The sequence below is a fragment of the Marmota monax genome, unplaced genomic scaffold, assembly GCF_021218885.2.
Source record: "Marmota monax isolate L192 unplaced genomic scaffold, Marmota_monax_Labrador192_F-V1.1 WCK01_AAM20220418_F8-fsc00014, whole genome shotgun sequence".
Classification (NCBI taxonomy): Eukaryota; Metazoa; Chordata; class Mammalia; order Rodentia; family Sciuridae; genus Marmota; species Marmota monax.
The window spans coordinates 12,012,620-12,081,512 of NW_026695222.1; the positions used below are offsets into that span (position 1 = coordinate 12,012,620).

Below are 68,893 nucleotides of genomic sequence, written 5' to 3' on the forward strand. Positions count from 1 at the left end.
CATCCAGCTGGTGGATGAGATGGTCAGGAAGGTTCAAGAGGGTGTCACTTACAGGTCTGGTGCCTTTGGCAGGGATGGCTGGGAGGCTGGTCTCAGCTCAGAGGGTTGCTGGGCATGTTTGCATGTGGCCTTTCTGGCATGGTGGTCTTAATGGGGTAGCTGGCTTCCCCTGGAGCGAATGCCCCCAGAGAGCCATGTGGAAAGTGCCCTGCATTTTCCAATCTAGCATCAAAGATTATGCAGTGTCCCTTTTGTTGCATTCCTAAGGCTGGCCAAGGCTCAAGGCTCTGTGACGGGGAGGGGGCTGCAACATACTTCAAGGCTCAAGCAGAGGAGGTTGTTACAGGACAAATGGGACAAATGTCAAGGATTTGTGGACATGTTTTAAAGCGGTCCTGCTGATGGGACATGAATGTGCTCTACCAGAAAGAGGCTCTAAACTTACATTTTCCTGTGCAGCAAACTGCCTCAAGACTCAGTGGCTTACACTCCACTCTGAAGTTACCCAAGGACCTATGGTTGACCGGTGTGAACGGGCTCCATGTGGCTTTCGCTGGCCTCTCTCATGTCCTGTGGATGGCTGGTGTCGATGCTATCAGGCGCTTGTCTGGTGGCTGGGTGATGTCATCTGGGGTAACAGACGGGGCTTAGTCTTGGGTCTCTGACCCCCCAGGAAATAAGCCTGGGTGCATGCCAGCGGGTGGTGGACATGGGTTCCCCAGAACTGTGAGAGGGCACCGGGCCAGAGGCACAAGACACTTCCCAGCTTCTGCTTGTGACATGTTCACTATCATCCTATTGGCCAAAGCAAGTCACATGACCAGAGTCTGTGGGCAGAGCTTGGACAGGGGCCTGGACACAGGCGCGGAGGGTTGGGGGTGTCTGTGTGGGGTTGGGTTTCTACCATCTTGGTTTTATAAGTCTCCTAGGACGAGCTGAGACACAGGAGTCTGTGGTTTCAACGCAGCAGAGACCAGAAGGTTTCCAGGGTTCTCTGTGCCACCAGCTGAGAGCAAATCACGTCCGGGTGGATAGGCCCTGAAAAGAGAAGAAGAAAAATAAAACATGGCAGCAACATTAAATTATCAGATTTGTCTGCGAGGAAATCGTGCTGAGTGGTGTTTTATAGGGTGTGTTCAGGGTGATGGGAGGCTTGGGTTAAATGTTCAAAGAAAACTATTTTTAAAAGGCAATTATAATTTAAGGGAAAGGAACTGGAAGTTTTAGAGAAAGGAAATATTGTTACGGGCAGGACTTAGCAGGAGATGGTATTTTCATAGTCATGATAATGACCTTGACCATGAATGTGAAACTAATAAAATCTTGATCTTGGCTCTACTAGGAGGATAGAGGGGATGAGTATAATCAAGTTAAAATCCCTCCTTTATGCAGTAAATGAACGTGTGGTGTCTGAAATGGGTCCGTGAAGAGCTACAGGTAAATTAGATTTGGAAATAGGAAGGTGAACCCCAGAAGACAGATTGAAAAGTATCCAAATGAACTTGGGATCAGGCCTAAGGGTCTCCCTGGAACCATGTGATGGACTTCCCAGTTCCATTGGAGGGTGACCCAGTGCCCGACCCCAATCCTGCCACCTCCCACCACTACCACCTTGGGTAGGGCTTATTATTATCTTATATAATCCACACAAAATAGAAATGTTTAAAAGATTAGATCAAATGTATAGATAAAATTACTGATTATTTTTCTGGCTACTCTATAAAGTACATCCCGCGGTATGTATGTGGACTCCACTTTGGAAATTCTGGTCTAGGGCATAGCAGGTGCTCAATAAACGTAGGTACTTTTAAAAGGTAATAAATATCATTATTAGAGAAAATCCTTGCTCTTCTCCTAGACTGTAAGCTCCATGCAGATCAGAAAATGTTTCCCTGAAGTGCATACAACAGGAGCTCAACAAATGTTTATTGATAGATGTGTCCAGAGGTGAAAGAAGTGAAGAGGAAAGTACTCAGGGTTTTGTTGTTGTTGTTTTCTTGAGGTCTTGCTAAGTTGCCCAGGCTGGTCTCAGCCTCATGGGTTCAACTGATCCTCAAAACCTCAGCCTCCCCTGTAGCTGGGACTACAGGTGCGTGTCACCACACTGGGCTTGGATTTGGAGTGAAACAACCTTGGGCCTCACTCCCAGATTGGCCACAGGCTCACTGCGTGACTGGGCAGGTCAGTGCGGTTCTCTGGACCTCAGTCTGCTCATCTGTCTGATGAAACCAACAAACCCTCCCCACTAGGATTGGGGTGAGGTAGGAAGGTGCTCTGCCCGCTGTGAGAATGCCATGGGGCCACAACACCTTCTCCCCCTGCTGACCCCCAAGGTGGGTTAGGAGTACATTAGGAGTGCTCTAGGCTGCAAGGAACAAGGTGCCTAAATGGGCTCCAGCCACACGAGTCGTTATTAACAGCTGACACTGGAGTAGGGGACCATCCATTTATACGTGTGCTTCAGAAAACCTCTGAATAATGGCTAATTCAAGGAATTTTTCCCACATGTACCAACCCCCTAGACAAGTTCTAGAGGACACTTGATACCCCAGTGTGACCTTGGGCCTCTTTCCCAACTGCTTCTCCCCTCCCTGCCCCGAAATTTCGAAGCCTGTGAATAAATGGAAATCTTCATTTTAATGTAGTCCTGCAGGGCGATCTTTTCTTTTGTTAATGATGTTTTCTGTGTTCTGAGTCATCCTGGGTCATGACGACTGAGATTATTAATGTATTTTCCTAATGATGATAGATACCAAAACTCTGGAGAAGTAATAAGCTGTCGTGTTCTACGGTGCAGTGGGTGGCCTGTCATTCACAGTAGCCCTTTATGTGTTTCATGAACAACTACGAGAGAGGCGCTCAGAGCCCCCAAACTCAAAGCAGTGGTAAGGAACTTGGAATGTTCGTTCCCCTGATTTCATCAGCACACAATTGAATTCACGGGTAGAAACGCCACACTGAGCTTCAGAAATGCATGCAATTGTTGTGTATTTTATAAGGTTTTTAAGTGTTCCGGTAGCAGAGAGCAACGTTGGCAAATTATCAGACAGCACCTATCAAACTGCACAATTAAAGTAATAATTAAAAAGTAAAATATTTTCTTAATAGAAAAGATTGTTAGATCCAAGGGAATTTATTGTCATCCAACCTAATAAGGACTCTGTAGCTCCAGGGTGTTCAGAGGGTCATTAATGTCCCGAGGTGCCCAGCTCCTGGGATCCTTCTTTCTGCCACCCTCTGAGTGTGCCAAGGGGGTCCCAAGGTGGCCATCACAGCTCAAGTCACAACCTTAGATGACAGTGTTCAGGAGCAGGAAACAAGAGGGGGTCCTGGTAGACAGCGTGACCCCTGGCCCAGAGGGTCCCTGCAGACCTCCTCTTACATCTCGTGGGTCAACCCTGGTCAGATGGCCACCCTAAGCACACAGGAGGCTGGGAAAATGTCGGCCAGGGTCAGTGTCTGTTCTGAGATGGGAGGGAGGGACAGAAGGAGAGGGTGATGTCCAGGAGGTGGGAAGCCTCCATGTCCCCCCATGGAGATTTAGTGACCAGGGCAGGGTGACCAGTGGCCCCAGTGAACCTGGGAGATGGAGCTTCTAAAGCCAAACCCAGGAAAGTGCTGAGAGGCTAGGACAAGTCAGCCTACCTCCAGGAGAGTTCCGTTGGCCCGGAGACCAGGATAGACCCACCTCACCTGCAGCCCTGACGGAGGAGGTCACCTGGAGAAGCGTGAGGTGCGGGGAGGGAGCTTGCTGCCTCTGGCTCTCCCCAAGCCCAGCCCCACATTTCACCTCTAGGTCTGCTTGGCCCTGGGTCCCAAAATGACTCAAAGCCTCGCACGTGCTCGGCTGTGTGGGAAGAGCTAGAGATACCCAGAGGAACCAGGGACGTCTCTACCCAGAGCAAGTCCAGACAGCCAGGAGACTTCAGGGGAATCGAGCGTGTCAGTCACTGAGAGCCAAGGTGGGGGACCCAGTGCAGCCTGGGGGCTTTGGGGGGAGGTGTTACCCCCTGCAGCGTGCGGGAGCCTGGCAGGTAGAGGAGGAGCAGAGGCCACTTCATGCATGAAGGCTGCCCACTCTCTGGTCTCTTTTAAAGCCACAGGATAGCTTGTTCTTGGGAGTTTTTTTTTTCTCAATAAGATTTTATGTCTCTTTTAATAAGAGTGGCCACTACAAGTGGGCAGGACTCCCTGAAAAGCCCTCTCCCACCCCCTCTGCTCACAGTGGTCCCTGCAGTGGTCTTGCGGGATGCGGGGCTGCCAGGAGGCCTCTCCTCATTTTATGGAGGAAAAGTTGAAGCCCAGAGAGGAGTCATCCCCTGCTAAGAGCCAAGTATATGATGCATGGCATTTTTGGTCGAAAGGTGACGCCAGCTAGCCATTGAGATGATATGATTATGTTAAGATCTGCATTCATATGGATATTGGACTCCTGCTGTTCACCTGGGCCTGCTACGGCCTGCTACGGGACTCCTGGAGAGTTCCCATTGGTTGGGGAAGTACAGTAGGAGGGAGTTCCGGGGGAGGAACTTCCTCTGGGCGGTGCCGGGAGAAGGCCGCGTGTGTGGATCGGCGATCTTCCCGGGGCGTATAGAACATTGGCGGCAGTTTCAAAAAATAAAGTTTGTTCCTGCTTGAGTGACTGGTAATTTTGTGCCCAGCCAGACTGCGGCAATCCCCTGAAGATCCCACAGCTACCACGTGCCAGAGTGGACACATGGACTCAGCTGCCCCTCTCCAGCCAGCACCAAGGATGTCCCAGTGCTGGGAGGAGAGGTCAGGTCGCCCACAGTAGACCCCCTCCCAGGGCTCTGCAGGTCCTCTGCAGAAACTCACTGCATGTGATGTGGCCTCAGAACTTCCTGTTAAGCCCTGGCCACACAGAAAAGGCCTGCCTGTCCCCACCCCTGGAGCGCTCCTCCCCCTCTCAGCCTTGGGCGTCTAGGACAGGAGACAGTGGGGTCCCCTGGGGCCTGGTATTTTGCAGACAGCATCAGTGAAATACCTGAGATAATCAACTTAGTAAAGGTCCATCTTGGCTCACAAGATTTGGAGATTCCAGCCCACGATCCATTAATTGTCCATCTCACTTTGGGCCTGCGATGAGTCAGCACAGAGCAGTGGGAGCTGGCCGCATGACCAGGAGGCAAAGGTGAAGAGGAGGGCAGGCCAGAGACCCAGGACATCCTCCAGGACACTCCCCTGGGGACCTGACCACCTTCCACTGAGCCCCTCTCAAAGGTGTGCAGCGCCCTCCGATTGGGCCACGCAGGGTGTGTTGGTCAGACTTTTCATTGTTGTGACCCAAAGACAAAACGACTGAGAGCAGGAAGAGTTACTTTAGCTCCTGGTTTCAGAGGTTTGGTCCATGCTGGGCTGACTCCACTGGGCCCTAGGTGAGGTCAACATCATGGCAGAAGGCCAGAGCAGAGGAAAGCAGCTCAGGAATAGCAACCAGGAAGGAGAGAGGGAGAACTCTACTCACCATTTACAAAATATAAACCCCAAAGGTTTACATCCTCCAGCCACTAATTCACATAGCTTCTGATGCAAAGCACTGAGAGAAACACGACATCACTTCTAAGGCATTCCAAGATATTTCTGCCCTAAATGCACACCTTAAACTTAATATGGAGGAAATATCATTCAAATCCAAATTGAGGGACATAACTTTCCTTAAAACAACAAACCCATGCTTTTATTTTAAATCAATAATCATGAAAGTCATAGAAAGACAGGCTGAAGAGTCACAGCAAATAAATGCAATATGGGCCCTGAACTGGATCCTACACTGGAAAAAAAATTCCCAAAGGGACATTGCTGAGCCTGTTGACAAAGCTGGAACTCAGGCCACAGATTAGAGAGCAAGTGCGGGGTGTCTGCCTTTGGGAGGGAAGAGGCCTCCTGCTTCACCGGTCACAGTTCCAAGGCCATTTTCCCACATCTTCCTGGTTACAAAGAAATACATATTCCCTTTGCCCCAATGATTCTGCGTCTTAGAATTTATTCTGCACGTTCTCAAGTATTTGCAAAGCGATGTGGAATCTTCCTGGTAACGACATCTGTCAAGAGGGAACCCAGCAGCTCAGCTGTGGAGTTTAGGCAGCTGTTAAGAAGCAGCCACAGGCTCTCCAAAGGTGTTAAAGACTGATCTCCAGGAGGGGTTGCAAACAGTGGGGAGCCCCGTGAGTGTGTCACCCTTTCATAAAGAAACAAAGCCAGGAGAATGATGTCCCTGTGCTCATAAAGCAATCAACCATTTTTTAGTAGAAACATGAGCTGCTGCCTGGGGCAGGGCTGTGGGGGTGCCATGGGGAGCTGCCTTCTGCAGGGTACACTTCTGTGCTGTTGTTTTGTACATATGTATTTAACCTATTTGAAGAAGAAAGAAAAAAAGAGGAGAAAAGGAGAAAGAAGAAGTAACCAGAAATAAATACACATGCATAAGTGTGTGTGTGTGAGCAAAACGGTGATTTACCTTAAATGTTGACCGTCAGCTCATACAGCTGTCCTGGAATACTGCTGGAAATGCATAGGAAGGATCACAGGTGACAGAGGACAGAGGGATGTTCAAGCCTGTCTCTCCACGACTAGAGGCAGAGACAGAGGCCACTTAGGGCAGGAAGGACTAGGATGGCACTCAGATCTCCTGACCTCCGGCTGCCCATCCACACTGCTACCTCTCTCCTTCCAGCGAGCAGATCTTTCTTTTTACTTTGCATCCTTGTCCCCTGCTGCCCCAGAGCCACCACCATCCCATTCTCTTCATGCCACACCTGGCCCTGCCCCTGGGCTGTGGATTTCTGTGCAGATGCGTGTTTGGTCAGCAAGGCTTTGTCTTTTCCTTGGCTGCACATTTGGCCTCCCATTGAACTCTAAAACAGGGCCAGGGGTTGAGGATCTGAGACAGACAGAGCTGAGCCTGAACCCTGCTGTCAAAGCATCTCCTCTCTGGGTTGTCTCGTGAGTTTGAGCTGAGCTTGCAAACGTGGGTGATGTGTCTGGAGCCTCGGGGCGGAATGTGACATGCGGCAGCTGTTGTTCAGGAAAATGAGCACCCTTGGCCGAGTCTCACCGAAGCCCCAACCACAGCTCAAAGAAACCCCACAAAACAGATTCCAGAACTCCAAGCACCTGCTCTAGGATAAGGGGGTCTGGAAAGAGTAGCCAAGCAGACCTATGCAACCACACAGGTCACCTGCCCCATCTTGTGACCCCCTCCCCCGCCACTGCATCACAGTGTTGGTGTTGGTCGATTTAATGTAATACGTTGTAATTATCCAACTCACAAAGGATAACACAAATGATACATCTCTCCGAATATTTGAAAGGTACAGAAATATATTAGCAAAAAAAGAAAAAGAAAAATCATAGCAGAATGTTGTCCCCAAAGAACGAAGAAACAAAATGACGTCTACTTTATGATTTCATCCATGTTAAACTCCAAAGTTGACAAAACTCATCTGGGGTGACAAAGGAAACAGAAGGGCAGTGATCATCATCCTCCAGAGGACAGCGGGAAGATGGCAATGGCCTCTTCCTGGATACAAGTGCCGGTTCCAGGGGTGTGTAGAGATTGTGGAGTTTTACCAATTGCACACCTACCTGCACACATTTTAAAAAATATCACTCCCAAATACATTTCTAAAGTAAAAATAGCCTATCTCCTATTTTATTCCCTCCTTCTGGAATTGCTACTGTTAACAGTTCTCTGTTTGCTTCCAAGATATTTTTCTATTTGTTTATAATTCTAGGGGATGAGTGGATGGGTGGATGGATGATGGGATGATGGGAGGATGGATGGGTGGGTGGGTGGGTGGACAGATGGATGGGTGGGTGGGTGGTGGGTGAATGGATGGATGAATGGATGAGTGGATAGGTGGGTGGATGGATGATGGAAGGATGGATGGATGGATGGATGGATGGACAGATGGATGGGTGGGTGGATGGATGGACAGATGGATGGATGATGGAAGGATGGACGGGTGGATGGGGTGGGTGAGTACACAGACGGATGATAGTTAGTTATCTAGGTGGAATTTGTTTTGTTTGTCCCTTAAATGTTACACGCTTGTTCTGTGACTTGCTATTTTCTTTTAATAACATGTCTTAGAGAGCCAACCACATCCATATAAAACATCTGTTTTCCCTCCCTCACCCCCTTGCTGCTGAGGATTGAACCCAGGACCTGGCGCGTGCTAAGCACATGCTCTACCACTTAAGGACACCCCCCACCCAGCCCTGCGCTCCTTTTTAAAACACACATGGTGCTCCAGAGCGAGGATATACCATAACTAACTTCATTAGCGTCGTGTTGCTGGGTGTTGAGGTCATTTCCAGCTCTTGCCATTTAAGCAACGCTGCGAGGAGCATTCTTCTGCCTATTCCTTGGAGCCTTGTTATGTTTCCATTGAGCAAATGGCTGAAGGAGGAATTTTCTGAATCAACGTGTGTGCATTTAAATCCTAAAGGCTGTTGCCAAATTGCTCACCAAAATGTCACCCTGGCTTACACGCGTCCCTTCATTCATTCTTGCACTTAATCATATTGTCATTGAACACTTCCTCCGGGCACCTTGCTTCTAGTTCTGGGAATGCAGCAGTGAACAAGAGGAAGCCCTCACCTCATGGAGCTCAGTCTGGTTGGGGAAACAGCCTCAAACAAGTAAAGACATAAACACACCCTACCCCCACCCACCACCACCATCATGCGAAGCACTAACGTAAACGAAGGTGTCTGAGCATGCGCGTCCCCCATGGCCCCCTCCCACCCTCGTTGCCCAGTCTTTAGACCTTTGCTAATCCAACAGCTGCCTCTCCTGTGTCCTGTGGTGAGTTGCGCCTGGGCTCCCCTTTGCCCCTTTAGGACGGGGTGTTTTGTCTCCCTTGCTAACTTGCAGGAGGTCCTGATTTATTATGGATTTCAATCCTCTGACTATTAACTCGCTGTGACTCTTCGCTCCAGCCGGTCGCTTGCCTTTTATCTTTGCTCAGGGAGTTTCACAAAGTCCTTTTGATGGGGAACCATGACGAAATTTATTTCAATCATTTATTCCAGGAAAAGTTAGGTTCTTATGTGTGAGTGTGTGTGAGTGTGTGTGTGTGTGTGTCCCCACCCCCATGAATCCATGCAACGTGCTTCCTTGTTCTTGCCATGGCCACAGGGAGTCCCACAGCGAATGTCTCCATCCACCTCTAGCAACTGTCCAGCGGTCCCAGCAGGCGCTCAATAACCTGGCTCCCTCCTGAGCTTCCCTCGGTTCCTTCTCACAATTTCATTCTTCTTTCCTTCTCTTGGTCTCTGGTTTTATTATGTCTGCAATAAACAGATAACTAAATTTTGTTTTTATTATTATTATTATTATTATTATTATTATTGCAACATGGTGGGACACAAATAAATGATTTTATTTCCTGCTCACAGCAGGCACGATGCTACTCCAAGAGAGGCAGCAGTTTGAGACAGGGCCGCCGGGAGTCAGTGATGTACAGACTGACTCTCCATGCCTGGTGGTTCTGTATCTGAAAGAAGAGGGGAACCATCCATCAGGTATGGATGGTATTCGCCAAAATTCTTTCATTGCCCAGTGAAAGAAATCCTGTTAAATAAGCAAAGGGAATTGCTTATCCACAAAAGAGGCAAACTCAATGGGCTGCAGACATGGCTTGATCCAGGCACAGGGGAAACGGGGGCTCTCTCTCCCTGCACACTCAGCTTGGCTTCTCTGCCTCTCTTTGCTTGGTGAGATCATCCTGTCCTGCTTCAGACAGCTTCATTCCATGAGAGGTAAATGCAGCACCAGCAGACCCAAGGCTACACCCCGATAGTATAAAGAGGGAGCCCCTCCCCTAGGCCCCAACAACAGGAAGGATTCTGATTGGCCCTGCCTGGAAGGCCCTCCCCTTGCGTGCAGAGCATCGGGCATTTAGAATCCTGGACCAGAGGAGAGTCCCCCAGAGGCGGGGAAGGGGCTGGGAAGTGACGGGCGGGCACCACGTGGAGACCTGAGAAGCAGAGCGCTCCCCACGGGCAGGAAAGCGACGCTGGTCCCAAGCGCACAGCCCCCAGGATGGACTCTGGCCTCTCTGTAACGGGGACTTGTCTTTCTCCCACCCTGAGCTCTCAGTGGCCTTGGGGGCCACCTCCAACAAGGGCGTCCGCTCACCCGCCTGCCCGCTCTGGTCTTGTGCCTGCCCCTTCCTGTCACCTCGCCAGACGCCAGCCTTTCTTACAGCCGTGACTGTGCCCAGCTCGGCCAGAAGAGGGGGGCGCTGCTGCCGGCGGGTGCATTGGATTTGACTGAAATGCACCTTCCAAGGGGTGGCTCAGGGGGCTCAGAGAGGTCAAAGTTCCCAGTGGAGAAGGCAAAGGACACACCTATCCTGATCCCCAGGAAATGAAGGCCATGACTATTAGTCACCCGCTGTGTGCCTGCCTGCGTTTTTAATGTGCCCAATCTGCTTTAGTGTCGCCACCCCTGTCAACCGCTGTCAAGTAAATACTAATTTACAGACAAGGAAACTAAAGTTCAGAGAGGGAAAGTGGCTCCCCCAAGATCACACAGCCAGAGTCTCCAAGAACTGGGATCTGAGTTGTCCGGGGGTCCTGTCCTCTTTCCACCCATCCTCTAATACATACCCCCCTGTGATTATTAAGTGATGATTCACATGACAGAAATGACTCCCAATTAAATCTGAAAATACAGAAAGCATTTGGAATGTGCTCCGGGAGGCCAGCCTTAGCAGAATTACTTCCATACCCAGAATTTAGTCCTCAGCGATGGAACAGCTGGGTTTTTCTCCTTCATGTCCCCAGTGAGAGATGACCAGCTCCCAGCCATCACTCCTTCCCTGGGACGCCTCAAGCCCTCTGTGCCACAGGGACATAGAAATCAATCGATCAACCTGTTACGATGCCTACTGATGAATGAAGAAGTCCCTCCTTTGCTATTGGGTAGGCCTGTTGGGCACTCATTGACCCAAGGTGGACGCTGAGAAGTCCTTGGCTCATGTCCCAAAGTACAGTGACAAGATCACTTTGTTTTACAGCCAGCAGTCAAAGAACACATCTGCTGTCAAGCTACTAAAATTGCAGAGGAAACTGTGGGCCTTTCCCTTTCCTACCACACCGAGTGGGACTAGAAGAAGCGAGTTTGAATATCCTGGCTTCAGCGTCTCTAAGCTGTGTGACCACAGGTGTGTCTTCTCTGAGCCTCTGTTTGTCCATTGGCAGAGAGGTGGTGGGAGCTTCCTTCCCAAGGAGTGAGTGAATCCACAGGGCCTTTCCTTCTGAGGGTAACAAACCATTTCTGTTTTGAAGGATTTGATAGGGGACTGTGTTGGTCAGCTTTCTGTCACTATAACAAAATATCTGAGATAATCCACTTATAAAGACAGAAGGTTTGTTTTGGCTCATGGTTTCAGTTTCCAGCTTGTGACTGGTTGAACATATGCTTTCAGGCCTTGATGTGAGGGCCAGAGGGCAAGGGTGGGGAGCACAAGCAAGCAAGCTGCTCACCTCAAGACCAGGAAGCAAAAGAGGAAGAGGAAGAGACTGGGGTCCCACAGTCCCTTTGCAGAGCATACCCTTGATGCCTTAAGAACCTTCCACTAGGCCCCACCTCTCAAAAGTCCCATCACCTCCCAAGAGCACCACCCCCGAGGACCAAGATTTCAAACAGAGACCTTTGAGAGACATTCAGGATCCAAACTGGAACAGGGACTTAAGAGTTGGGTGATTCTGGTGCCAACTCTTGGCTGTGTGACCTCAAGCAAGCTGCATGACCTCTCTGAGCCTTGGCTTACTCTTCTGTACGATGGTAGGGAAATGGTGCTTGGTCACCGTCACCCCTCTCTTCTTCACCTGGCAGGCAGCCTCACCTCCTGCAGACCTCAGGGCCAAATCTTGGCCTCCTAAACTTCCATTTCTGGCCCCAGGTGTGAAAACCAGGGGGCCAGCTGGCCAAGGAGGGTGAGGGAGCACTGTGTTCAGCACTCTGTGGCTGTTCCAGCCCTGGGGAGACCTGTGAGCCAACTCACTCAGAATAAAGCCCAGTTCCCCATAGGACGGACCTGGTGAGGGCTGCTGTGACCCAGCCTGGCCTCCTCCGCCTCTTTCCTTCGTCCTGTTCCATCGACACTGGCGCGTCAAGCTCATTCCACCTCAGGGCCTTTGCATAGCTGTTCCCTCTACCCAGAATGCTCCTCTCCCATGTTGTTGTGGGCTTGCTCTCTCCCTTTTCTCAGGTACCTGCTCAACAGTCGCCTGGTCAGTCAGGACTTTCCTGGCTACCCCTGGCCTTAGCACTGTGATGTCACAGCTCATGTATGACGTGGTTTGTTTGACTATTTCCACAACCAGAATGTGAGCTGTGTGGGGCAGGACTCTGTCCAGCTCAGAGTCCTGTCTCAGTCCCTGGATTAGTGATGTGGTAGGTGCTCAGCAATCGTGGAATAAATGGGGGGCAGAGAGGCTGGGTGGTCTTCGATGGGAGGCTGGCTGGGCACGGGTGGGAGGCTGGGCCAATGAGTAGCGAGGAAAGGTCACTGGATTTTGCAGTCAGACACTGGCCCTTGCTCCCGTCCCCTCCCACTCCCTGTGTGAAGTCGGCAGAGTTTCTGAGCCCTGGTCACACATCCCAGGACACACACAGTGGGTTCCGCCCGCGGGCTGCTGAGATGGGATGGTAAGGCGGCTCCTTCCCTTGGATGCCTGCTTCTTCTCTGTTGATCGGGGCGAGAGCTTCGGGGTGATGGTCCTGAATCTCAACCCCTCGCCTCCCTTACCAGCAAGTGAGCTGAATGCTCTTTGCACCATGAGCCTAGCCATTATTATGCACCAAGTTTGACGTCCAAAACGGGACAGTACGATGTTCCCTGACCCACTGGAGCTGAACTGAGGAGGCTGAGGCCAAAGGGGAGACCGGGGCCTCCCATGGACACATGTCAGCAGAGACCGTGTAGGAATCAAACCAGTCCCCCTGACACCAAGGGCCAGGCATTTGTGGATGTAGAGGGATCCACAAAAGTAGTGATGATAATAACTATTATTATTATTATTATTATTAACCTTGTTGACTTATCAGCAATAGGGCTTGGCCAGAAGGTGCCATTTCTAGTACTTTGAGGTGTGTCTAGGAATGTCCTGTGGCTCTGGGGTCCTTCCGTGCATCTCCATCATCCAAGAGACTGGGCAGAGGACAGGTCAGCTGAGGGGGTCAAACCAAGGGAGCTCAGCAGAAGGCGTGGCCCCTCTGACTGTCTCCAGGTGGGAGAGCAGGTAGCTCAAGCCTGAGACTGGGAGGGAATATGGCCACGGCGGGGCTCTGAAGTAAGAAAGACGACCGACGGCTGAGAACAGGGCTCTGGAGCCAGGACGGGAGTCCAGTCCTAGCTTTGAACTTGACATCGGCAAATTGCTTCCCCTGCCTGAGCTCGGGCTTCCTCTGCTTATCACTGTTTCTGTTCCTTAGGGAGGTTTGTGAGGGCTAAATGAGTGGGTGTGAAGGCTGAGCATGGAGGCCCTCTCCGGGGAACCAGCCGCCATGTTGTGAGGAAGCTGGAGTGGCCCAGGGGAGGTCCACACGGAGAGGATGAGAGCCCAGCTCTGGGCCAGCACCCACCCCCTGGCCACATACCTGTCCTCTTGGAGGCAGGTCCCCCAGCCCCAGCAAACCTCTGGCGTGTGCAGTCCCAACTGACCCCCAGACTAAACCCCCCAAGTGACCTGCAGCCAGAACCACCCAGCTAAGGCCTCCCTCCCGAATCCCTGGTCCTTGGGAACTGTTGTGAGTTAATCATCAATTACTGATGTTCAAGCCAGTGAACTTTTCCTGTAATGGTCTATACAGTAAATCTTATCGTCTTCGCGGGTCTATGTCACCATCACTCTGCCACTTTAGTGCAGAGCAGCCATATCTGAGAAACTTATGTCACTGTGTGCCAACGAAACTGCTGTCTAAACCAGCCAAGGGCTGCGGTCTCTCTGACCAACTTTCGTTTCAAGCTACTAAAATAAAGGATCCTTGCGTCTCTCGGTGAGTTACTGGTCTTGCCAATTCCCTCTCCTGTGTCCCTCCATTGGACTGCTTGATCTCAGGGCAGGGTCAGTACTGGGGCATCCCTTGTCCCCAACTCTCAGGGACAGGCATGGAGAAATCTCAACCCAGCCATGTTTAGAGGAACAGATCAAGTAAAGCTCGAGGCACTATTTATGCCCAAGCTGTCTCCTGTCTCTCGTGGCTGCAGCAAGACTCCAGGATTAACGAGGTCGGAAGGTTTCCTGGGGAAGGAACGTGGCCGGAGTCTTGGAGAGTAGGTACAACTCAAGGCCAGCAAAAAGGAGGCTTGTTTGAGGCCACAGGGAAGTGCGGGAGCCAAGTGTGGAAGGTGGACACACGGTAGGGAGGCCAGCAGGTCGGGGTCTTGAAGGTCCAGGATGGGACGCCATCCTGGAGACCAGAGCTTCTTGAACAGAGCTGGAGAGGCTCCTGGGTAGACCCTGGGGAGAGCCGCTGTGGCCTTCAAAAACCTTTGTGGCCTTGAGGCCATGAAGAGAGTGAGTCATCAAAGCCACTGATGCTTGTTAAGCAAGTCACTGACGTGGGCTTGGCTAGGCCCTTGGGGCCCTCTGCAGGCAGAGAAGAGCATCATCCTAGGCGCCCCCAGCCAGGACGGGGCTGCTTACCCACCACCTCCCGGTAGTCGGTGGCCGAGGGCTGCTGGCAGACACCAACCCCCAGCACCTTCAGCCGTAGGCAGGGGTGTTGGCAGAAGGCTCCTTGGGCGTGGAAAGGTGAAGGCTGAGGCGACAGAGACAGGGCAGTGACAGTATGTGCTACAGGTGGGGTGACCCAGCCGTCTGTTAGGAGTCACAGTTGAGCAGTTGTGTGTTGGGGTCGGGTTGGGGGCAGGCTGCAGTCAGGGGGTAGGGAGCAGGTGCCTGAGGGGGAGGCCCAGCCTCCACAGACAGATGCAACCGGGGTCAGAAGCCAGGAGACCGGAGGCTGATTCTGGTTCTAGACATACTGACCTGGGGACGGCCACAGGACCTACGGGGAGCGGCCCAGCCAGGTGGATGAAACACAGTGCGTTGGCCAGATCCTCGACCCAGGGACCAGGGCTCAGTAAAGACTTGCTGAATGGAGGAGTCTAACCCCAGGGAGCCTGCAGGTGCCCAGTCCAGCCAGCCTGTCGGGCACTGCCTGGGGCACCCAGGACCCCTCCCCCCACAGGCCTGGAAGTCAGAACCTAACTTTGTTGAAACACAGGCTCTGCTTCTCTGTGTCCCTGCCAGGCCACAAGGACTGTGACAGCAGTGACAGTGTCTTAAGGTCTCACCACTGCCCGGCACACAGTGGGTGCTTGGTAATGGATGAAGGAATAAATCCATCCGTGAGTGACTAATGGCAGGAATTGAAGTAAGAGGTAAGGGGCAGGAGGACATGGGCGCCCAGTGCCCCTCCCTGCACCCCATGTGAAGTCCCCTCCCTGCAGGCTGCACATTGTAGGTCTGCATGAAATATTTTTGAACAGAACTAAGAGCTTACACCTGTTGGGCACCAGGCAAGGTTCTAAGTGCTTTGGACATAGTGAATCCCTTAATCCTCATACTGGTCAAGCCCCTGTACAGATGAGGAAACTGAGGCTCATAGTGGTTCAGTAACATGCTCAAGGTCACATACATAGGAAGCAACAGAACCGGTATCTGGCTGGTCTCCATGGTCCATTGAGCCTCAGTGCCTCTCAGCTGACACAAATAATTACTATGGCAACAACTGTCACTTGCATCGGTTCAAGGTCAGGACTTATGCTGGGTGAGTTAAAGACACCTTGCTCCCCTTGACCCCATTTAGTGGAGGAAGACGTGAGGCAGGGAGGGAAGGTCACCCAGCAAGGGGCAGCTCTGGTGTCAGTTCCTTCCTGAGGCTTGACCGTGGCTTTTCTCCTTCACCTTCTCAGGCCAAGCTCCCCCCTTGGTCTTCTCCACACCCGTCACCACCACCTGCAGACCAAGAGCCAGGCTGACCCCCACGTCCCTGTTCCCCAGCCACCAGAGACCTGCTGTCCCCTCATTATGAAGAACCTTTTTGTCCTTCCCCACTCTCCCCATCCAATTACCAAGGGATCAGCTTGATTGTGGATACATTTTGGAAATATTTTCACTGTTGTTTTTTAAATTTTTTCCTTTGTTTGAAATACCGTTTCAACTTCAGCCACAGGGACAAGAAAAACTGCCCCCGGCTGACCAGGGCTGCGAATGTGAAACCAGAGACGACTGCACTAAATAATCAGAAGGAAAACCACCCAGACACTGGGACTCCTCGGAGTTCTGGCGTCGGGAGGACTCGGGTCTTTGAGGCTGTGCCCCCTGGGTGGGGCCGGAGGGGTTGTGAATGCAGGAGGTGAAATGGGGATCCAGCCTCCTGCAACACACTGTACGTCTTGCTCGGTTGCCTGGGCTTCCTCCAAAGGGTCCTGACGTTTTCTCTGGATCTCTTGAAAAGATCCAGGATGGGACCAGAAGTGCAGTTCCAAGTTAGAGGTTCCCATTGGGGGCTAATCTGGGACCAGAGTAGAGGGCTCAATATGGCACCAAGATCATAAGTCAATGTGGGGTCAGAATTAGGACTCGATCTATAGAAAGGATCAGGGATCAGTCTGAGGCTGGAGTCAGGGCCTGGTGTGAAAAATAATATTCAAGGTTCTGACTTAGTCTTGATCAAGACTGGGGCCACATGAGATCAAAATAGGGTCAGAGCCCCCCCTAGAACCAAGGTTCTGATTTGGTCTAGGATCAGGTTCAAGTTCCAGTGTGTGATGCAGGATCAAGGCTCAAGTCTAAGACCAGGATCAGGGCTCAGTGTAAGACCAGGATGGGGCTCAGTCTAAGACCAGGATCAAGGCTCAGTCTAAGACCAGGATCAGGGCTCAGTGTAAGACCAGGATGGGGCTCAGTCTAAGACCAGGGTCGGGGCTCAGTCTAAGACCAGGGTCAAGGCTCAGTCTAAGACCAGGATCAGGGCTCAGTGTAAGACTAGGATAGGGCTCAGTCTAAGACCAGGGTCAGGATTCCTCCTAGGTCCTCAAACAACCAAAACGGAGTCCTGGCTTTCACTCCCACTTTCCGAGAGCATGAGTCCTTTTATCTATGAGACCTCAGTATTGTCTTCTGTAATCATAACCCTTGTCCTGAATCCTTCCACGGTCAAATATTAGGCCAAATGAGGTGGCAGGTGCCAGCAAGCCTTGCAAACTGCAGAGTGCTGGGCAGACATTTCTGTCAACACCCCAAAGGATAGAGGTCACTGTGGACAAGTCCAAATGTCACTAAGCCTCCTACCACCTCTTCTATGCTAGTTTTTCTTCTGCCTATCAATCTAATAATAGCGAACAGTGCTGCAGCACGGCCGGCTTCCATGTTCTGAGAACTGCAGGGGCATCTGACTAATTTCACCCTCTAACAACCCTAGGAAACAGTTTTGGCATCATCTTTGCAGTGGAGAAGCTGAAGCTGAGTAGGTTAAGTAACTTGCTCGACGTCACACTGAATAACTGGGAAATCCTTGCTTCCAGTCAGGACAGTTTGGCTCTCAAGTGGGTGCAGAGTGTGGGAGCTGGGGTGGGGGTCGGGGGTGAGTATTGGGGGTTCTTTGTGGAGCAGACAGATGAGACTGAGAGAGATAAGTCATCTCAAAGGCCGAGGGGTGACTTGTGGCCCCCGGTAGCCTGCACTGGCCCAGGAGGCCAAAGCTCCCAGCAGACCCCATTTCCACACCGGGACATGAAAAGGTTGGGGGAAGAATTAGCGGGTGGCTTTTTCAGGCATCTCTTTAAACTTGTTTGTTTATGGAAAGAAATTTCGAGCCAGCTGCTGAAAACCTGTATTTTATGGGTAATTTTTCAATTTATTTCACACTGGTATTAAAACAATGACAACCCTAACCCTCCGTGGAGGCTGCAATTCCACGGGTGGGGGGTGCAGGAGGGGACGCTGGCAGGAAGCACCTCCTTTGTGTGTCTGAGCGTCCCTCGGGAACAAGGCCGTCTGCCTTCCTTTGGGGAAAGCCAGAGGGAACGAGGAATGAAGACGGGGTGCAGAGTTTGATTTCAGAGAGGAGCAAGATGCAGTCCGGGGAGCAGGACGGCCTAGCTCAGTGTCTCTGTTTTACAGATGAGGAGCAGGCTGAGTCGTACCACCAAAGCCGCAGGAGGACCCCCCTCTGGATTGGGTGCTGCTCTAGGTCTGGCCTGCACTACTGAGAGGTTGTCTTAGGGATGAGATGCCTTGGTTTGAGGTTTTGAGAAACAGACCCTGACACCAAGATCTAAGTCAAGAATTGGGAAATGACCCCAAGAAACATGGCATGAGACAGAAAGAGTGGAACAGGAAGGGGAGGCAGTGGGTTATCCCGACGGCATACCACGGGCAGCTGGAGGTCGGTCCCCTTGGTCCTGGGAGACAGCACTCGGTGCCTTGGGCTCTCTTGCCCCCTGGATGAGGGAGTCGGGGTGTCTGTCCATCATCGCTCATGTCCATTAGCAAGTGGGGTGGGTTTTTCCCAATCATTGCATGTTTCAGTTCAATGATTTCAATTTGATTCTTTCTCATAACTAATTTCTTTGCTGAGATCTTATATGTTTTCATTTGTTTCAAGATAATTCATCATTTCTTGCCAAAGCATTTTTATGATGGATGCTTTAAAATATTTTTTCAGATGATCCCAACATCTTCATCTCTTTTGAATTCATTCTTTTTTAGTTATACATGACAGGAGACTGTATTTTGACCTATTATACATACATGGAGTGGGTGTATATTTTGCTAGGGATATTTAATATGTACATTTAAAGTAGCATTTACAATTACAATAACCTCCCATTCTTGTGGTCGTACATGATGTGGAGTTACACTCTCGTGTAATCGCATGTAAACCTAGAGAAGATGCGTCCGATTCATTCTACTTTCTTTCCTATTCCCATCCCTTTATTCTCCTTTGTGTAATCCAATTGATATCTTAATATTGGCATCCATTCATTGCATTTTCTCACTAAAAATTGTTATCCCAATTCTTGTTGTGGGGGGTAATTTCCTATTCTATACTGGACACTTTGGCTTTTATGTTAGGACACTTTAGATTTTCTCACATCTCTTCCTTGAACAGGCATCTTGCCGTTCAGGTGTAGCATGTAGGTTCCCATCTGCTCTTGTGGCTGTCCTTGCAATGACCGGTCAGTTGTCTGTTCTGGTCTGGTTCGTTCTTCTGGTGCTATGGGGCAAATATTATACTAATACCAAAAAAAAAAAAAATCAGACAAAGAGAGAAAAACAACAAAAGAAATACAGACCAATATCATTGGTGGAAATATTCCCGAAAGTCCCTAGCACAATATGAACTGACACAATTAAATAAATGACAAAAAGAATCAAACCCAATGGCTACATGAAGTTCATTGCACAACGAGAAGACTGAGTCGGTATTTGAAAAGCAATCAACGTAATGCTCCACATCCACGGGCAAAAGGAGAGAAATGAAACGATTCTGTCAACATACAGGGAAAGTCTGGCAGAACGTAACATCCAGGCATGAAAAAAAACTCTCAGAAAAAAATAGCAATAGGAACTTCCTCAACTTGATTAAGAGCATCCACAGAAACCTGCCAGCTAACTGCATGCTGAGGCTGAGGACTGAACACGTGTCACAAGGCGAGGGCATCTGCTCTTATCACTCTTATTCGGCCAGTTCTAGTGAGTTCCATAAGGCAGAAAAAAGAATAAAGGCACAAAGATCAGAAAGAAAGAAAATTGTCCCTATTTGCAGGTGACATCATTGTCTATGTAGAAACACCCAAAAAAATCTATGAAAATACTCCTAAAACTAATGAGTGGATTCAGCAAGTTGACAGGATACAAGATCAACCCACAAAACTCTACTGTATTTCTGTATACCAGCAGTGAATGTGTGGACAGCAAAATTCAAAGTAGCATTTACAGTTACTAAAAAAAGAAAGAATATACTTAGGCATAAATATAATAGTACATGTAGAAAACTTCTATGCTGCAAATGTTAAAACACTGATGTTAAAAATAATAAAGATCTGAGCAGAGAGCCCTGCATGGTGGTGCACGCCTGTAATCCCAGTGTCTTGGGAGGCTGAGGCAGGAGGATTACAAGTTCAAAGCTAGCCTCAGCAATTTAGTGAGGCCCTAAACAACTTGAGACCCTATCTCAAAAATAAAATCTAAAAAGGGATGGGGATGTTGTTCAGTGGTTGGGTTCACTCCCTGGTACCCCCCCCCCCAAAAAAAAATTAATAGACTTACCATGTTCATGGATTAGAAGGCTGAATATAGTAAAATGTCAATTTTCTCCAAATTTATATACTTGTTTAATGCAGTTCTAACCAAACTCCTAGCAAGATTTTTTTGTAGATATAGATGAGGATATTCTAAAATTTAGATGTGAAGTCAAAGGAACTAGAAAAGATAGTTAGAAAAAGACATTAAGAATTAATTGAGATGGATTGGCCAAATTAATTTCAAGATTTCATATGTCACAATAATAAACAAAGTGTGGTACTGGCAGACAGGAAGATATACAATCCACAGAAAAGAATAGATAAACCCCAAATAAATCCACAAAAATGGGCCCAACTAATTTTTGACAAAGGAGTGAAAGCAACTCAGTGGATGTAGGATAACCTCTATATGGAATCCCACTGGAGCAAAGGGACATTCACAGGTAAAAATATGGACCTGGACCTAAACTTCACACCTTACATAAAAGTTAACTTGAAATGGAGAGTAGAGTTAAATGTGAACTTATGTAGCTTTTTAGAAAGCAATAGGAGAGGACATCTTTGAGACGGAGGAGTGGAAAATGTTCTTGGACTTGACACTAAACCCGGGTTCCAATTCAAGAAAAAAAAAAGTGGGCCCCTGCCCCATAGAAATTAAACACCTTTGCTCTGTGAAAGACTCTACTAAGAAGATGAAAAGGAAAATTACAGACCAGGAGAAAATATTTGCAAATCATAAGTTTCTCTCTCTAGGATATGCAGGGAACTCTTAAGGCCCAACTATAAACAAAAACACCAGGGGTATTGCTGTGTCTTAGCTTTCTGAGAACCTGTTTCGATGCTCCCGGGTACAATGAGCTTCCTAAAGAGTTTCCCGCCGCAGGGGCAGGATGAGGGGCTTCGGCAACAGCAGCCAGATACAGAGGCTGTGCTGAACGGAAAGGGCCTGGGTATTGGCACTCTTTACATAACGGAGAGCCGCCTTAGTTAGATGTTTCTGGATTAGGATTCTCACTGGAATACCCCACCATTAGTTTACATGCGGTGTCCAGGGACCTAAATGCTTATCCTCGAGGGCATTTGTATGTTATGGTGAATGCCAATTTTGGAGAAAAAAATCAAAAGAATCTCTTGCTGATGAAGAGGAGGAAGATAGTGATGATGATGTTGAACCTATTACTGAATTTAGATTTGTGCCTAGTGATAAATCAGCATTGGAGGTGATGTTCACTGCAATGTGTGAATGCTAGGCTTTGCATCCAGATCCTGAGGATGAAGACTCAGATGATTATGATGGAGAAGAATATGATGTGGAAGCACATGAACAAGGGCAGGGGGATATTCCTACATTTTATACCTATGAAGAAGGATTATCCCATTTAACAGCAGAAGGGCAAGCTACACTGGAGAGATTAGAAGGAATGCTTTCTCAGTCTGTGAGCAGCCATTATAACATGGCTGGGATCCCCACAGAAGATTCAATAAGAGATTATGAAGATGGCATGGAGGTAGACACCACACCAACAGTTGCTGGACAGTTTGAGGATGCGAATGTTGATCACTGAAAATGATTTATGCTGCTTAAAAGTTCTGCTTATAACTAGGAGAGAACCTGGTGCCTCTTCCACTTTGGAGTGGGGTTAATGAAACTCTTTCCTTCTCCAAAACTCAACATTTAAATCAGTTCTTTCTCAAGACAGACTATACTGAGACAGCAAGTTGTCACCAGCAGAAGGAACCACGAACTTTATTAACAAAGGTGAATTAATTCATCCAAGGGGGTACTTGTAGTTTATCATTTACCCCAAAACTTTGTGCTAGGTACCCTATGAGTAAGCCTATAATTCCTGCCTTTGCTGTATGAATCATCTGTATAGTAGCAGGCCTGTGGTAAACATGCTCAGGAGCTTGGAGTGTGGGAAGAAAAGGCAAATATCTCAGAGGGATCAGCCTTTGTTATTCTCCACAGAGTCAAGAGTCTTTTACTGATTTGGGGGCCAAATTAATTAATTCAGGCCTCTGTAGTAGCCTCTTGGGAAATATCCTAGCTACAGATCCTGCCACTGACAAGAGTGTTTCTAGCTACCTTCTGCTCCTTCTGCCCTCTTTTACCAGTCTACCCTGTATAGCCTCTTAGGTTATATCATTTAATTTCCACCCTCTTAGGTTAGTTTTCTGTAACAGAACAGTGAACTGAAATGAAAATCCTCCAAGTACTTCTAATGATAATTGTTTTGTCTTTGTAATAACATAACAAATAAATCTACATTTTCTATAAAAAAATACCAAAAAAAAATTCTTAGACACAAATGGGTGTCAAAATACTTTATATACAACCAGAAATATGAAAAATTGTGCTGTATATATGTAATGAGAATTGTAATGCATTTTGCTGTCATTTATTTTTTTAAATCAATAAAAAAATCTTAAAATGTGCAAAAAATATGTATACACCCTTCATCAAAGAGAACATACAGAAATTTATACACAAGTATTTAAGGTAGCTTTATCCTTTTTTTTTTTTTTTTTTTTTTTTTTTAGTAAATGTTGAAGTAAGCACAAGCCCACTTTATTCTTAATAGCCAAATATTGGAAATTACCCAGTGCCCCTCATTGGAGGAATGGCTACACAGATATAATGTATCCATACCCTGGAAGATGACTCAGCACAAAAAAGCAACTAACTGCAAATACATGCAAAAAATGGAATGGCTCTCAAGGAAATTATGCTGAGTTAAGAAAGCCAATCTCAAAAGGATACATACTGCATGATTCCATTATAAAACAAAAACTTGTGTACAACATAATTACAGAGATGGAGAACAGATGAGTGGTTGCTAGGGAGTTAGGGCTGGAGAGGAGAGAGCAGAACCATAAACTAGTTGTGTGCCGGAGTCTTGTGGTGGTGGTGGAGTTAGGCATCTTGACTTGGTGGTGCTTATAACAAACTCTACGTGAGAGAACTCTGCATCCCAGGAAACCACTCTTCCCTGGGAAATATGAACAGTAGGTCACTTTGGCAGGACCCTCAGGTCGTTCTGGGGAAGAGCTTGGTCTTCACCAGGTGGAAGATACAGTTTTTCAGGCTGCTTAGCGAAAAGAACTTGTGGGGGCCACAGAAGACACAGGCAGGAGAAACTGTTATCACTAGGACAAGAAATGAAGGCCCAATGTGACCAATGAGCCAGATGTTCACCAGACTCATTTGCTTTTCCTCTGGGGTATAGTCCAGCACACATCTAGACTACATTTCCCAGCTGCCCTTGCGGGTTCACGTGGTCATGTGACTGAGTTCTAGCCAATAGGATGTGGGTAGACCAGCTCTATTCCTTCCACAAGACCTACCCCTTCTCAGTGAGATTTAAACCACATAGAAAACTGCAGATGTGCTGAACTCTTTTTATAATATTTTTTTCCTATATATACATACCCATGGTAAAGTTGAATTTATAAGTTAGGCACAGTAGGAGATTAACAATAACTAGTAAAAATAGAATGATTATAACAAATACTATAATAAAAGTTATGTGAATATGATCTCTCTGAAAATTTCTCACCGTACTTCCACCTTTTCTTTTTAAAGGAAGTACTTTACAGCTTCTCTTTTGGCAACATCACTACACTTGCACTTTGGGGCCGTTACTAAGGGTTACCTGAACATAAGCACTGAGAGATGATAATAGTTGATAATAGTCTGATAACCTAGTCAGCTACTATGTGATTAACGGGCTGGTAGCATATACAGAGTGGACATGCTGGACAAAAGGGTGGTGTGCATCCAGGGCTGGATGGAACAGGCTGTGTGAGATGTCATCACACTGCTCAGAACAGTGCACAATCTAAAACCTATTGTTTGTTTCTGGAATTTTCCATTTAATATTTTCAAACTGCTGTCAACTGCAGTTATCTGAAACTGTGGAAAGTGACACTGTGGATGAGGTGGGGCTCCTATACTGAAGAGGTGGAGCTCAAGCTGGAGGGAACCCGAGTCCCAGTTATCCCACAGAAGCCTGACTTATTAGAAACACGTGCCAAGCTTGTCTTCCTCTGCTGCTAGTGTCTAGTGTCTCCATAACTGACATCCCAAGGATGCACACTTCCTGGGCATGCCATCCGCATCACAAGCCCCAGTGTCCTCCCTGGGGACTGTCATTGGGGAATATTTGGGGTGAAAAGGGAGAAGGGTGAGGCAGGGAGGAGACTGGGTCAGCTTCCCACTCTCCTCAGTTTTGATGGGCTGGGTCCCCTCCCAGAGGGCAGCTGAGAAATCCAAATAGCTCATGGTAGCTCCAGAGAATTCCAGCGCCTCTGAGCATCGTAGGGAGGGGCTTGAACCCCAGGCCTTAGAACCCTAGAAATCAGATTTTGGAAAGACTGGAAGAGGTGTAACAAAATCCCATCTGTGCCATTGAACTAAAAGGGAAACGGACCTGACGTCCCCTAATAAATCAGGGATGCGTGTGTTCTCATTCATCCATTCATCTATTCTTTTATTCAATACACCAATATTTATTAATTCCTCATGGATCAGGCATACGGGGATCAAACAGAAGGTTCCTGTCTCGTGGAAACCACCCACAAGCCCGTTCCCCACACAAGTAGGCCAGCAGCACTCAGCAGAGTGGAGACTAAAGCGAGAGAAGGTGTTAAGGGAAACTGTGTGCTGTTTTTCCTGGTGCCATGAGAGGAGGTGTCCCCGAAGAAGCAGCACTGACCTAGACCAAGCCTTGAGGGCACCTGGGGAAGGGTTTCCCAGGATGAGAGAACAGAAAACCCCTGTGCACACGTAACAGGGGTCTGGGGAATAAGAGGAGGCCCAGGTAGCTGGAGCTGAAGGCCTGGGGTGGGGAGGAGAACTGGGAGAAGGGAAGAGGGCTTCATCCTGCAGAGCTGTGTGGCTTGGAGTAGCCCTGGTCTCTGCGTGACTCATTGTCCCTCTTGGCTCCTGTGGATGCTGCCCCCCTGGATCGGAAATGACTTGGGGCTGGGGGGGGAGACCTCGTCTCTGGCTGGGAAGAGTTGACAGTGTAGAGGGAGGGACAAATGCAGCCGTAGTTCCCAGCTGGTGTGACTAGAACTGTCAGAAGGCATGGTGGAAGCCCAGAGGAGGTACCAGGCCTGGCCTGAGAACCAGGGAAGGAGGGGCATTAGAGGACTGGGCCTGAGTGAGTCCTGGGAAGTGGGGAAGGGACTTAGGCCACCATTCTGTGGAAGGCTCAAGGTGAGGGGCCTGAAATACTGCAAGGAGGGGGCTCTTTGGCGTGAAAGGGGAGAAGCGTGAGGTGGGAAGGAGACTGGGGTCAGAGATGGCAGACCATGTGGCCTTGCAGGCCATTGTAGACAGCACACTGGGACACCGTGATTCCCACCCCAGCTCTGACCTAACCGAGGCACCCCCAGGCCTGAAGCCTCTGAGGCTCCATCTGTGAAATGGAACAGCTTGAATCCAATGACCCCTGTTGTCCTCCAGTGTGTGTGGTGCCCCACAGGAAGGATGGCCCAGCTGGGGCCATAGCACACACACCCTGTGTTTCTCTCTCCCCGACATTCTCAAGTGTCCCTCATTGCATTGGGATAACTGGAAGAGACACTCTCCTTTTCTTTTGGATCAAGCTACACAAGAACTGGGTGTGGTGGTGCACACCTGTAATCCCAGTGGCTTGGGAGGCTGAGACAGGAGAATTGCAAGTTCAAAGCCAGCCTATGCAACTGCAAGGCACTAAGCAACTTAGTGAGATCCTGTCTCTAAATAAGTACAAAATAGGGCTGGGGATGTGGCTCAGTGGTTAAGTGCCCCTAAGTTCAATCCCTGGTTAAAAAAAAAAAAAAAAGCCACACAGGTAGATTATGCAACAAGACAGTGAGTTCTTCTGGCCCTCCAAGGCTCTCACTCTTCCGATGGACTGTGCCTTCAGAGTGCCTAGGAGAGGCAAGAACTGCACCCAGGTTGACAGCTGACCTGCTGTATGGTCTTAGGCAAGTCACTTGGCCTCTCTGAGTTTCCCTTTCCTCCCCTACAAAGTAGTTCATCAAGACAGAAACAATCTGTGTATAAAATAACCATCTATAAAGTGTGTCCCCTAACACCAAGCACACAGGCCTTGGAAATGATAGCTAGCATGTTGTTCTCTGTTTTGGTGAGAAGAACAATTGGAGGCAGGAGGAAGCTGTTGGGTTGGAGGAGCAATTTGGCACCAAAAAGGTTAAATGGAACCAGCTGCCCCCAGTCCTGTTGATAAGGTTGGAGGAAACACAGTGCAGGTCCTCTGACCTGTCACAAGCGAATTTATGAGGTGCTGGACACTTTTGAGTCAAAAAGCGGAGGCTCCCGGCAGCTGCAGCAGGAAACACTCAGGGTCAGTGGCCAGAAGGGGCTCAGGACCCTCTTGAAAGAAAGAGAGAGCTGGGCAGTAGGCGCCGCGCAGACGGCCACCCAACAGGCAGGGAGGTGGAGAGGGATGGGACTCAGGCAGAGCCAGGGGCCCCGCCAGGTGAAGGCAGGGAGACTGAGGCGGAAAGGGACGCGCACACTGGCGAGAGTGAAGTCACGAAGACCGAGTCGGGGGAAAGGGGCCGAGTTGGGGCTCAGGACGCAAAACAGAAGACGCGAAGGGGTGGCCCTCGGGGCAGGAGGCAGATGCAGAAAGAGGAAAGGAAGGAAGGCCACAGGCGAAGAGCGGGTCAAGATGCGGCCGAGGGACTCTGGGGTCTGTGCGTCTGTACCTGCGGGTGCTTGTGCGCATGGCACGTGTCGGGGGCTCCTGATCGCGGGGCTGCGTCCACGTGCGGAGGACAGCCGGGGGCATGGGGTGGAGGGAGGGCGGGGACCCGGCGCTGCGATGGGTTGCCGGACAGACCAGGCTCAGGGACCCGCCAGGCGACCCCCCTGCGCCCGGCCCCGCGGGCGATCGCGCCGCCCCCGCGGGCCGGCTCCTCCCCGCGGGGGCAGTGCCCGCTGCGCCGACGCCCTCCCTCGACCTGGCGGCGGCCCCTGGGCGGACAGCGGGTCCCTGACGGCGGGAGCGACTCCGCGCCCAGCGGATGCGCCCCGCGCTCTCCGAGCAGCCCCAGCGCCACCGCCGGCCGTCGGGTCGCCCGGGGAGCCCCGCGCCCGCCTGGACCAGGCTGCACAGATGCGGGCGCCACTCTGCCTGCTGCTGCTCGTCGCCCACGCGGTGGACATGCTCGCCCTGAACCGAAGGAAGAAGCAAGGTATGAGGTGCGACAGGGCAGGCGCTGCGGGGCGATCGGGGATGTCCCTTGGGGCCTCTGCCTGATGCCTGGTTTCTGGGCTAGTCACTCCTCTAGGAAAACGTCAGACCCAACTGACAGATGGGGAGAGTGAGGCACCAGGCACCTGGTAAGAGAGCCATTGAGCAAGCTGGACCTGATGGCTCTCCAAGGAGGAGAGAGACTAGCAGGGCTTGCTCCCTGTCACCCCTGCCCCTCCCCTACCGTAGCAACTCTGAGCCAGCCTGGGGGATCAGGGGCTAGGAGACAGTGGTCGAGAAGCCATCGTAAGCATTCACGTCGAGTCCGGAGGTGACATCTAGAGCTCTGGTCTGAGAATCCAGATGTCCCGCTCCCAGCCTCATCACACACCCTGACTCATGGGGTCACCTCCCAGAAGGCAGTGATCCCGGGTGGGCCTCCTCTGGTGAGCTGAGCCAGATGTGAGACCTGAGTTCAAGTTCACTTATTCTGGGATTGACCTGGAAGGAATTCAGTGCCTCCAAGAGCCTCAGTCTTTCCATCCTTCCTCCCAGGGCCACTAAGAAGAAGGACCAAGGTTCAGATTCTAAATGTGTGTGTGTGTGGGGGGGCTACGTTCAGGGTCACCTCAGGGTCTTATCCCAAATGTCTCACTACTACAGTCAGATCTTGAGGAGGTGGGTGTGAAGCTGCCCCTGCAGGGTGACAATCAGCAGAGTCAATTAGCAGAGGAGAGCGGAGGAGAGCAGAGCAGCAAATGTCACACCTGAGCCCTGGCGCCCCAGGGTGCCTGTCTGAGAATCAGCTGGCAAGTGCCAGCCACTGTGCCGAGGGTGTTCCATGCTCTGTTTCGTGGAATCCCCACTATATCCTGTGTCATAGGCGTCATCTCGTTTTATAAAGCAGGGGACCCGAGGCTCCCCAACACCTGGTGGGATGCGTGTTTTCTGTCTCTCCAGCTTGGATCTGAGCTGGGGAAGAGGGGGAGACTGTTTGCCCTGGGGGGCTTCTCATGCTGTGGAACTCCTGGAATGCAGCAGGAAGGAGGGGGCTGTGGAGAGCTGGTGGGGTGCACAGCAGGGGATACACAGAGATGACAGGCAGGGAGTGAAGAGATGGGTGGCCTCAGGCAAGCTGGGGAGACTTGGGAGCTTCTGTGGCATCCCTCTTGAATGGCCTTTGACAGTGACTCAGAGCCATGGACTCTGAAACCTGGGTTCAAATCCCCGTGTCCCCAGCTGCATACCCATGGGGAGGTCACCTTGCTGCTCTGAACCCCAGTTTACCCACCTGAAGGTCCTGTAGGAGATCTCTAAGAACTTTCTCAATTGTAAAAAAATGTTGTTGTTGTTGTTGTTGTTTTTATAAAAAAAGCTTTCTCCTCCCAGACTCATCTTTAAAATGGGAATAAAAATAATTTTAAGGCCGGGTGCAGTGGCACACACCTGTAATCCCAGCAACTCGGGAGGCTGAGGCAGGAGGATTGCGAGTTCAAAGCCAGCCTCAGCAACTGTGAGGCCCTAAGCAACTCAGTGAGACCCTGACTCTAAATAAAGTGTAAAAGAGCCCTGGGATGTGGCTGAGTGGTTAAGCGCCCCTGGGTTCAATCTCCAGTATTAATAATAATCATAATATAATTTTTAAAAGTATTTGACTCATCAGGAAGATGGTGGGTGAGTCTAAACCAGTGAGTGTACATAGTCATTCATTCACTCGTTCATTCAGCAAGTGTGACAGGGCAGCCTCTGTGCCAGGCCCTGTGCTGGAGAACTCGGGGACGCCAAGGTGAACACACCCAGGCCTGCTCCGAAGGCTGCCAGGATACAGGGACAGCCCTGCCCTCGCTTCCCCACTCTCTTCGGGGGAAGGGCTTGCAGGACCCGCAGCCACCCCGTCTGAGCCTTCGCCCTTGGGGCCTGGCTCCCACAGACCCGAGCCTCCTTGGGTCCCACGTCACTGTTCCTTGATGAAACCCAATTTTTCTGTTTCTAAGACAAAAAAAGAATGAAAGAAAAGGCTTGAGAAAGGTTCTTGGATCTCAAGTGGCTCTTACAAAACATTTTGATTAATTAAGTATAAATGAATAAGAACCAGATGGGGACGTTTCTCTTGAAACGTGCCGGGGTGTCCTGGCCATGCGACAGGCAAAGTGAGGGGCTCTGGTTTGTATCCCCTCCCCACAGATCTGGAGCTCAATTTAGGTGATGAGGAGAAGCCAGACTGTGACTAACTTTCCCCAACATCCCAGGCCTGCAGGCGAGAGGTCCCCATGTTCACAGGCGACTTTTAGATCCTTCTAGACTGGAAGCAGCCAGGGGCAGAGGGAGGAGCCCTGGAATTCAGGTAGATGAGGATTCACACCCTGAGCCCCTCCTGCCCTCGCCCTATGATCTTGGGGAGGCCACACACCTCTCCATCTGTGAAATGGGAGCCGCTGTACCTGCCTCTGGGCAGTTGGGAAGATTTAGCACCGTCCCAGAGGGAAGGTTCTAGAAGGCACCCAACGGGGGGGGGGGGCTTCACAAGGATTCGGCCACTTCCCATCTGACAGCAGAGTGGAATGCACATGGCTTGGCGGAGGGGCGTCTCACACGGGTTAAGTCACCTGTGTCTCTGGCTCGTTTTGTGACATCACACAAACCTTCATTCTCTCTGAGCTTCTTTTTCATGTACCGTGAAATCACGAGCCCTGGAGGACTGAGAGGTGGACAGCAGGTGACACTTCTGTGCACAGTGCAGAACCTGTGTGCAGGGTCAGACGGTCCCCACTGTCAGCTGTGCACAGAGCAGGGGCCGACACCTGGGCAAGCAGGTGTCTAAAGGCAGGACTGGGGACAGGTCTTCAGGCCTGGCCATGACTCGCACAGAACGAGGTGTGTCCCCTGGATGCTGACACCCTGACCCAGCCAGGTCCAGGTGCACATCAGCAGCGAGAAGAAGGGAAACGCAGGTCGCTACAGGGCCAAGTGGAGGGGGTCACCTGGACAGCAAAGGGCTGGGCAGGTCGTCCTGTCCCCTGAGGGCAGGGTTTCTTTATAAATAGGTCCAGTTGAGAGCTGGAAAGCAGATACTCCACACAGGCGTCCAGCTCCCCCTCCCTCTGAAGCCAAGCGAAGGGGGTGCTGCTTCTACCTCCTGCTGCTGAGCCCTGGGGAGCGCGCCTCCTCTCCCAGGGATGGAGGCTGTCCAACTCCTGAGCTCCTTGAGTGTGAATCCACACTTGGTCACAGACGTAAGAGAGGCTCAGAGAGGGGCCCTGGCCTGCCCTGGAGCTCACAGCAGCTGAGCTGGGCCATGGATCCAGGGCTTGGGAGGCTCCATGGCTTGTGCCTGGAAATAGAAATGACTCCTGTCCCTGGCTGGCAGTCACAGAGTGGCTGCAAGGGGGGTGACTCTGACAGTGGAGGGACCATGATTTAGTCAGGTAGAGGTGGCAATGGGGTGGGGGGACTCCTGCAGGACAAGGGGAGAGTCTAGCCACGTAGGAAGAGCCCAAGAGACCCTGTGGCTGGAGGAAGTGGAGGTCCCGTTGCAGATGGGGCCAGAGTCCAGACAAGGAGGCTTGAGTGGATCTATCTGCCACTTTCATCATGAAGAACTACTGATTGGGCCTCTCCTCCCCTGAGCGGGGCACTGAAAAGGACAGCAGAGATGGCGCTCCAGGGTCACTGAGAACGTCACTGCAGGACCCTGTTTCTCCTCCACATAGCCCAGAGAAGCAGGCTGGCCACAGTCCCAGGCTCAGCTGGGGAATCTGAGGCACCAAGAGGACACACCACTTGGCTGAAGTGTCACTTGGATAAAGTTTATTCATCCATCTTCTGCCTGGTGAAAAAACCGAAGTTCACATTAATCCGAATAGGTTTGAGCTCATCGAGGGGTCAGGGAGATAAACTTAGTCGCAACCAGTACTTCTGAGCAAAGTGGAATGGAACGGAACAGAGAGAACAGAACAGAATAGTCTAGACTAGGGTAGGAGAGGAGAGGAGAGGGTACAGTAGGTCAGCAAAGTTTTTTTTTTTTTTTAAGGGCCAGGGAGTAAACATTTGGGGCTTTGTGGGTCCCTTAGGATGTGTCACATACCCCACTGCCTCAACTCCTGGGCTTGCAAAACCTCCCAGATTTGGCCTATAGGCCTTGGTCCATGAGCTTGCATTTCAGAAAATATCAGGATGCATCACAACCGTGAACGCCAATTATCATTTTGAGAAATGTGTTTTGGCTTCTGTGTCTATGTGTGTGTGTGTGTGACGGGGTGAGGTGGCTGTGTGTGCACACATCTGTGGATGCCAATGAGTGTGTGAATGGTGCTGTGTGTGTGTGCACTGTGTCTGCCCCAGGTGCTGTGTGTGAACTAACACAAAACTCTAGTTCTCACCATTGTCCACCATTGTGGGCGCCACTCAGTCACCCTTGCTGCTTCTACTCCCCCACGGCCAGCCAGGTGACCAGCGCAGGTCCTCATGAATGCAAGATGCGGGGCCTTGGGAAGGCAGGAGGATTCCCCATACTCCAGATGAGGAGACTGAGGCCCAGCAGGTTACAAGGGGATAGGCAGGGAGCTGGGGGTTGAGCCCTTGGTGTCTGTCCCAGGGATGCTGCAGGTCCTTAGTTTGGCGGTTTGTTTCTTGTCACCCTGAATCTGGTGGCCATGTCCTTCCAGCATATTTTAGCCCCTGGAAGGTGGAGGGACCCCTCAGGGCCCTCAGTGTCCTCCTGCATCACACACCGTGGGACAGCCATTGTGCGTCAGGCATGGCCTGGTCCCTTCACCTGGTCCTTGCCCAGGCCCGTCTGGTGGCCGCAGCTGCCCTTCTCCTGCCTGCGGAAGATGAAGGCTACTGTGGACTTCTCCAGAAGCCCACCTGGGCTGCCATTAACCAGCCCTCCTCTGTACAGCACTTCATAGTTTGAAGACTTCCATGTGGGGTAGGATCATTGATTAGAGGGGTGTTGAGGCCGAATAGGTCCATTGAGACCCTAAGACCCATCCCTGTCCAGCTGGAGACCCCAGCGCAGCACCTGTCCTAGGTCATCGGCAGGAGCTAGTGTAGGTGCAGCGGCACAGGGTGAGGACTCTGCGTGGACACAGAAGACAGCCCTACACATATGTGTGTTCTTAAAAACATGGTTTTTAAAAAAAATTTTTAAAAAGCTGTCCCTCGGTATCCTTGAGGAATTACCCATTTTTCAACCTACAGAAATGGCAGTTTCATGTGCTTCAACCCACACTCCTCTCCCGAAATTCTGTTTTGTCCTCTGAAAAATGTGGCTAATAATGGTCTCCTCGTGCAATTGCTCTGAAGGTCAAGTAAGGACAGGAGGCTTTCGGATGCCAGATCTGAGGACCTCAAGTCCCTGGTATAAAATAGTGGAGTGATTGCACATAACCTGGGTACATTCCCCATCTACTTTAAATCTTCTCTGGAATGATTATAAGACCTGATGCAATGTAACATGTCTATAAATAGTTGTTACACTCTATTGTTTAGGGAATGATATCAAGAAAAATGTCTGTTCATGCTCATTACACACCCAATTTCCTTTTTTTGTTAATATCTGCAACTGGAGGTTGGTCAAAACCTTGGATGCAGAAACTGACTCTGCTTAACTTTCTCTGGCATCAAAAGGGTAAAAAGGCTGTTTTGATTCGGTTTTTATGGTTGGGCTTGTATACAGGTCTTACCAGTATTATTTTATTCTGTTTGGCAATGTCAGACTCTGTTCTAGGTCCATTCTATGTATCAAGTTGATTAAATTCTCTTGATAAACCTGTGAGGTGAGCGCATTATTATGCCTATTTTACGGATGAGGAAACCAGGGCAAAGAGAGGGTAAGTAACTTTACCTAGTCCAATTCTGCCTGGTCCCAGAGCCTCAGCCCTGACTATTGAGCTTTATTGCCTGGTGGCCGCCTTTGCCCCTCATTGCCACCCAGTGAGGGACCATTATTATCCACATTTTATAGAAAAGGAAAAACTAAGGGAGAGGATTATTCACTGAAGTGTATGAGACTGTCATGTTTGTAAGTTGAAAACAGTCAAATGTTAGCAACTTCATATTTCAAATGCTTGACAGAATGAATTTGGCAAAACCAGAACTTAAATCAATAATTGAAGGCAGAGCTTCTTGGGTCCATAACCACTATGTCTGGGCTTGTCCCAGTTCATCCACATCACATCATATCCCCCGAGGTGGCTTGATCCTATTATTCTCCCTGTTATTCTACAGATGAGGCTGTCCATGCTCAGAGAGGGGAATCAACTTGTGGAGGTCACACAGCCCGGGTGGGGAGAGGTTGGGATGGGTGCTGACTCCCTCCTGAGGATGGCCCCACATCTCCGTGGGCTGGAATCTCCTTGGCCCTGTGTAAGTCCACACCATCCAGGACGCACCCACCCCAGCCTCCCCATGGGATTCCTCCAGATCCCACAGGAAAAGGTCCGCTTCCTGCCTTGGGATGAGCAAGGCTAGCTCTTCCCAGGCTCTGCTGTCCCAGGCTGGACCACCGCATCTGCCTGGAATGCTTTCTTGTAGTGAGGTTGTGCAACTCCTAGGGCCACTGCTCTGTGTTCCCCAGGCTCTGATGGCCTGCTGCCGCTGGGGGAATCTGATTCAAAAGAAAGGCACCCGGAGCCAGGGGACCCAGACCACACGGGGAAAACGCTTCCTTTCACCAGAGGACTCCACTTTCCCTGGAGCCTGATGGCACAGCCACATCCACCAGGGTGGGGACATGAAGAGAAATGTCACAGTGGCTCTTCAGAGCCAGCTCTGTTGTAGGGAGTGGGCACAGCTGTCTCAGCACGTCCAGACGGGCACTGGGGGACTCTGCCACTCACTAGCTGAGTGGCTCTGGAGAGGTCATCTCCGCATCTGGGCCTCTGTTTGCTGATGTGCAACACGGGACATGAACCATGTGTTCCCAGGACATAGGAAGCGAAGCATTCGGCCATGACTATTGGGAGTGCCTGGTGCCAGGCGGGGAGGCTGGGGTTTGGGATTTGTCAGGCCTGGGCTCAGCTCCCAGCTCCGCTACTGCCCGGGCTTGGGTGAAAATATTTCCCTCTTGAATGTCAGTGTTGTCCATCAGGATATGGGGCCAAGAACAGCATCTGCTTCCCATGGTCGTCCTGAGGATGAAGGCTATGCATGTGACCCGTCTGGAAGACAGTGGGTACTTAATTCATGGTCTGTAATGGTCATGCATCATAGGAGGTTGATTTTTCTGGTGTGCAGAATGCGCAAGCCTGATGTCACACATGGGCCTGGCTGTGTTTGAAGGTCCTCAACAGACCAGACTCGTCAAAATGTCATTTTAAGGAGCCTAGACTCCAAGATAAGTGTGGTCCTAAGTGCGGTGCAACTGTGTCATAGTGACCCACCATCTCTGAGCTTCTGTTCGTTCCTAAATTCCTCTTAAAGGATGACAGGGAGGATACATGGTGCAACGTGTGTGTGTGTGTGTGTGTGTGTGAGAGAGAGAGAGAGAGAGAGAGAGAGAGAGAGAGAGAGAGAGAGAGAGAGATGCTGACACATTACAAAACGTATAAATGATATGATGGCTGTTTGCGACTGGGGCTACGGTGGGGCCTGACTTCTGCCCGCTGCGCACAGCGCGCTGGAAAACCGAGTCAGACGGATTTATTTGGGACACGCCTTTCCTTCCTCCTCCCCTTTCAACCACCAATCACCTCCAGGCTCCTGAGTCCATCAGGCTCCGCCCACCCCAGGCATCTGAGCCAATCAGGCTCCTTAATGCATAGCACATTATCAGCGTCCTCCGGCCAAGACCTCGGTCTTGTTTTGGGTTTTCATTTTATTTTTCTGTATTTTTATAATTGTTACCAGTAGCTGGGTTTTCTTATTTTACTCTTAAGATTTCACTTCGTTTATTTTAAAACTTTTATTTAAACCTGCTAAAGTTATTTTTAAAGTTTTAGTTTCTATTAATTTTAAGAATAATTTATTTAAATGTATTTTGCAGAATTCCTTTTTTATTTCATTTTTACGTATTGTTTTTAGGTTTTTATTGCTTGATCTGTATTCGATCACTTAACTTTGCTATTTTACTGTAGCATTCTTTTAATTATCCTTATTTCATTTTTAATTCCTCTTATTTTAAAATGCTTATTTTTTGTTTTTCTTTAAACTTCATTTAACTTTAATTTTGCCCTTTTAGGGACGGCTACTGGGGACTGAACCCAGAAGTGCTTTGCCACTGAGCTACAGTCCCAGCTAAGACAGGGAGGCTGACCTTGAACTTGGAATCCCCCTGCCTCTGTGGCTGTATAAGGCTTCCCTGGACTGGGCGAGGTGGCCATCAGGGAGAGGGAGAGACCCGCTTCCGTGTTGTCTGTTGAGTTAGATGAAGGAGACCTCTAGCCCATACTTGAACCAGATCAATTAATTAGAACAAGGACATAATCAACTTAAATGTCACTAGATTCAAACACCTACACAATATGCACACAACTGATTCATGGTTTGACGGCTTAACCTGGAAGAAACATTCTGAACCCCAAAGAGCAAATGATTGACATGGGTTCACCTGGGAATCTGCACTCCCCCCTCTCCAAGAAAATCCTATCTATAGTCAGAGAGTCAACCCTGGGTGCATCCCTGTCTTCTCTGAGAGGCTGAGGTGGTGGGGGCTCAGCACCCTACCTTGGGAAGGGGGGTGCCTTTGCTTTGATGTCCTTTGAGGAGTCCTCTTGGGCCTTGCTTTCAACACATTCTGAAATTCGTGTAAGTCAAGAACCTGCGAAGGCAGCATTTGCCACCGTCCCCTTGGAGTGACCTCATCTGACCCCTGTCCAGGGACAGTATTACTCACATGCCCAACCCCCCCTTATTTTGACACTGACAATGTCTTCCTTCAGTCTGACACCATCTGCTAACTATGTGTTCCCTTGGAGAGGAGAAATCACTACATTGCAGACGATTTTGGGTCCATCCCTGGTGGGCCTCAGGCCTGAGAGAGTTCCCAGCTTTTGAAAGCCTACCAGGCAGGAGTCAGCGGAGAGACTGACAGGCCACCAAGCAGGCCCGGCCTAGTGTTGGGGACTGAGGCCCTGGCTTGCCCCTCGACAGCTCTTTGCTGTGCATACTGGAGCCACCCCCTTGACCTCTCTGAGCATCAGTTGTTCTTCATGAGAATGGGGTTAACTGAAGCCCCACCCTTGCAGGACTGTGGGGGCCTGGCCTGGCCTGGCCAGAGGTCACTGTGAGTCACCACCTGTTCTCAACTTGGAAGGTGACTTAGGGAGCCACCTAGACAGGGTCTCGAGTGTCACCCTAGGCTGGGGCAGCAGGTATGCAAGCTGCTTAAAAGCCACCACCAGAGGGAACCCAGACCAGTGCCTGGCCCCAGCAGAACCTGAGGGTCAAGGGTCAAGGAGGCATGGCAGGAACCGCGACAGGGAGAAGCCGAGGCGATTCACAGAGGCGAGGGGAGGCGAGGGGTGGACAGTCGCGGGCTCAGGTCCCTTTAGTACAAGGACAGGTTACATCTGCCCAGTGCCTGCTCCGTGTGACGCTGCCGAGGCCATCTGCCCTTCGGTTCTTGCAGTAAGCCACGGGTGACGTGTGGCTGTCCTCCTTCCTGGGACCCTGTTTCCCTCACCATCAGCCTCACTCTGAGTGTCCCTGGGGCCTCCACCCTGTGGTCCATCCCCCTCAGCACCAGAGGGAGCATTCAAGGTGACCGCTTCCAGGAAGTTCCAGCACCACCCAGACTGCTCCCGAGCCACCACGGGGTCGGCCGTCCACCCGTCCACCTGCGCCCCGGGTCTCGGGCCTTCTCTGGGCTGAGCTGTCTCCCGCCTTGGAGCTTTGTGCCTGGTCCCTCCACCCTGAGCACATCTCAGAGAGGCACTTCTGGTGGCCCAGGCCCTCCTGTCACTTTGTTTGCTCTGGTCAGCTCCGTGTCACTGTCTGCAATGACCCTGTCCCTGCTGGGATGGAAACTTCCTGAGGGTTAGGGCTGTCGTGTTCACTGGTGTCTCTCTGGTGCCTAGAGCGGAGCCTGGCCCACAGTGATCACCCCTCGATGTCCCCAGGGACGGGCTCCAGCACCCCATTGGTACCACAATCCCACATGCTCAGTCCCTTTCACAGGTGGCATCAGATCTGTAAAACCCTGCACATCCTCCCCTTCGCTTGAAGCCACCTTCGGATTAGTTCTGATACCTACTGCAAGGCAAATGCTGTGCAAATAGCTGTTCTGTTATTTGGGGGGTGGCGGGGGTGGGCGGGGGTGACAGTGAGAAAGTCTGTGCATATTCAGTCCCGACTTTTGATTTTATTTTTGTTGTTGTTTGTGGTACAGGGGTTTGAACCCAGGGGCAGCCCACCACCAAACCACAGCTCTAGGTCTGGTTTTTTTGTTTGTTTGTTTGTTTTGTTTTGTTTTGCTACAGGGCCTCACTAAGTTACTGAGGCTGGTTTCGAAATTGTGATCCTCCTGCCTCAGCCTCCCTAGTCAGTGGGATTACAAGCGTATGCCTCCTCACCCAGCAAGGCTTTTTTTTCCAAAGTATTTTTGACATGAGACCCATGGATAGGAAGGATGACCGTTGTGAGCCCCCCATAAGTATTTGTGGAAAGAACAGTCTTCCAGGGTGGGCGATTGTCTCCGTTTCCATATGAGCAAGCTGAGGTTAGGTGACTGTCCCAGGGTGTCAGGTGTGGGCTGGGATGGAGAGCAGGTTTATCTGGTCCCAGACCTTGGATTCCCCCTTCTCCCTCTGCCTCACTGCCTCACTCTCTCTGGGGGACGGAGTGGCAGAAGGAGAGACCCCAGCCATCCTCAACCCCAGAGCAGGGAGCAACAATGGGAAGGGCAGACCTGGTCTCCCCAGTCAGAGGAGAGGCCAAGCTGGGTACAGTCCCAGGCAGGAAGGAACAGCTAGAGAGAGAGAGAAGCCAAACACACCCATTCAGAGACCTGAGTCCCTGCCCTCACTGTGTGGCTCTGAACACGTTCCTGCCCCTCTCTGAGCTTCAGGGCACCATCTATAAAGTGCCATTACTACCCTGTGTGTTCTAGTGAACAGACACTGCCCAAACTCCCTTGTCCAAATGGGAGACCTTTTGGATCCTGCCTATCTTGTGGGCCATAATAATATTTCATTCTTGTTTTCATCTTCAGTTTGGAAAACTAGTGATGTGGAGCAGCTTCTCATGTGGTTACTGGCTGATTTATCTTTCTTCTTTGAAATACTGGTAATATCTTTGTCCATTCCCACCCTCTTTTTCTTATTGATTTATAGGAGCTCTTTGTATATTAAGGACAGCTACCCTTGGCTTGCTTTGTGGGTGACTGGCTTAATGATCAGGAAGTTATAAACACTGCGTGTGCTTTTTTTCTTCTCCAATTCTTATTTCTAAAACCCAATCTTTAATCACTTTGGCCAGACCTCAGAGCTTTTTGGTAACTTTGAGGCATCAAGTAGCCCAATCCAGTGCTAAAATTTTAAAATATAGGTCTGATCCAAAGCTCTCTCTTCTTCCCAGCACTAACTTGGCTGCCCTGTGGGGAGCTGGGCCTCACCCTCACTCCATCCCTCCTCCTCCCAGGCTCCTTCCTCCCTGGTGCTAGGCAGCTTTTGCCACTAGAATGAAATACGGGAGGTAATTAACTGAAAAGAGAAATGTTTTATTGCGCTTAAAATCTGGAAGTTCCACTCCAAACTGGGTGACCCTCTTGCTTTGTGTGCTGGGTGGCAATGTGGGAAGCAAAAGAGGGAGAAAGAGAGGTCAGAGTCCCATGTCCCCCTTTAAGGGAATTCCCCCCACCCCCCTACAGCCCTCCCAGGCCCCACCTCCCGGGAGGGACAGAGCCTTCAGCACAGGGACCTCTGGGGGACACTCGTCCTGGCCATGGCACCCTGTGTGTTGGGGAGCAGGAGCAGGGATGGGAACAGAGACGGCTGTCACCTACCTCCCGGGTACTCCCGTGGCCTCCCAACCCGGGCCCCGTCACCAGAGAACAACAGAAGGGGCCAGGCCCACGCGTTCGGGTGCCCTCTCCGTGCCCCCTGCCCTCGCCCATCTGGGCTGGGAACCTGCAGCTTGGGTCAACCCCAGCTGCCTCCTTCAGTGTCCCTTGACTGGGACAGGAAACGGCCCAGGGGTAGTGCCGCTGCCCCAGGACTGGCCTCACCCCTTCTGCATCTCTGCTAAGTCCCCCTCATCCTTGTGGGCACAGGGCGGGTCCACAGGTGTCATCCGGCAGGTCAGAGTGCCCATTCAGTACCTTCCCGGCCGTCACACGATGAGCCCGCCTGGCGGGGAGGGCCTGTCCCCGCTCCCTGGACAGCCCTGAGGTGCTCTAGGCCAGAGCTGCCACGGCTGGGGCGGCCAGGGGGCAGGGACAAGGAGCAGGAGGAGAGGTTGGTCCCCTGCCCCATAGTCCAGGAGGGGGTATTGGCCCCAGTTTGGGATTCATGAGGCGGCTTCCTTTACCGCATAAGTTGGGAGGGAGGGAGGACCCGGGGCTTTGTTTCCAAGACACAAGTTCTGCAACAGCAAGGTCAGTACCATTCGTTCATTCATTCAACAAACGCTGGCAGGCCCTGTACCAGGTGCTGGAGGGTCAATGGCGAGAAAGGCAGAAGTCCTGGGGAGGTTCATCTTTCCAGTCTAGTGTTACTTCATGTCTCTTTCCACCCTTATGTTCCTGGAGTCTAAAACAGAGCCTGGTACATAGTAGGTATTCAAGAAATATTTGCTGAATGGCTGAAAGATAAGCTTAAAAACACAGAGCTTAGCTGGGCCCAGTGGTGCTCGCCTATAATCCCCGCAGCTCAGGAGGCTGAGGCAGGAGGACACAAGTTTGAGGCCCTAAGCAACTTAGTGAGGCCCTGTCTCAAAATAAATAAATAAATAAAAAGGGCTGGAGATGTGGCTCAGTGGTCAAGTGGCCCTGGGTTCAATCCCTGCTACCAAAAAGAAAGAAAGGAAAAAAAAGTCCCCAGGGGTGTTGCCTCAGAGGGGCTGGGCTGTTCTGACTGACAGGGTCCAGGGCTGAGGCCACCCTGGGGCTACCAGCCCGACCTTTAGACCAGGCCCCGCCCTGGTGCTTAAAGTGGACCTGTTTGGTGGTCTGTGTTCTTCCTGAGATGGCCTGGCTGGACATCCAGCTTGCCACTCATGGCTGTGTGAACCTGGGTAACTCACCTACCTTCTCTGTGCCTTAGCATCGCTCTCAGATGAGTTCATAATACCCACTTTCCAGGGTTGCTGGGACAGTGTGGCCCATGTGGGAGCTCACAGCTGCTCACTGCTGTGACCTGCCATCTGCCAGGCTATTCAGGGGTGAGTCACGTTTAACACCCTGATGCAGTGAACCTTCAGGAGGATGTCTGAAGACAGTTTTATCCCCATTTTACAGACAGGGAAACTGAGGCTCGGGGTGGTTAGGTTGGGTTTGCATCCAGCCTCTCTGCTTCTAGACCTGGTGCTTCCAGCTGCTCCAGTCCTGCAGATCTCCTCTCCTACTGCTGTGATCGCTGTGGGGCTCTGGCCGGTTCCCAGGCCCTCCAGGGCTACCCTCAGAAGTGGACAAAGGGAGGCCGACGGACCGGGCACAAGGTCCTCACTCTGACCCCCTCCTTGCCTCAGCCACAGCAGCTCTGCGCTTCTCCGCTTCATTAGTTGAGCTCCCATCCCATATCTGGGCCAAAGGGGCTGAGAAAAAGTCCCAAAGCCCTTCATGGAGACAAGCCTTTGTGTTTCAGGTGGGAAAACCGAGGGCCAGCGTCACGGGGCTCTGCCGAGGGTCACAGGGTGACGCGGCTCTGCCAGGACAGGAGTCCTAGCGCTGAGCTGTCTCCGACGCGCCTGGGAGGAGGGAAGCGGGTGTCTGGAGAGCAGACCGCAAAACGGGGGTCTTTCTCGGGCGGGTCTGGGGGCACCTCACTCCTGCCTTCAGGGGTCCTGGCCCTGCCGTCCTCCCGGGGCTCCTGGGGCTCCCCGGGTTTGGACCCTGGAAACGTCCCCATTCCCTACTTGCAACATGGAGCATCCTGATTGGCATGTCCTGCCAGGCTCCTGAGTACTGCAAACACCTGCTGCCCCCGACAAAGCTCTGACACTTCTCAAGGAGCCACGGAGACACAAGAGGGGTCTCCACCCTACAGAGCCCGGGAATCGGACCCCATGAGGGGGGAAAGGGGTGAGTGGGGGGTGTTTCTTGTCCCCCAGGGCTGCCCGGCCCGGGTCTCACGGTGTTTTCTGACTACGGAGGTTAGGTGCAGAGAGGATCGAGAGGCAAGGGACCTACCCAAGGTCACCACCAGGCCACCCTGCTGTGGGACAAAGCCACAATTAGAAAGAGCCACAACCCGTGGGGATCTCTGTGGCCCTTGAGAGTCACTCAGCAAGTGGTCACTGAGACCCACTGTGACGAGGTGTGGTCATTACAGGAGAAGCTGAGGCACAGGGCACGGTGGCCAGTCACTCAGACATGACAAGGAACTAGCTTCTCGATTATTCCCTGGATGAAGGGCAATGACACCCGCCTGACGATGTCACAACAGACGATTCCTTACGTAATGTCACAAACTCGACAACATGGTGACTCTTTTGCACACAAGACACTTCTGTGACATCTCCAGAGACAGACTGATGTTGTGAGTTTTACACTCAGGACAGCTTGGTGACAGCTCTGTGTTCTTGGATAACCGGGTGCTGCTCTCCGGAGAGGCGGCTGTGGCTCCCCCCCCCCCCCCGCCCCAATCTCCTCTGCCTCCAGCAAAGTGCACTAGTGACAGGAATCCCAAGGCAGCCGTCCCCTCCCCTGCCCCCATTCAGTGCCTCTGAAGGACACGGTGGCTGCTCACCACCAGGAACACAAATGTTCTTCCCCTAATGAGGACTCAGTAGCAGGCAGAGTCCATCTGGTAGGTCCAGGGCGGGTCCCTACAGCAAGAGGGAAGTGGAGGGTCGGCCTGGGAGGGAGCCGGGCGCAGCAGCTGCTCTGCCTGCCATTGTCCCCACATGGGTCCCAGAAAGGCCTGACGGGGGCAGCCCAGGGCTGGGGTCAGGCCTTCTCCGTGCTTCAGCCCTGGGCACCAGGGTCCTTTAGGGGTGGGTCTCACCACACGCCTGCCACTGTCCTGGGGCACACGGGGACCCACCAACCCTGTCCTTCCTACCAATGACAGCAAGGACTGTAACCAACTCAAGCTACTTGGGAAAATGACCCTCCCATGGGTGGTGACAGGAGTCAGGTTGCCCCTCCCAAATATCAGCCCAACCTGCCCCCCCCTCCTCCTGCCATCAAAGGTCACAAGGGCAAGGCGCCACGACCTGGTAGAGTCGGGGTCCGGTCAGCGAGGGTCCAGTCTAGCTCCACCACATGCAGTTTCGGCCTTTGAGCCTTTGCTTTCCCAGCTGTGAAGTGGGGAGTCACAATAGTGTCCCACAGCGAGGCCCGGGAGCCACGCCACCCGCTTCCCTGGGGCTTGGGAGCAAGGGGGACTGGCAGGCCCCACCTTGGGTCATCTGCATCAAACCCACCTTTAAACCCTTGACTCCTGAGCTTACTGTGTGCACATGGCAGTGTGGGAAGCCCGATGACCCCTAGAATAATTTTGAGGATCTCACAAGTTTATGCCCGTACACCCCCAGGTACACAGGGTGCTCTTGCTGTCCCACTTGGGCTTGGAGAGGTGGGATGGTGGACAGTCCAGCTAGAGTCTATCTTAGACACTGGCTTTCAATGGACCAGTGATGGAGAGGGCCATGGTAGAGTCAGGGTTCAAACCTACTTCTGTTGCTCCCCTGGCCAACGGTGACCCTCAGATTAACATCACGTCAGAATCACCTGAGGTGCCAGGCAATCCCAGTGGTTCAGGAGGCTGAGGCAGGAGGATCACGAGTTCACAGCCAAAGGGAGGCCGTAAGCAACTGAGTGAGACCCTGTCTCTAAATAAAACACAAAATGGGGCTGGGATGTGGCTCGAGTGCCCCTGGGTTCCATCCCTTTCTTTGCCCCCGAGGCTTCTCCTTCTGGTGGAATGCACCCTGGACCTCCGCGGGGGAGGAAAGAATGCAGGAGAAAGGTCAGCGGCCTGTCCTTCCTGGGCACCCTTTCCTGCCTCCGTGAAAATCACGTGGATCCTGAGGGGGGCAGTGGCCTCAGCCCAGCCCCGGGGCAGCTGGGCTCGCAAGGCTTGTTGCTCGGCATGGGGATTAAGGGGGCACCCAGGAGGCACTGGCTGGAGGCAGCACGGCTGGAGGTCACCCCATCACTGTCTGCTGAACATGTGCCCTTCAGGGACCACCAGTCCAGCCCTGGGAAGAGGCCCGTGGGCTAGAGGCCTCGCACTCTGCGTCCTGGAGTCTCCTGGGGGACTCATCTCCAGGACCCAACCCAGGCTGGGCATGGCGCAATCTGCCCCCACGGCGGGGATGTGCCGGGGGCCCCCCTGAGCCAGCCCCCAGTGGTGGCGACTGCCTCCCAGATGTGGCTGTCTCGGCGGGCCTCCAGATGTTGTTTATTTCCCTTGGTCATCAGTGACATGCGTCCCCATTGCCAGGAGGGAGCTGGGGTGGTCTGTGTGGGGCCCTCTTGTGTGGCTCGGAATCCCAAGGGCAGAGCAGGACAGGGCAGGCAGGGCCTTGGCCCTCGGAGGCTCACTGCCCTGGGGTGAGAGGCAGTGCTCCTTCTGCCCGCTCACCCTCTCAGCCCCAGGGAGCCCTTCAGGACAGCTGTAGGACATCCTTAGTCCACCATAACTAATGATGTTCTCATGCAAGACGCGCTTCCCTGGGCACACCCCAATTATGAAGAAACTCTACCCCAGGAAATGTTGGCGTCAAAGAAAAAGCACTGATTGTCAAAGGCATTCCAGAATCGCAGATGCCCGTGGAGGCAGGGCAGGTGGTGAAGGTCGCCGTAGTAACAGTGATGTCACTGAGACCCTCTCAAAGGGTCAGACCCTGCCCGGCTCCTCACGACATGCCTTGGAAGCCTGCCAGCAGGGTGACAGGTGGGAAACCTCTGGCACAGAGAGGTTCACCCAGGAGTACAAGGTCACGTGGGCAAGGGCTAAGGGACAGAGCTGGGATTGGAACCCAAACTGTCTGACCTTTAACCCTGCTCCACACTCGTGGTTTCCAAAGTGTGCTTCTGGGACCAACAGCATCGCCATCCCCTGGGAACCCCTTAGCAATGCAGACTCCCAGGCTCAGCCCAGGTAGGCCAGAGCAGCAGGTCTGCAGGGAGGCCCAGCACGGTGCTTTCCACAAGCTCTAGGAGTGAATCTGGTGCATGCCCAAGGCTGAGGACTCCTCAGTGGCTCACCTGTAGTCCCAGCTACTCCGAGGCCAAGGCAGGAGGACTGCGAGAGCCCAGGAGTTTTAGGCCATGTCGCAAGACCTGTGTCTTAAGAAAAAGAAAAAACAAGAGTCCCCGCTAGGCAGAATGAGCTCCTAAAGGTGAAGAGGGCACAGGAGGCAGCTCAGGAAGGAGAACCATCAGCAGTGACCTTTGCCCTCAGGAGCGGAGGAGGGAGTGGGAGGTCTGCGGCTAGCTGGAGCCAACACCCTCCAGTTATGTAACTGCAGCCAATCCCGGCCCTGCGAGGATGCAGGCCCAGCGTTGGCAGATGTTCTGGCTTTTTCCAGAGAAGTCCAAATTCCAACTTTTTATTTGAAATCTCTTGATTTTATAAATGTTGGCCATCTGTCCAAATTAGTCCTAAAAAAGTGGGGCTGGAGGCCTTGGCCTGGGCTCCCAGGATATGCCAGTCACAGGCCTGCCGGGCGGCGGGGAGCTGTCTGGGATAACCCGTCATTCACAGGGGCCCAGGGGCCCCCCAGCCTCTGCAGCCCCTCAAGGGAAGAGCTGCAGGGTGGAAGTGGATGTGGCAGAGGTGACTTTAGATCCACCCAAAAGGAAAAGAACACAGAGGTCACTTGCAAACATCGAGGCACCAATTCCTGGAAAACAAGATGCTGAGGCCCATTTTCAGGATGTGGCTGACGGGAGGCTGGGGATTTGTCTTAAGAGCTACAATCTTTCCTTGTTCCCAACAGAAGGAATAAACCTAGCCGGGCACAGTGGCGCACGCCTGTAATCCCAATGGCTCCGGAGGCTGAGGGAGGAGGATCACAGGTTCAAAGCCAGCCTCAGCAACTTAGTGAGGCTGTGAGCAACCTGGTGAGAGGCTGTCTCTAAATAAAAAATAAAAAGGGCTGGGGATGTGGCTCAGTGGTTAGGCGCTCCTGGGTCCAGTCCCCAGGACCAAAACCGAACAAAAAAAATAAACCTCTCACCCAAGACCAACACTGCCCACAGTGTCTCTGCCAGGGACTCTTAAAGGAGGGAGGGGCCAAAGGGTGGTTCCCGGTCCTACTGTGTGTCATGGCAGTGGGGGAGCAGGAAGAGAGTGTGGGTGTATAGAGGAGCCCCTAATATGTGTAGGACACTTTCTGAGTCATTGGTAACTGTTGCTGTCACATGGAGAAACTGAGACCTTCAGAGATAAAGGGACTTGTCCAAGGTCACTTGATGAGTGCTGAAGCCAGAATTTCCACCTGGGCACCTGCACCATGACACCTGTTTTGGATTTTTGAGACCCTTGCAGGCGGGAAACACATTGCCCTTCAACATAATAGCAATGCTCCAATGTGTTGGGTGCCTGCCATGTGCTAGGGCTCCAAGAGTTTTCCGTGTACTTCTCCTTTAATCATGACAATCCTGCAAGGTAAGCATTATTATCCCCATTTTTTAAAATTTTTATCTTTTAGTTGGACACAATACCTTTACCTTTATTTTACTTATTTTTATGTGGTGCTGAGGATCAAACCCAGGGCCTCTCACGTGCTAGGTGAGCGCTCTGCTGCTGAGCCACAACCCGGCCTTATTATCCCCATTTTACAGTTTGAAAAACTGAGGCTCAGTAGAGTAGCAGTGCCCCACAAGCCAGGGAGCCTCTAACCCTGGACCTTACCATGATAGAGGTCCAGAACTATTTGCTGAATGAATGAATGAATCACTCAACCCAGGGGGTAACTCATGCGGTCAGAGGTGAGGAGCTGACATTGCTGTGGAAACTGTCAAGTCCGCATGATTATCATTCTCTAAAATGGACATCCAAGTCTCAGCTCCTCCCCCTGGGTGCTTGGGGAAAGACAAGTGACTCAGATGTCATTCAAGCCTCTCCAGCTGCTGGAGCCATGCAGGGCCATACACAGCGGGCCAACTGGCATCTGGACTTGGAGAAGATGGGCTTGGTTATGGCAGACAGTTGCTAAGTTACATAAGGTGCCGTCTACTCATGGGGCCCCAAGAAAACTCAGAAGGTTGCAATTAGAGCTTAAAGGCTTTTATCTAGAAACACACATCTGAGTGGGAAAGAGAGCAGTGATGAGGTCAGGATTCCCCTGAGGTAGAGAAGGATCCAGTGGTTTTCAAAGTGTGCTCCCTGGAACCCCCAGGTTCCTTGGGACACTAGGTTAGGTGGGTGAGCTCCAGACCCCTCTATCCTGCAGAAGCAGAGTTGCTCCGTGATGATCTGTTTCCTATCTAGTGAGCTCCGTGCATTTGATTGTAAGCTGACAGAACAGAATTAGTTCAAGTGGAAAAGTGACTTTCTGCAGAGCCACGGGGCAGGCCAAGCCTTGGGAGGGACTGGAAGGTGTTCAGAAGCTGTGTCTGTCTTTTGGAGCCCGGGAGGTTTCTGGTTGTTGCTTCTCTTTCTGCATCTGATTTGTTTGTTCTCTGTCTCTCTCTGCTTCTGTATTAGTCAGAAATCATTTGGTTGCAAGTGACAGAAAAGCGGCTTGAGGAAAGACAAGCAGGTCTGGGTTGCCTGCGTTAGATTTGCGCGCAGATGGCTCCTTCTGGAATCTGTCTTCATTTCCACTCTGCTGCTGTTGTATGTGTGGCCTCGTTCTTGGGGGGGGCTCTTCCTTAGTGTGGTGCCACCTACCATCTCTGATCTACATCCTCTAGATCCACAGGGTGGACAAGAAACACACACACACACGCATGTGCAAACATATACACCTACTGACTCAAGCAAAAATTCTAAGACCAGCTCGGGTTGGGACACATGCCTGTATCTGAACCTATGCCACTGAGGCCAAGGGGACCTGATGCCCCATTTGCCCAGGTGCAGTGTGCCAGAGTGGAGACGGCCCCATAATGACCTCAAAGTCAGGGAGCATGGAGGATGAGCCTCTGTTAGCCAAGTGAGTGGCCTGCTCACTTGGTGCTGGGGCCTGCTGGTGTCTTTTGGCCGCCTTACCTTGGGGAAAATGTGTACAGGCTGTCCTTCCCACCTGGGACTGTCCTTAGGTCAAAAGGTCAGTCCAGATGATTGCCTTATCATCCTCGAGTGAATCTCAAGAGAGATGAACTAATGGACCAGCCTGGATGAGCCATCAGTCAAAGACAAGGTCATAAAATACAAGCATGGTTGCTAGCACCAGTTCTCAAGACAGGGAGACTGATCAGAGAAGACATCTCTCAGATACCTACTACATTTATTTTGGGCTTGTTAAAATGCACATTCCTAGACCCAAACCAGATACTTTGTAAACCTCCCTAGGATTCTGATGCATGATCAAACTGAAGAACCACTGAGTTTGGATCTTTCTAGAGCAGTACTGTACGAAATCTAGTTGTCATCACTTATCAAAATAAAGTAATGACAGCTACACCCTGACCCTGGGCGGATATCATTGGGTTTTTCTAATGAGTTACAGAGATGGGGTAAAAGGCCCAAGTAAGGCAACCTTTGTAGCCTGGAGGTTTCTGGTTGTTGAATTCAGTTGTCAGAGGTGCCATTACAACTTGGTGGCACTAGAGGGCACCCTACCAACTGCCGGGCCAAGGATGCAGCAGGAGACAGCCACCTCCCTTTAAATGTTAAGATCCATCCCCCTGCTCACACACGCGTGCGCAAACTGATACCCTCCGAGGTCAAAGAAAAGTCTTAATTGGTCTCTTGCCTTCAGCACGTTGAGTCACCATTCCATAAATAGTGCTGTCGCCTAACTGGGGCTTCCTTGGGGAAGGCTGCACCCCTTTCAACTGGGTCCCCAGTAAAATCGCAGGGATCGGGCTGAGTGATATTTAACCTCTTGAGCAGTGTTAACAGTTTTGCCTTGTCCTGATCTTGGGGCCCTTAGCTCAGCCTCTTTGCTATCACTTCTGTGGCTTCAGTCCTTCCCATCGGGTTGTGGGTCAGAGGCCCTGGGTGGCTCACCCCTGCTGCCCCAGACTCTACCCGAAATGCTCCAGGAGAGCCCCGTGGGGCAGACTGATCTGGGACCCTGCCCCAATTGATTCTGCATGACCCAGGGTGGCATTTTACCTCCCTGAGCCTGATTTCCTCAGCTGCAAAAATGGCCAACACACCCATGTCGTGGCATCTCGGTCCACGAACTCAGTCTGCAGGAAACACCACCTTGTTTTTCTGCAACTGAACGTTAATTTGAACTCCTGTTCTGCGGGGTGAAAGGGATCACCTCAAGTCAATCACGGGAACCCTTGCCCGTTGTCAGTGCCCTGGAGCATCTTGGCTCCGGGGGCATACACACTGCCGAGGCACCGAGGAGGGCACCCTGGTCCCCACTGATGTCACTCTGACCTGCCATCAATCATTCTATGTCACAAAGACCCAGTAACCCAAACAGGATGACCACGCTTTCCTCCCAGTCCCATGAAAGAATCTCTGCATCAGGCAGTCCCGGGCTGGTGGAATTGCACCGTGATGTTGTGGCAATCAAATGTCCCTGCTGCTCGCTATTCTTCTAGCGACCAAAAATCCAGGAGCCAGAAGTTGGTGGAAGAAATCGGGTCTTATTCAAAACCCTGGAGAAGATAGAGGGGCTTGTTTTCACCCCAAATCTCTAACGTTGGGGGCTCAGGGCGCAAAACGCTTTTTAAGAGAAAAAAGAGGTACCGCGAACAGAAAGGCTCTGTCCTGGGCGGGGCCTCGGTCATACCGAGGTGGGTGTGTCCTCTTGTGGGGACCTTTGACCCCCTCGGCCAGTTAACTGAAACCTCAGGGAGAGCTTCTCTTCAGCACAAAGGAGGGGCGGAAGGCAAAAGGGAGAGGAGGGCGAGGAAGGGACAGTTTCAGACAAAGTTCTGTAAGGCCCTTGAGCCCCCAAATCTGCCGCGTCTCTGGCTACCGACCCTGCAGCGGGACCGGCAGAGGAAGCTAGGAGCAAAGAGCGCAAACGTTTCCTGGGGTTGCCCCGACACGCCCACTCGCCTCCCATTGGCCAGAATCAAGACATGTGACTACGTGTAGCTGCAAAGGAGCCTGGGAAATGGAGTCTTTCTTGGACTGCGTGAACCCCGCTGGAAGTCAGGGTTCCGTTCCTTAGACGGACAGGGAGAAGGAACACAGGGGACACCTAGTGCAGTTCCCACTCTCCAGAATTGGTCCCCTTCCCTTGCCCCAAATCTCAGCTTGAGGATGGGGCAGAGCTTGGCTTGGGGACCACTCTCCAGAATTGGTCCCCTTCCCTTGCCCCAAATCTCAGCTTGAGGATGGGGCAGAGCTTGGCTTGGGGATCTGGGGAAGAAACGAGAGAAAGAAAGTGGTCCACCCCCGCTCAAGGGCTCCGGAGGGGGTAAATGCTTTTCCTTTAAGAGGATTTTTATTGTGAACTGTTTCATACATACAGTGAAGAATTAAAAAAATTAATGAGAATTCACTGTTGCGTCTGATTTTAAGAAATGAAATATTACAGATAAAACGAAATCCCTGGTCATCTTTCCCATCCCTTACCTGATGCCTGGCCCCAGAGGTGCCACCATCCTGAATTCAGTGTGTGTTCATCCCTTATGTGGTTTTTACTCTCCATGCACATTTCTGTATCATAAATATTACAAAGTGTGGTTCTGCAGCAGTTTGAATTTGATAGAAATGGTTCTTACTGCGTGATTCATGGTGCAAGTTGCTTTTCCTTTTGGCATGTCTTTGAGTTGGGGCCACAATGATAACTGTAACTCTACCTCAGTCATTTATCATGACCGGGTTGTGTATGTGGCGTTTGGATTGTGGTATGTGACTACACCACCAAGAATTTATTCTTTTGCTGGAGAGTTCATTTTTCACAATTGTTTGCTATTAAACCATTCTGCAGTAAACATCTCTGTACATGTATCTTTGTGCACATATAAAAAAGTTTCTCCAGCCTAGTGATTCTCAAAGTGTGATTGATCCCTGGACCAGCGGATAAGATCCCTGGGATTCTGATAGCAATGCATATCCCCAGGCCCCTCTGAAGACCTGCGGAATCAGTGCTCCAGGGTGGAACTCTGTGCTCTGCAGGTAGGAGCTGGCGATGTGCTAAGGGTTATAGCAGATGTAGAATTGCTGTGTTTGAAGAGGCAAGTCTTCTAGTTACTAGACACTGCTAGATTTTTCCCCAAAGTTTCCATGCCTATCAGAAGCAGGAGTTCCCCTTGTCCTGAGCCGTCTTTGGTATCACAGAATTTAAAATGTGTTGCCAAGTGAGTGGGAAGACTGGGCTCTGTTAAAATCTGTGGATGTGATTCTCTAGGGTCCTGGGAATCCCTCTTACAAAAGCATCACACTTTCTTTTTGTTCTCAGGGCCCTGCAGGCCTACAGTTTGGGAGATTAAAACAAAACAAAACAAAAAACACTTTACCCTCCTGTTAGAGTTTTCCTTTCTAGAACAAGAGAATGAAGGTGCATCTTAGTTACTGTATGTGTCTGTCTGCCTTAGGCTTCTCAGTTGCAAGCAACAGAAATGAGGTAATCAGCAGCATCAGTTGGGGGGCTCATGAAATCGGGGGGCTGAAGATCAGGTTTGGGAAGGGCAATGCTCATCCCATGGACAGAGAGGGGAGACAGAGGTCTCAGACAGGTATGAGCCGAGAGCCTGCTCTGCCCCCAGCATGGACCCCATCCCTGTGTGTCCTGGCCACACCAGGAACCACCCTCTGCTGACTTGAGGAAGGGCCGGGCCTCCTTGGTTCCTGCTCCAGGGACAGGCACCCAGGGGGATGCCTCCACAGCGGTGATGGGGCACTGGGAGGAACAGGAGAGAGGCTGAGAGTGCGAGAGCTAAGAATGTCCTCTGCTGGGTGGCACCAGGGAGCTGTGGTGTATGATCAGCTCATTAAACGGTGTGCCCTGGGTGGGCATGAACGTGAAGCCCTTTAATGTTCCCTCGGTTGCTTCCTGAAGGAAGCACATGGCCTTTACTTTCCCCCCATCTCCTATCCCCAGAGGCTTACACCGCTGCCTCTTTCTGCAGCCACCTGCCAGCCACCAGCCTGTGTGAGGCAGCAGCAGAGGCCATGCAAGCCTGGCTCCTCTAAGGTGCCCTTGCCACCAAGAGCCCCTTTGTGCCTTCCCTGAAGGTCAGGCGGCCTCTGCTGCTGCTGTCTCTGCTCTCATCTCTGGCCTTTTCTCCTGGCCACTTTTCTGTGCTCAAAAAGGTGTGGAAAGGAGACAGATCTGAAAGGCTTAGGTCCAGCTGGAGCAGAAGAGACCAGCACCTCCTGGCAGCTGCCCCACAGTCATGCTGGTACAGGAGTTCTGCCTTCCTCAGGGGTCCAGTCTCTTTTGATCTTGCTTCTCCACCATCCTCGGGGCATGGATTTCACCTTATGATCCAAAATGACTGCTCGTGCTCCAGCCATCATGTTCGCAACTTATCATGTTTCTGTTCTCATCATGTTTCTGTTCTCGCGAATAAAAGGCTCAGGGGTCACTCCAGCTAAACTGGGCTGACTGGGCTGCGCAAAATAACCACACGAGAGACACAAATACCTTTTTCTTTGGGGGTCGCTGTGACGGCTCCTCTGACCTTGAGGGTCCACAGAAAGAAAGAGAGAGAGAGAGAGAGAGAGAGAGCATGCACTGACCCCTTTTATTGAGGAGAAGCTACTCAAATGAGGCAAGGGGTCAGGTTTCAGGGGCTGAGTCTATTTTCCTGATGTCCACTGTCAGCAGGTTGACTGACACCTGGGTAGGCCACACCCAAGGGCACAGTAAGAGGAGGGGACACACACAAGGCACTTCCATGGAAGATTCTACCCTAAACAGGGCAAGGCGTTATATTACAAAGGAACAGGTGAGCCTAGCTTCACCCATGGGGCTGTAGCAAGACACACCCATGCACGAGACACCGACCCTCTAATCCTAGAAGGGTGGGGAAAGCTCTGCCACGTTTCTGGGACTGAGCGCCTCAGCACCCAGCCAGGGAGTGTGACTCAGTCACGTGTAAGGTTGGTCTCCTACGGCATTCCACCCAATAGACAAGATGAGGGGATGTCAAAAGGGCACCCTCCCTCGTTCTTTAAGGCGGCTTTCTAGAAGCACAGTGCTTTACCTTACACTCCATGACCACATTTGGGAAGCTGGGAAATGTAGTCTTTTTTTAGGGTACCATGCGCCCAGTTAATACCCCAAGGAGACCGTCTGAGCTGCTCACATATGGCTTGACCATCTCTCTCCTTCTCCTTCTCCTTCCTCCCTGGTCTGGCTGGCAGTGGGCACTGGCCTGGGGGGTAACTGCACGGGCTGTGTCATCTGCTCAGAGGAGAATGGCTGCTCCACCTGCCAGCAGAGGCTCTTCCTGTTCATCCGCCGGGAAGGAATCCGCCAGTATGGCAAGTGCGTGCACGACTGTCCCCTCGGCTTCTTCGGCATCCGCGGCCAGGAGGTCAACAGGTGCAAAAGTACGTGGATCCTCTCTTGTCCTGGGCTGGAGGTGGGCTTCTGGGCAGTGCTGTCCTACCCTGTCCCCCAGCACATCCAGAGGGGAGCTGGAATCTGCCTGAGGCCAAACTTGGATCCCTGCTTGGTTCCAGACAGTCTCTGAGGCCCTACACAAGCCAATCCCCTCTGTCTTCATCAGCACTCAAGATAGGGAACTGTGACTCCTGCTCTAGTTTGCTGTGTGGCCTTAGGCAATTACTCACCTTCTCTGGGATTAGCTCAAATTGGGAAAGGAGTCCTACCTCTTAACTCTGTTTTTGCTGTGACCTGGGACAAAGCATCCCTCTCTCCAACCCTTGGTGAAAATAGAGCCTGGGGGTCCTCACTCCCAGCCTAGATTTGCTGTGTGACTTAATGCAGTCTAGGTTGACTTTGCCAAGTCTGAAGTTCAGAGGCGACGCTGAGTCCTGAGCCAGTGTCACCTAACCCGGGGCTGACGAGGTCCCCCGCCCACAGCAGTCCTCACCCGGGTTGTCCCTGACTCTGTTACAGAATGTGGGGCCACCTGTGAGAGCTGCTTCAGCCAGGACTTCTGCATCCGGTGCAAGCGGCGGTTCTACCTGTACAAGGGGAAGTGCCTGCCCAGCTGCCCACCAGGCACCTTGACCCACCAGAACACGCAAGAGTGCCAGGGTGAGTGGGGCCCCTGGAGCAGGGGCGTGGGGAGAGGAGTCCAGAGACCAGGAAGTTAACATGGCAGAAGGCCACGTGGCCTTGGGAGCCCAGCACCACTGAGGCGGGTGATCTGGGGAGAGCTACAGTTTGGGAATCAAACAGATCTCCATCAAACGCCGGCTTTAAAACCTGCCCATTAGTGGCCTCAAGCAAGTCACTATGCTCCCTGTCCTTTGATTTCTCCAAAGGTTAAAAAGAAAATCACAGTAGAATCCAGAACCTACTCCACGGAGAGGGCTGAAGAATTAAATGAGTTAAATGTTATGAACATTAAATGTATTGCTGCGACTTGGGGCTTAATAAGCCCGGTGCATGCTAGCGTCATTATTATCGCTGCTCCGATTACTGACAGCAACTTATCAAACCCTGCTGTGGTCCGCCCTTACCCCTGGGCTGTGCCTTGGCATTCTGACCAGAACCAGGCATCTCTGCCCGCATGTCCCCGGGCACAAGGTCATGGTCCTTCCAACCGCAGAGGGCTCCCGACTCCCTGTCTCCCTGAGCAGCAGCCCCACAGCCCACCTGCCTCTGGGGGCTCCTTCCCCATCCCCACCTCTCGGGAGGCTCCTCCCCATTGCCCGCCCCTCTGGAGGCTCCTCCCCATTGCCCGCCCCTCTGGAGGCTCCTCCCCATTACCCGCCCCTCTGGAGGCTCCTCCCCATTGCCCGCCCCTCTGGAGGCTCCTCCCCATTGCCCGCCCCTCTGGAGGCTCCTCCCCATTGCCCGCCCCTCTGGAGGCTCCTCCCTATTCCCCACCCCTCTGGAGGCACCGCCTCATTCCCTGTCCCCTGGGAATGTGCTTGTGCTTCTCCTGGGTTCCTTCTATCAGTAACCAGCTGACTCCTGGGTGGTCACGCCCATGACCCAGGCGTCACCCTCCCCCTCAATCTAGGAATCACTAGTGCACCTGCCCTGGCCAGGCTCTTTCCTAAGTGACCTTAGTCAGCAAAGCAGCCTCTGCTCTCATGGACGGGTCTCTCAGCGGGGAGATAGGAGAATAAGGGCATGATATGCTGGTGGCAGAACTTCAGAGGAAATTCTGAAGCAGCAGAAAGCCCCCAAACCCGCCCACCTGTCACCCTTGATCCCCACTCCACCCCCACCTCCCACATCTCCACCCTCTGCTGTCTCCCTGCCTAGGCTCCCTGTCCTGCCAGGGTGACTGTTTCAAGACGTTAGTCTGTTCAGGTTTCTCTCCTGCTCAAGGCCCTTCTGTGGCTCCCATTGACCTTGGGCAGAACATCCCCGCCCTAGCCTGGGCAGTCTGGGCCCTTCTGGAGCCTCTCCCCTTCCCTCACTCGACTCCTCTCTGTTCGGGCTCCAGCTTGCCCGTTCTAGGAGTCTCCTAGGTGGAATCACCCTGGGGACCTCGCTGGGATTATCCCTCTACCTGGAGCATCTCCTGACCTCCCTGTGCCTAGACGACCCCACAAGGTGCCACTTAATGACTCAGTTCAGGAGTCCCCTCCAGGAAGCCTTCCTGGTCCCCCAGGCTGCGACCTGCGTCCCCTCTGCTGGTTTGTGCCTCCCTGGTGCACTGAGCATGTGGCCCTCCTGGCCTGATGTCTTTGGTGACAGTTTCCAGGAGGCAGGTTGGGTGCCTGTCTTCAGCTGCCCTCTGCCCACAACGGCACTGGAGTGGCACATGGGCACTCTGGACTTGTCACAGAATGTATCTAGTGTCAGGACCAACCTCCTAAGTTCTGGAAACCTGCTTTCTGGGCCCCGCTGCATCTCAAACCTGCTGTGCGAGAGCCCCAACCAAAGCCCTTTACTACTCCAGGCCTCAGTGTCCTCGCCTACAAAATGGGGGTAGTCACAACTACCTCCTGTGTTTTCCGTGTCTCCTCCAAGTCAAATGTGAAAAAAAGAACTGTGTGTGCATGTGTGCGCATGCGCACGTTCGTATGTAAATAAATTACCTCTATTAAGAAGTGCATGTCAGGGACCTGACTTTCCCTCACAGCAGCTTTGGGTAGCTTCTACATTATGGTTGATGGAAGGCAGGTGATCAGGTGCAAAGCCCATGTCTTTTTTGGAAGGCTTCCCAGCCAGCTCTAGCCCCATCTCTGCCCGCCCCTCTGGATCTTCACCCCCACTCTAACCACCCAGCTTCCAGCACCGGGGCCAGGGCTTTGCGGACCGGCTTCCCCTCCCTCGCTGGAGGAGCGTGTCACCTCCCCTGGGGCGCCTCCTTCAAAACCAGAAGGTCCTCTCTCTGGCTTTGGGCCCAGAGCAAGCTCCACAAGCCTCCACATGCTTCATCCCAGGCTCTTTAGAATATTAGAATATTTTTGAATGTGTCCCTCCATTCCTAGTGACAGACTGAGCCATTGCAGATGGAGATGGTGTCCTCAGAACCCTAGACCCTACCTTGGGCCTGAAGGGCACTCGCTTTCAGAGGCCTCATCTGTCTGTCTGTCTCTCCCTTCGCCCTGCAGAGGAGTGTGAACTGGGCCCCTGGGGCAGCTGGAGCCCCTGCACGCACAATGGGAAGACCTGTGGCTCTGCCTGGGGCCTGGAGACCCGAGTGCGAGAGGCTGGCCGGGCCGGGCAGGAGGAGACGGCCACCTGCCAGCTGCTGTCTGAGTCAAGGAAATGTCCCCTCCAGAGGCCCTGCCCAGGAGGTGAGTGCAGGGCTGCCTGTGGGTGAGTGCAGGGTGACGTCTAGTGGCCTTGAGACATTGTCCCCACAGATGGTACCTGCGAAGCCAGGTGAAGTCCTCCAGCAGCCACGCCTTCCTTAAGATGACTCAGCCCTTCCCCACTGATCACTCCCCTTTCAATCACGTGGACTTTGGAACGTGCTCTTTTCTGATCTGAAATGAAATTCATGGATAATGTGACCCACTGACACAGGTCACTTTTGAAATATCCGCGTAGTTCCCTAACTGGAATATAAAAGGGAAAGAAAAGAAATTCCATGATGGAAGCACTTTGGCCCCACATACGAGAGGACACTCAGGGAGTAGAATCAGAGTGTGGGTACGGCTGTGGCCAGTGTCTCTGGAGGGTGCACTTAGCCAACAGAGTTGTGGCTTCCCAAATGGGGACCAGTGATGAAGAAAGTCACACTGTCTGATGCCACACAGACAGTCCTAGAATATTCCACGAGAGAAAGTGTCACAGATGCTCGGCATTCACATGAAGCAGCTCAGCTCTGAGCAACGTGAGGGTGGAGTGGATGAAATAGGGGACCACTGTCCCATGCATCACCTCCATCCTTGTCCACTGAATGCCGTGGTACCCCCTTCATTGAGGCAGCCAACACCTTGCACAGATTTCCAAACACTGGGGGCAGGAATTAAGAACCACGGATTTAAACAGAAGAGAGGGTGCAGGGGTGGAGGGCATATGTGACAGTGGACACCAATAATATGGAATTGGCAATGTTAACTGTGCTTATACTACATACCAGGCCACTGCACTAATTTTTTCTACAGTTGTTGACTCATTTAATCTACATAATGATGCTATGAGGTAGGTATTATAAATATGCCCCTTTTACAGATGAGGAGATGGAGACCTAGCTAGAGAGGTTGAGTCACTTGACAAAGGGCCTCACTGTCAGGTAAAGGTAGACCTGGAATTCCAACACAGATCAGTGTGTGCAAAGAGGAATTTAACATCATGGTTAAGGGTGAAAGACCTGATGCAGGCCAACTCAGGGCACACTGCCGGGACAGGGTGGAACCAGGATCTGAACCCCGGGACACCCCTGGTTTCTGAAAGACTTGTGGTGTCTGAGTTGGGAGTGCAGATGGCAGAGACGGAGCCTCTGGGAGTCATGCCAGGTAGCTGGGGACAGACTGTGAGATGGAGACAGGACCAGAGAAACGAGGATACCCCAGATCCAGGGAAGCAGCCTCACAGACAGACAGACAGTTCTGTACAGCACTTATGACTGTGGCCAAACCTCACATGGATCTGAGAGCTGACAGCTGATGGGCTGTTGGGGCTGCAGACGGAGAGCTCTTCCCCGGATGACCACAGCAGCATTAGCAGCAGCAGCAGCAGCAGCGGGGATAGAGGCATACCACACTGGTCACATGCTGGGGGCTGACTTGGTAAATCTGGCTCCCAGGATTCTCATGACCCATGGTGACTCCCTGCACTATCCGGGATTCTCATGACCCATGGTGGCTCCCTGCACCATCCGGGTCTTTGCAGAGAGCTCTTCTAGGTCCCCCTCCCAGGAGTCATTTCCCGTCACCCACACCAGGGCACAGACACCTTTCTGAAGCAGCCTTGCTGGTTTGGTGGCAGCCTGTGTCCTCACCAGACCACGGTTTCCAAGGACAGCAAGTCTTTGCCCACCTCGCGCACAGATGTCTCTCTTGTGCCTCAAACGAGGCCTGTAGGTGTCCAGTTAACTTTTGTTGGCTGGCTGGGTGGGGAGGGTCGGGGGATGGGCAGGTGGGTGCATGAACGCATGGGACAGGGGCAGCTGTCAGGCTGGCACAGGAGAGGGATGAGGACCCAAACCAACCACCCAGCTCCCCCACCTCCAAACCAGCAAGGGTACCCACCACGCCTGTCCCCAGATGCTGTGCTCACCCGAGCCCTAACAGCCTGCAGCGGAGAGTGGGAGCCTGGCTTCAGTGGCCCTGAGCACTCGAAGTGGGTGTGGGAGCCCCAGAAAGGGGCATCCCAGTCTAAGCGCATGACCCTGACACTGCCCTGCGGAGAAGGGAGTTGGGGCTGGAGCTGTGGCCCTGACTTGGGGGAAGATGGGCACACAGTTGACACCAAAGGAATATCCTGCCCTCCCCTCATCACTGTCTGCTGTTTGCCCTTGGAAGGGGGCTCCCTTCCAAGGTCAAGGTCATCCAGTTCATCAACCGGCACTGGGCTGGCCAGGAGGAGAGGAAGCAGAGACGCCCCAACCCTTATGCTCTTAAAGAGTTCGTGCTGGGACTATGTCCATGTCTCCCACATCTGGTCGATGGTCACTCAGTTTGTCCTCTCTGCCCTAGTGTGCCACCTAGAAGGAAAAGCACAGGACTGGACTCCAGAAACTCTGGTTCAGGGTGTGCCACTGGCCGCCTAGCTGTGCCTCTGCGCCCCCCCTCCCCAAGACAGTAGGATGTTCACATTAGACATCCAGGGGGTGGGACTCAGGGGGTCATGATGCACACCCCTCCCCACGGTGGGAGCCAGGGAGGACCAGGCCTCCTCCATGCCTGTCAAATGGGGACAAGGGGGCCCTCCCTGACTCTCTTAGCTTCTGTGACTTTAAATCCGTGAAGCCTTGGGGCAGCAGCTGGGTCCTGAACGAGGAAGCTGCCCCTTTTGGGGGGTGACTGGGGACATGGTTACAGGTGCTGTCTCCAGCACACAGCCCGTCCACAGTAGGTGGGAATGCGCTAGAGGGTCATGGGGGCACCCAAAGGCCATCCAGAGGCCACCCTGAGGCCTAACTGGGGACGCCCATGACCCCAGCGCAGGCACTCCCCGCAGGTCAGCCCTCCCCCGCCCGCCCCCCCCAAGCCGCTGCGCTGCGGGGACAGCGCCCCCTGCGGGCCGGAGCCCGAGTGTCCCACCCCGGGGCCTGGGCAGGGCGCCCCGTCCATCAGGTCTATCAGACGGACAGACAGGCCCGCGCTTCTCTTGCAGAACGAAGCCCCCGCCAGAAGAAGGGCCGGAAGGACGGGCGGCCGCGCAAGGACCGGAAGCTGGAGCGCAGGCCCGACGGGAGGCCACGCCAGCCCGGGGCGCAGTGACCAGTGACCCGCGCCCCGCAGGCCGTCCCCGCCGCCGCCTCCCCTGTCTTCCCCCTGCTCGCTCGGCCACCGCCTCCTTTCCCTGGGGCGACGTCGCTCTTCCCCTTGTTTTCTTCCCTCCCTGTTTTCCTCGTCCCTCCCTCCTCCTCCCCTCCCCGCTTCCTCCTCTCTCTCTCTCTCTCTCTTTCCTTTTTCTCTTTTTTCCCTGTTCTCCACCATCAACTTCTCCTCCTCCCCCTGCCTCCCTCCCCTCCTCCCTCTCTCTCTCTCTCTCCTCTCTCTCTCTCTCTCTCCCTCTCTCTCTCTCTCACACACACACACACACACACACACACAGGTTTTTAGAGAGAGCTCCACACTCTGCCCTCCCCTGGGCCCTCTCTGCATCTCATAGAAGTTTTACGAAGGGTTTCAAGGTTTCTCTAGATCTTTCCCTGACCCCGTCCTGACCCCACCTTGGCAGAAAGGCAGTTTACAATGGGCAGCAGGCAGGCCACCTGAGTCCTCACACGTGAGCTTCTACACCAGGGAGCCCCCAGAACCCAGGGTGTGACCCCTCTGTCCCCTGGCCAGTCCCAAGAGGCCATTTCCACACCCCTCAGCCACCATCTCCCACAGGAGGAGGTGTGGGGCCTCCTGAGGCCCAGCCTGGACACCTTCCCCAGCTGGCTTGGGGGAGCCCCTGGGGCTCCTGCTGCAGCCCACCAGCACAGCCCAGGGCCTTCCTCAGGGCCCCATCCTTGCCAGCTGACCGCACTCCCAGGGCCTCCAGGGACCCGTGCTGGATCAGCTGGGGCGTCACTGCTGGTGGAATGAGCAGTTCTTACCAGAAGAGGCCATGGAAGCAGAGTGGGACTCGTCCCCACCCCCACCTCCTGCTGGCTGTACTATGGGGAATCGGAGGCCCGAGGAAGTCCCAAGGGGACCACATGTTCTGCTCGCTCTTGGCGGTGGCCCTGCTCGGCACATCTAGAGCTGAGAGGAAACTTGGAGGGTCTCTCAGGGAAGAAAGGAGGGAAATTGATGGGTCAGAAGCCAAGGAGACCCCACCTACCCACATTCATAGGATACCCCTGGATACCCCCGAGCCTTTATGTCTCACAGTGACACCCCACGGCCCAGGGGAGCTGCTTGCTGGGGGAGGCTCCAGGTTAGACCAAGCTCTCACTGCCTGTCAGTCTGTCTCAGCAGCCCCTGCTCCCCAGAACCCCCAGACAGGCCTCCTGGTTAGCACTGGCCACAGGGTCCAGCAGCTGGGAGCACAGGGGGGCAGAGAAAGAGTCTGAGCCCCGAGGGCCCAGGGTGGGGAAGGAAGAGGCTGCAGGTTGAGGTGAAGCCTCGACTGGTGAAACATCACCTCCCCCACCGAAGACAGAGACACCTGCCCTCCACCTGGCAGACGGGGTCCCCAGCAAACACTGCTGCTACCTGGCCCTCGCTCCCCTCATCTCGCTTCCCTGAGGACAGCTAGAGCCCCTCCTCGCCTGGCCAGGTCACCGGCTTCTCATCTGCAGAAGTGTGTGCCTCTGAAATGCTTTATCATTTTTTGTTTTAAGACCCCCAACTTTTTTTTTAAAATAAAAGAAAAAATTTGCGTTTGCAAATTTGGGCATCAAGCAGGAGTTACAAAACCATGATGCTGATGAGTTTGGAGTAGCAGAATCTAAACCATGTGGGGTGGTTTCCGCTGGAATGCTCTGGTGAGAGGGGTCAGGGTGCCTGGGGACAGGGGAGGGTTTCAGCTGGGGGAGGGGGGCTGGAAAAAGAGGAGGGGCCTGCAGCCGCTCCCAGCCCTTGTCAAAAAGTGGGCTCATCCAGAGGCTGGAGAGGGCAGCACCCTGTCCTCAGCACCTCTCTGCCCCTTGAATCACAGAAGTGGCTCCAGGAATCCATGTATGCTCCTTACGGCTTGTCTGAGGGTCAGGCGGGGGCGGGGGATCTAGGAAGTGGACAGTCCCACAAAGCACCAGACGCCCTGGCCACCTGTGACGTGGAAGCCCAGGTGTGAGTCCCAGCCTGCCACCAGCTAGTTGTGAGGTCTAGACAAGTCATTTCCTCTTGGTGTCCCCATTGGATGAACGAAGAGGAGACAAGACTGGATTAAATTTGCTGTCCACATCTGGGAGGCCTCACAGCCTCTCCTGGAGATTTTTTTTAGAAATTCAGATTCCAGGGCCCCTCCCCTGACCTACTGGTGGTGAGCAAGTTCGGAGAGGCCCTTGCTCTCCAGGAGGTCCGGAGGCAGGGCGCCTCCCAGAGCCTCCCCAGCTGAGCTCTGGGGCCTGGATTGAGGGCTGTGGCTCCAACATCGAGTCCTTCGATGTATATTCTATCTTCTGCTAATACTCAGACCCTGGGGTGCCGGAAGGTCCAAACTCCACAATTCTAAAAAGACCAGGGTAAGGGCAGAAGGTTCCAGTCCTTCCGTTTTCTAGTCGTGTTTCCCCGCACCCCCAGGGGAAAGGCCTGGTCCTCTGTCCCGGCTGGAGGCTGTGGACCATGTTTTGGAATGTTCTCACATAAAAGGGTGAAGTTCCTTCAAGGCCCAAGGCCTCGTGTAACCTTGTCACCTTTGGATCCCAGAGGGTCCCTCCTGCCAGCTCCTGACCCTTTCAAATCCCAACTGCTCCCACTTCTGAGGATCCAGGCACCTTCCTGAGAAGGAGACCCTCTACTGCCAGGTGAACCTGAAGACATTCACAGAGAAGCCCGGGAAATGGCGGAGGTCACCCAGCCAAATGGAGACAGCCAGGGTGAAGCCCGAGGGAGGCTCCGGTGGCGACGGGGGGGAGGGGGGGGACCCTCTGGATGCTATTCCCGTGGGGGAGAATAGCTTGGCCTGAACTGAGAAATTTCTGCCGCCTCCTTCTTCGGGTCCCCCCTCCCCCATCCCAGCTGAGCCACACCAGGGCCTTTGCCGGTTCCTCCCTCCGCCCCTGCCAGGTCCCATCCCAGGCTGACCCTTCACCTAGGCGCTGCCTGTTGTTCCCACATCCACATCTTGCCACTAGAGGGCGCTGCTCAATCAAGAACAGGGCAGCCGCGGGCACTGTGACTTTGTCAAGTGGGGACAAGTTGCTGTCCTGGAGGGCTGGGGAGTTTGCCCTGCTCAGGCTGAACAGCAACTGTTGCAATGGTGACTTCTGGTGAATAGTGTTCACAACAGCACACAATGTCAGACTCCAAGGTGCAGGACCAAGCCCTTCAATGCACAGAACAGAGACCTGAGGAGGACCAGGAGTGCCCAGCAGCCCAGGAAAGTCACCATGACACGAACTTCTGCCAAGACATTAGCCCTGGGTGATGTGAAGCATCACACCTCTCCATTTTTACCTACAGAAAATTTCATTCATCCTGTGTGATCCTTCTGATTTGGGAATGTGCATTCTGATAATAATAACAGTGATGAGGATGAGGATGATGTCTTATATTTAGTGAGCACCTACTATGTGCGGGACACTGCAAACAGCCTTGTGCACCTGTCTCATTTCCCGTGCTTCTTTCTCCTCAATACAGATCATAGTAACCCCCATTCTGACTTCTGCCTGTGTACCCCACATCTCTGGGTCCTTTGTCTCCACCTGCACAGCCACACTGCAGGCCAACCCACAGAAGAGGAAACTGAGACTCGCATTAGAGTCATTCAAATCCATCCATCTCAGCTATTCGCCCCTTCATTAGATATGCATAAAGTGCCCACTGTGTGCCAGGGACTGTGCAGGGTGCTGGTGATAAGGATCCCAGCTTTGTCCCCGGTGTCCCATGTGTAGATGTGAAAGGCCTTTCTCAGAGGACAGGACCTAGGAGGAGGGACAGAAATCCACCTACAGCCCAGGGGTCAGGGAGCTCCTCCCTCAGGGCCGGAGAGCCCCGAGGACTGAAGGATGAGGGCACAGATGGGATGGGCGGGAGGGTCCCATGTTGAAGAGCTGCATGTGTGCAGTCCTGGAGGAGAAGCTTCCAGACCTCAGAGGCTGCCGGTCATGGACCACGGACGCGGCCCTGGGGGCTGCTCCCCACACAGCCTCCACGCCTCCCAGCCTCACCCACAGCCCTGTCTTCCCAGGCAAACTGCCATCCACGAGGTGGGACAGACCCAGCCAGACCTCGGGAGCCATCTGGGTGGTGGGTCCCTGGTCCGGCAGCTCCAGCCCCCCCTCGTTACAGCAGAGACTCGCCGCCCCTCCTTGCCCAGTCGGAGCACCTGGTGGTCCTCAGAGCCTGTGAGCATCGTGCAGCGGAGACTGTTCTGTATAAGGCCGGGAGGGTGGTTTCACAGCTGGCTCTGGGGTCCATCCTGACACCTGTCTCCTAGGGTGAGGGGACAAAAGTGAGATGTGTAGACAGCAGACAGCAGGACCGCGGGTGCCGTGTTCATCCTGACCAGCTATGAACCTATGCACAAGATTCTATACGTCTCCCTGAGCCTCAGCTTCCTAATCTGTAGAAGGGAGGAATAAGAGTACCATCCTTGGTGTTGCTGTGGGGTTAATATAGGTTAATGCATGAGGAAGGTTTTAGATAATACGTGCTCAATAAAAGTTTTTTAAATTACACATTGTTCATTTATTCATTCAACAAACCTTTCCTAAGCACACAGTCTGAGCAGGGAATTGTGCCAGACACTCAGCATGAAATGCTCAAATCCTTCCTCCCCAGAGCCCTCTGAAGTGAGTTCTATTATTATTTGCTTCAAAAAAATAAATAAATAAACAGGAAATCCAAGGCTTGGAGAGTGAGTAGTGAATTAGGAACCAAAACCCTGCACTGGAGCCACTTCACACACAGGTGCCCAGAGGGGCAAGTCCCATGCTGCTCAGGGAGAGGGACTCCTGTGGCAGGACTGCTGTCCCTCCTGCTGAGCAGCTCGGTACCTCTGCGTCCAGAAGAGGAATCCAAACACCTAGGGACCTCAGAAGAGATGCTCTATCCTACCAGAATTACGTGACAAGAGGACCACACAGAGCCGCCACCTGTCACCTATCTAATTAGTAAAGAGTCCAAACACAGGGCCCTGCTGGGCTGTGGGAGAGCCGCTCTCCTGCCTTCCTGGGGAAGTGACCGGGCCCAGCCCTGCAGAGGGCAAGAGGGCAACAGCTGCCAAAACAGCTGTAAGGGTCGCGAGTTCAAGGCCAGCCCCAGCAACTCAGAGAGACCCCGTCTCTAAATAAAATATAAAAAGGGCTGGGGACGCGGCTCCGTGGTGAAGTACCCCTGGGTTCAATCCTTGGTACCAAAAAAAAAAAAAAAATCGCAAAGAGCGTGACCTTAACCAGAGCCAGCAGCCACCTCTACGGATTCGTCCTCCAGTCACTCGGGTCCCCGTGCAGTCCCGGGCTCCTGGGCGCCCTGCTGCGCCTGTGTGATCACGAAGCACCCTCCCGTCTGGAGCAGCTGCCTCCTTGCCCTCCAGGGGGCGCCCTGTGGCTGTGAAGCACCTGGGGAGAGGCTCCCAAGCGGAGGCCCCAGGAGAAGGAGGCTGAGCACCGTGGGCTCAGGAAGCTGCTGCGGAGGGCGGGGAAGAGAGGAGGAGAGAGAGTGCACAGGTCTGTGGGACTGACTCGTGTGCCAAGCCTGCGTGTGAGAGGACACCTGGCGGCTCTGGGGACGGGCGCAGGGAGGGCTGGGGGGCAGTGGGTGGAAAGGAGACTGGCTTGTCTCCTTGTGCCTTTTGAACTTTAAGCCAAGGAAATATATGACTAAATCAAATAGAAACAGTAAAGAAAGACAGGCTTTGGGGACCTCCTGGAAACTGGTCTTTAAAGACCCTTAAGGATTCAGAGGACTTTGGCATGAATTCCAGAATGGAGCAATTTTCAGCGTCTTGGAGACATGTCCTTGAGCTTGGGGAGGGAACCACCAGCCTGAACCCCCTGCGTGGTGCCCAGCTGCCTGCCAGAGGGCAGAGGTCCAGCCCTGGAGGCCAGTCCCCACACCCTGCCATGGCCAGCTTCCTCCGGTCCACGCTGGTCCATCTCCAGCCCCTGGGCTGTGAAACTGTGCTGAGACATCACCAGCACCCAGACGCAGGGATGATCTTAACCTGACTGGAGCCCGGGCCCCCTGGGTTCCTTGGTCCCCCCACAGTGGGGTGACAGAATGTACCAGCTGTGCCCATCTGGGTGCCCCCCTAGCTGGTTTCCCAGCTGGCTGCTTGACCCTGGGCAAGTCACTTTGCCCCAGGGGGGCTCCCTTTCTGCAGCTGCAAGTGAGGCCAAGAGCAGTCGTTCTGAATCCCCCCTGTTCCTGGATAGCAGAATCAATATTGCTCAAATAGCCCTACACAGATTTAATGCAACCCCTATTAAAATCCCAATGACGTTCTTCACAGAAATAGAAAAAGCAATCATGAAATTCATTTGGAAAAACAAGAGACCCAGAATAGCCAAAGCAATCCTTAGCAAGAAGAGTGAAGCAGGAAGCATCACAATCCCAGACCCTAACTACACTACAGAGCAATAGTAACAAAAACGTCATGTATTGGCACCAAAACAGACAGGTAGACCAAAGGTACAGAATAGAAGGCACAGAGACAAACCCACATAAATACAGTTATCTCAGACTAGACAAAGGCGCCAAAAACATACATTGGAGAAAAAGACAGTCTCTTCAATAAATGGTGCTGGGAAAACTGGAAATCCATATGCAGCAAAATAAAATGAAAATTCTATCTCTTACCCTGCACAAAACTCAACTCAAAGTGGATCAAGAATTTAGACACTAGAACAGAGACCCTGTGCCTAGCAGAAGAAAAAGTAGGCCTCAGTCTCCACCATGTTTAGGAACTGACTTCCTTAACAAGACCCCTAAAGCACAAGAAGTAAATCAAGAATAAAAAAAAATAGGATGGATTCAAACTAAAATCTTCTTCACAGCAAAGGAAACAATCAAGAATGTGAAGAGAGAGCCTACAGAATGGGAGAGAATCTTTACTACATGCACCTCAGATAGAGCATTAGTCAGTTAGAGAAATGCAAATCAAACTACACTGAGCAGGGAGCAGTGGTCACACCTGTAATCTCAATGGCTCAGGGTCTGAGTCAGGAAGATGAAAGCCAGCCTCAGCAACAGCCATGTGCTATGCAACTCAGTGAGACGCTGTCTCTAAATAGAATGCAAAATAGGGCTGGGGATGGGGCTCAGTGGTAGAGTGGCCCTGAGTTCAAGCCCCAGTACAAAAAACAAAAACAAAAACAAAAAACTACACTGCGATTTCATCTCACTCCTGTCAGAATGACAATTATCAAGAATATAAGCAATAATAAATGCTTGCAAAGGTGTGTGGGGAAAGTATTAATTGATTGATTAATTAATTAATTAATTCTATTCCTCCTGAGCCCTATGACTGTCTCGGCCACCAGAGGGCAGCACTGCCCAGGAAGCCGGAGTTGCGAGCAGGAACTCTCTCTGGGGGCTGCAGGAAGCTCCGCCCACAGCTCCTACGGAGCAGCCCCGCTGTGCGCCAGGCGCCTGCCAAGTGCTCCACTGGCTGCAGCTCACCGGCGCCTCTCTGCTGCCCCTCGAGGAAGGCACTGGTATGGCCGCCTTCCTCCACCACCTCTTCACCTTGGTTAACTGTGGGTGCCAAGAATCGCAGTAACCCTTCTCAATTCTTTTGAACCCATCTGTTGCTTAATTTAATTAATTTGACTTCCTTCTTGATGCTCCCCTGCCGGTCCCTCCCGCCAGGCATCCACTCTCCTGAGCCTATTCTATGTCCTTGAAGATGCACAAATCCCTTTAACCCAGGTGGGGACGTTGTGCAGGGGCGTATGGTTTTTCGTGCACAGAGGTGGCCTTGCGCTGTACTCTCCTAGCTCTGCCTCCTCCCCACCCACTGGGGTTTCTGAAACACCGAGGCTCACATTTCCTGGCATACCTGCTGCCGCAGTGACCCTGACCCCTTACCGGCTCCACCTGCCCAGCAGACTTTCTCTAGGTGGACACCCCGGAGACAGCAGGGTCATGAATAGCCTCCTGCCTACGATTCCCAGGGACTGCCCCATCTCAGCACCCAGCAGAACCTGGATTCCATCTCTCACGCCCTGGCTAGCTAGCTAGCACTTGGTCATTCGGCGAGGCTGGGCTTCATGGGGAATGGGGCAGTGCATGGGGACAGGTCTGGGGGTGCTAAACCTGTCCATAGATGTTGACAAACACGGAGGGGGGACCAGGAGCCACAGGACCAAGACCCCGGAGGGTGCCTGGCCCACGCCAGGGCCCAGGCAAGCTGGTGTTCCTTGGCTTTTGCAATAGCTCCGTCCTTCCCTGGGGGCCGAGGGCCTCCGTCACCTGCCCCCACTCCCTCTCTGAACCTCCCTGCTGTCCACGCCAGCCACACTACCCTCTTTGGTTCTTTAAGCACATAAGCTTCTCCTGGCTTCAGCCCCTCTGCCGGGAATGCTCTCCCCCTGGATCCCCACATGGCTGGCTCTTTCTCTTCCTCAAATGCCACCTCTTCAGAGAGGCCCTCCCTGATAAGTCATCTAAATGATCTTGTTTCTGTCCAAGTCATTTTCTGTTTAGCACATTTTAATTTCTTTTTCTTTCCAGCCCTTTCTGTGATTTACAATGACCTTGTTGACCTAGCAGTGGCTCACGCCCTTCTTGTCCTCCCCCGGGACCACGCACAGGGGTGAATCTACCTCGTGGACACAGCCCCAGGACCCCGATGAGCACCTGCCCATGGCAGACCCTCAATCCACAGCCACGGGGTGAAGGAAGGCAGGCAGGCAGGCAGGCGAGGGGAGGGAGGACTGAGGGAGCACCAGGTCCCTTCTGAGCACCCCCAGGTGACAACCACAGTTCACCCCTCAGACAGCCCAACAGAGAAGGACGCATGGCACAGAATGGGGAACAGAGAGGGGCACAGGGACTCGGTCCTCCATAGGCCATGCAGCTCCAGGGGCGGCCAGGCTCTGAAGCTGCGCGTTGTCCTAGTCTCTCCTTCTGTCCTGCACTGATGAGGCCTCTGTCCTCAGCCAGGGGTGGCATTGCACCACGAGCCCCGTGGTCCTTGCAAAGGCCCGTCTCCATCACGAAGGCCCCCGCTTCTGAGCCTGGCTTCTGGCCGGTGCCAGGCCTTGGAGGGGCCCTGCACTCGGGCTGGGCCGGGTCGATGAGCAGTGCTCCACTGTCTGTCTGTCCCCGTGAGCAGAGAATGGCTTTCAGTTGGGCCGATGAGAGGACAGACTTCTGTAAAGACATCTGTGCAGGTTTTTATGGAACGCGGGTTTCATTTCTCCTGGAAATGTCC

The 68,893-nt window shown here is 52.5% G+C and overlaps 1 protein-coding gene and 1 pseudogene across 1 annotated transcript; both read left to right on the plus strand.

Moving 5' to 3' along the window:
• Positions 1-21,102: 21,102 nt before the first annotated feature.
• Positions 21,103-21,933, plus strand: LOC131423771 (methylosome subunit pICln-like; annotated as a pseudogene).
• A 5,497-nt stretch (positions 21,934-27,430) lies between these two features.
• On the plus strand, positions 27,431-59,637 carry Rspo4 (R-spondin 4). The gene is made up of 5 exons (XM_046432998.1): positions 27,431-27,509; positions 53,011-53,199; positions 53,732-53,872; positions 56,356-56,541; positions 59,531-59,637. The coding sequence occupies exons 1-5, from the start codon at positions 27,431-27,433 to the stop codon at positions 59,635-59,637; spliced, it is 702 nt and encodes a 233-aa protein (XP_046288954.1).
• Positions 59,638-68,893: the final 9,256 nt, after the last annotated feature.

What these genes read in the sequence shown, in the direction of transcription:
- Rspo4 (XM_046432998.1), top strand. Translation starts at nt 27,431, where the DNA reads ATGCGGGCGCCACTCTGCCTGCTGCTGCTCGTCGCCCACGCGGTGGAC. An exon ending in GGAGGTCAACAGGTGCAAAA is followed by an intron (nt 53,200 to 53,731) that starts GTACGTGGATCC and finishes ACTCTGTTACAG; the next exon opens with AATGTGGGGCCACCTGTGAG. An exon ending in CCAGAGGCCCTGCCCAGGAG is followed by an intron (nt 56,542 to 59,530) that starts GTGAGTGCAGGG and finishes CTTCTCTTGCAG; the next exon opens with AACGAAGCCCCCGCCAGAAG.